Source organism: Ictidomys tridecemlineatus, chromosome 11 (assembly GCF_052094955.1).
Source record: "Ictidomys tridecemlineatus isolate mIctTri1 chromosome 11, mIctTri1.hap1, whole genome shotgun sequence".
Taxonomy (NCBI): Eukaryota; Metazoa; Chordata; class Mammalia; order Rodentia; family Sciuridae; genus Ictidomys; species Ictidomys tridecemlineatus.
The window spans coordinates 123,617,889-123,684,670 of NC_135487.1; the positions used below are offsets into that span (position 1 = coordinate 123,617,889).

General features: G+C 41.4%; 1 protein-coding gene and 1 long non-coding RNA gene across 9 annotated transcripts; one reads left to right on the forward strand and one right to left on the reverse strand.

Moving 5' to 3' along the window:
• Positions 1-12,958: 12,958 nt before the first annotated feature.
• LOC144368427 (uncharacterized) lies at positions 12,959-57,560 on the reverse strand. The gene is made up of 3 exons (XR_013428183.1): positions 57,134-57,560; positions 14,040-14,154; positions 12,959-13,723 (listed from the first exon to the last, which is right to left on the reverse strand). It is a non-coding gene; the product is annotated as an uncharacterized LOC144368427 (long non-coding RNA).
• LOC144368425 (Fc receptor-like protein 4) lies at positions 23,689-52,280 on the forward strand. 8 transcript variants are annotated; one of them, XM_078027279.1, is made up of 12 exons: positions 26,474-27,007; positions 28,633-28,653; positions 34,789-35,040; positions 36,077-36,331; positions 36,629-36,913; positions 38,109-38,396; positions 43,407-43,520; positions 44,945-44,972; positions 45,870-45,952; positions 46,197-46,253; positions 50,004-50,035; positions 50,124-52,280. In XM_078027279.1, exons 1-12 carry the CDS (start codon positions 26,977-26,979, stop codon positions 50,238-50,240), a joined length of 1,563 nt encoding a protein of 520 aa, XP_077883405.1. In that variant the 5' UTR covers positions 26,474-26,976; the 3' UTR covers positions 50,241-52,280. The 8 variants fall into 8 exon arrangements, 7 of the variants coding, with proteins under 7 accessions (XP_077883404.1, XP_077883406.1, XP_077883408.1 ...); XM_078027281.1 differs by having other exon boundaries at positions 34,792-35,040; XM_078027278.1 differs by lacking the exons at positions 26,474-27,007; positions 28,633-28,653 and adding an exon at positions 23,689-23,954.
• Positions 57,561-66,782: the final 9,222 nt, after the last annotated feature.

Below are 66,782 nucleotides of genomic sequence, written 5' to 3' on the forward strand. Positions count from 1 at the left end.
TGGAATGCAGTATAAGGTGACATTATGATTTAAATTCTCTTTTCCCGGATGTTGAGCATCTCCTCAAGTCCTTATTGACTTTCTGTAGATCTTTTGTGATTTTTCTGTTAAAACCTTTCATCACTTCTTTTTTGGTAGTCTTTTTTATTATTTGAGTTGGCTGAATTCTTTATATATTCTGGTCTGATTTACATATTTATCTATAGCTTGATCTTTATTTTCCTAATGGTGTCTTTTGATGAGCAGATGTGTTTAGTTTTGATGTCATCAAATTTATGAATCTTGTCTTTTATGAGTTATGCTTTATGTCTCCAACGTGAGAAAATTTGTTAAGCTTCAAATCAAAAGACTCTTTCTAGAAATTTTTTATTTTCACTTTTACATTTAGGTCTAAGATCCCTATATAGTGATTATTTTTGTGTGTATGTGTTGTGTGCAATGCAAGGAAAATTATTCATTTTTTTTCTTAGAAGTTTCCACCACTTGCATTGGTAGGTGCTCATAGCTTTTTTGTGTGTGTGTGAGGTTTGAGGGAATAGCAAATGCACATTTTTAAAATTTAGAATGCATTATAATTGTATCAGATCCATGCTTATCAAATATTTTCTCTCAGTTTGTGACTTTCAAAGTACTAAATTTGATTAAATTTACCATTTTTTCACTTATAGTTCATATTTTGTATATCCTGTTTAAGAAATACTTATCTGCCCAAATGCCATAAAGATTTTCTTCAGGGCTGGGATGGTGGCTCAGCGGTAGAGCACTCGCCTAGCATGGGCGGGACCTGGGTTTGATCCTCATCACCACATAAAAATAAAGGTATTGTGTTGTGTCCATCTACACCTAAAAAATAAATATTAAAAAAGATTTTCTTCCAGAAATTTAATATTTTTATCTCTTGTGTTTATATGTGACACATTTCAAGATATTTTTTGTATGCAGCTTGAGATCAAGGTTGATATTAATTTTTTTCCTATACAGATATCCATTGTTACAGGAGACTCCTTGAAGAGCATACCTTTTCCCTTTGAATTATCTTGCCACCTTTGGCAACAACCTATTGACAATATAGGTATGAGCCTACTTCTAGACTATTTTGCTTTATTTATTTTATCTTAGAGTAGATCATAAGGCTCTCTCCTTATGCCAAAATAGACACTTTCTTGATTACAGTTGCTACACATGAAGCTTGAAATCACTTGGTAAAAACCACCAACTTTGTTCTTTTGTTTTTCTCAAAATGATTTTGGGTAATCTGGGTCTTTTGCTTTTCCATATACATTTTTACATTGACTTCTCAATTTATTTAAAAAAATTTGATTAGCATCACACACAATTTATTTAAAAAAATTGAATTAGCATCAGTTTGGGGAGAATTTCCATATTAACAAGATTGAAGCTTTCAATCCATGAATTTCACATGACCTTTCCATTTCATTAGGTCTTATTTAATTCTCTTTCACATATCTTTCATTAAATTTATTCCTAATGATTTTATGTTGTTTGTTATTATAAGTGGAGATTTTAGTTCATTTTTAAATTGCTTATTGTTAGTGTAATTTGATAACTTCTCTCAATTTTTTGAAAGAATTTGCATAGGATTGATATCTTTCTTGAATATTTGATAAAATAAATATTTGATAAAATAAACCAATGAAGCTGTTTGGACTTAAATTTTTTCTTTGTGAAAAAAAATTGATATGATGGTGTGAGGGGGAAGAGAAAAAAAAAGAGAGAGAAATGTGTCACAGTAGATTGGGTAGAGAGAGGTGAGAGGAGGGGAGGGGAGGGGAGGGGGGATAAGAAGGGCAGCAGAATATAACAGACACTAGGATTGCTGTATGTATAAACGTGGCTGTATAACCAATGTGATCCTGCAATCTGTACACGTGGAAAAATAAGAATTCATACCTCATTTGAATCAAACGTATGATATGTCAAGATCATTGTATTGTCTTGAGCAACTAATGAAAAATGTTTTGATAATGAATGCAAGCTCTTAATAGATATACTACTACAAGTGGAGCATCCCTAATCTGAAATCTGAAATGCCCCCCAAATCTAAAACTTTTTGAGCTCCCACAAATGGAAAATTTCATATCTTGATCTCATGCCACAAGTAATAGTCACGAAGAAGGCACACCAAAAATATTGCACACAGCATTTCAACAACTGAACCCAGGGATACCACAGGGGAGGAAATGTCAGAGGAAGAATTTAGAAAGTTTATAGTTAAAATGTTTAACAAGTTAAAAGAGGGTGTAAGGAATGAACTTAGAGAGGAAATTCAGAAGTGAAAGATCATTTCAATGAAGAGAAAGAGATTCTGAGAAGGAATCAAGTAGAAATTCTGGGAATGAAAGAGCCAATAAATCAAATACAAAATTTAATGGAAAGCATCATCAATGGATTAGACTACCTTGAAGACAGATTCCCAGGCCTAGAAGACAAGATATATAATGTTGAAAACAAAGTCAACAATAAAGAAAAGATGTTAAGAGACCACGACCAGAATATTCAAGATATCTAAGATAATATTCAGAGACCAAATTTAAGCACCATTAAATGGGTCAGAACAAAGCTTTGAAAAACAAACTAAAGGAATGCACAATCTTTTCAATGATATAATATCAGAAAAATTTTCCAAATTTTAGGAATGAGATGAAAATGCAAATATAAAAGCATATAGAACTCCAAATAGGCAAGTTCAAAAGAAATCCTCTCCAAGACACATTATAAAGAAAATACCTAACATACAGAATAAGAATAAAATTTTAATAGCTGCACGTTTAGAGGCAAATCAATTCAGATTTCAACTGATATCTTAACCCAGACCTTCAAAGCCAGGAGGGCTTAGAATAATATATGCATGCCAACCAATATTAAATGGGTGCCAACCAATATTACTGTGCCCATCTAAATTATCCTTCAGAATTTAGAATGAAATAAAACATTCCATGATAAGCAGAAATTAAAAGAATTAAAAAAAACTAAGCCTACACTGTGAAACACACTCAATGGAATATTTCAGGCAGAAAGACTCCATTTACAATTTCTTATAGTTTTTTGGCAATGAGTCTCTAAGGGTTTTATTTTGTTTTTAGTTTTCTGCATTTGTATTTGGGGTTTTGTTTTGGGGTACTAAGGATTGAATTCAAGGGTACTCGACCACTGAGGCACATCCCCAGCCATGTTTTTGTATTTTATTTAGAGACAGGGTCTCACTGAGTTGCTTAGTGCCTCGCTTTGGCCAAGGCTGTCTTTGAACTTGCAATCCTCCCTCAGCCTCCCGAGCTTCTGGGATTACAGGCTGCACCAGCACACCAGGCTGGATGATACTATTCTATGTTTGAAGATTTTGTTGCTGCCATTATTATTATTATTATTATTATTAGGTACTGGGGATTAAATTCAGGGTGTTTAACCACGGAGCCACATTCCCAGCCCTCTATTGTATTTTACAGGGTCTCCCTGAGTGGTTTAGGGCCTAGCTAAAGTGCTAAGGCTGGCTTTGAACTTAGGATCCTACTGTCTCAGCCCCCGCCCCAAACAGCTGAGATTACAGGTGTTCAGCCACTGAGCCCAGCTGAAGATGTTGTTTTTGCTGTGTGTAGAAAACTGGTTTGAAATTTTTTTCTTTCAATGCTTTAAAATGTTGTTCCACTATCTTATTGTGCCAATGTTTTCCAAGAGAAGTTTGTGTTATTCAAATCATTGCTCTAAAAATAATACAGCATTTTTATCTACTTTTAAGATTTTGTATTTAGCTTTCAGCAGTCTGATTATTATTGTCTTGGCTTGGTGGTGTTTGAATGCATCTTCTTTGGAGTTCATTAACCTTTTCAAATTGGCAAATGGATGTTTTCCACAAAATTTGAGAATAGTTGAATTGTAATGTTTTAAATTTATTGGTTTTTTAAAAAAATTATACATGACAGCAGAAGCCACTTTGATATAATTATATAAGGATATAATATATCCTTTTCCTATTCCCCTTCCGTATTTTATGTCTCTCTTGCCTCCTGCTTCAATTCCAATATGTATATGTTATACTTTTTTATATTGTCCCACATATCCCTAAGTTTCTATCAATTTTTTCGACTTTCGTTCAGATCAAATAATTTTTTTTAGGGGTGGTGCTGGGCCTTGTGCCTGTGAGGCAAGCCCTCTACCAGCTGAGCTACATCCCCAGCCCTCAGATCAAATAATTTTTATCAATACATTTGCAATTTCACTGGTTCTTTCCTCTGACCTACCCATTCTGTTGTACACCCTATTTGATTATTTTTTAAAATAACAACTATATTTGTAAAATCTGTTTCTCTAAAATTTGTGTATCTCTACCAAGATTTTCTGCCTTTTCATTCATTCTGTGTGTGTTTTCTTTCACCCCATTGAGTGGCTGTTATTAAATTCTTGTCAAATCATTTTGACCTCAGAGGCATTTGACGTGGTTGTTACAAGTCATCTTTATCCTAGAAAATCGATCACATTTTCCGCGTTCCTTCTACCTTGTATAATTTTTTATTACATCTTGGATGTTACAAACGTTAGGTTGTGTGGCTTCTGGGTTCTGTTACCTTATCAGAAGAATGTTGGTGTTGTGTTGGCCAGCATTTAATCCAGTTAGACTCTGTCTTTCCTTCTGTTGGTGGTAGCTCAGAGCTTAATTCTGTTCTTTCCATTCTTTGCCGTATTAGGGCTCTGAGACTGTCCTGCACCTGCACGCGGAGTCAGCCTGGACTTCAGCACTGTTCATACAGAGAATTATGGGGCTTCCTCCGCTTCTCCCTTTTCCAGAGTCCTACCCTCACCTCCCAGTATCTGCAGTTGACAAGCCTCCTTTCCTTCGTTCCTCCAGCTAGAAAGACGGTGGGATTTCTAGCAAAGTGTTACTCACCTTCAGTGTGCTTCTTCATGCTACAACCTGCAGGCAGGTGAAACCCACTAGAAACTGTAAAACTCATCTGTGTGCCAGTCACTTCTCCAAAATTCAATTCCTCTCCACAGTCTGGCTGCTCTTTTTAGTTCTGCAGAATCCCCAGGTGTTTTCTGTTTATCCAATTAATAATTGTTATCAGCTGTTGGGCTTATCTGTAGTTATTTGACAAATATCATATCAGAAATGGGATTCCAGCTTGAATGTAAATGAATATATTTCTACTCTCTGGATAATAAAGTGGTGATTCAGGATAAATATTTACATACCCACTTGGACTTCATCTGTGTTAAATACTTGTTCATTTAATGTATCTGGACATGTTTCATGCTTTTAAAATCATTTTCTAAAACATAAACAATAGTTTTATAATACTATATCATATAGATGTACCCCAATTTACCATTCTCCTTCTTTTGTATATTTTATTTTCTATTTTTATAAAAAGTTTAAGATAAAAATCTTTGCATCTCTTCACTTCCTCACAATAAAATTTTATTGAGAAACAAATTACAAGGAATTTTAAAGATTCTTTTTTTTCTTCCTTTCCTTTTAAAAAAATTTATTTATTCTAATTTGCTATATACATGATAGCAGAATGCATTTCAATTCATAGTACACATAAAGAGCCCAATTTTTCATTTCTCTGGTTGTTTAAATACCTTTAATCCAGAAAACTTTTACACTATGTAGTCCCAAAAATATTTTTGAAAGTTCCAACACTGTGTGGTTTTTCTTAATTTTACAAAAATGTTGACAGAAATTAAATTTAATTGCTTAAATTTTAATTTATTTGGTGGTTAGTAAAGTTTAAGAAAATTATATGCATTTAAGGCAATGTACTTTATTAAATCAATAGTTCAGCATAAGAATTTTTCACATTTCAAATAAGTGAAATATTCTTTTCCTAAAGAGTTACACGGGTTCTTTATGAACTTAGGACATTAATCCTTTATCTGTTAGGCACTGTGTCTTATTTTCCATTTTGCTGATGGTATCTTAACATGCCAGTTATCCAGTAGATCACAAATTTGTGTTCATGTACTAAGACAGCTCTCCTAGCTCTCCTCTCTTAGTTAAGGGACACATGGACGTCAACCAAGACTTCTCTAAACATGAAACGAAGTCTCCATCTGTATCTGAGAGGAGGAGAGGATATCCCCATCGAGTATCATGGAAGACAAGTCACTTGTCAGTTGTGCTCTCAAAAGCAGAGTATTCTGATGGCCAGAACAGCCTGATATTAGGTGTTGGAGAGAATGGATTAAAGTAGGGATTGCTAATAGCAAAGGACCATTTCAGAACCACAGACTAAGGTTTAAGAAAACCATAAACCTTGGCTGCTTCAGCCTAGAGACAGCTTCATTTTTCCAAAAGTGAGTATAATGGACTATAGATTAAAACACCCAGGATTTTCTTAATGTACTGTACACTTAGAGGAGAAAACCTCTTAATCTACATGGTCAAAGCAGTGCCTTGCTGATTAATATAGAGACAGGCACATGGAGACATAACTGACAATGCTGGACCCCCTTTCAGGTCCCTGCGGGTCTCCACTTCCTGTCCCGACTGTCCTTTTTTTGTCGGTGAAATACTATTCGCACACTATTTTTTTTTTCTCTTGACAAATGTAACTTCTTCACTCTCCCGTCCTTGGACTGAAGGAAGTTGAATGGGCCTCCCTGTGCAAACTGCTCTTGACGTGAAAATGTCCCCTCTTCCCTGTCAGTGGGCAATGAACAGGATCCTTCTTCAGCAACTCTCATTCCCCAGTCTACCAGGAGGACAGGGCTGCTTTACATGTGGTAAGAAGAGTCAAAAGGGAACCGAGGGAAGTAGTCACCAAAAGACTCTTTAGTTTTTCGCTTTCCTCTTTCTCTCTCTCTCTCTCTCTCTCTCTCTCTCTCTCTTCTTTACAGTTCCAAGCAGAGGAAACAAGTCTGACTCCCTCTGCAACCTCCCCCAGGACCCGGCTCTCTCTGGTGGGCACAGGGGAGGCTTGTGAGCGTGCTCTGCATCTCTCCTTCGACAGGTGCAAGAGTGTGGTCCCCATCACCTCGGACCACGGAAGCTCTGTGGCTACACTCATCTCCCTCCTGGTCCCCTGTTTGTCATTCTGTGTGATAAGAGCTTGTCCTAATAAGGTAGTTGGTCTGATGAGGAATGCCCATGAGCGACAGACTTTCTAGGTGGCTGCTGATGGAACAATGTCTGAGCCATAAATCTCTTCAAGGTACAGCAGTTGACCAACTCCAGTGACATGGTCCCTGAAAACAAATCTACTCAAGAAATTCATGTTCCTTGTTTAGAAAAAAATTAATATCGTGCTCATCATCTGTGAAGCCCTGTTACTCAGCTTCAGATTCAAGTTGACCGGGTCCCTCAACTATTTCTTCGTGAACACTCCACTGCCCCTCAGTACCTGATGGAAAGAAAGCCCCCCCACGCTCCACCCCCAGTGCTAATTCTTTTCATGCAGGTTTAAATCTCCTGAAAGTGGGAATTGCTCTTTTATCCATTACATAACTATTTTCTGGTGGCAGGGGACATGGGCCAATATCTGTGACCTTGAGTAGAAATGAGAATTGATCATGAAGGAAAAGGGGGTGGCTGTTAGAATACCTGGGCAGAAAGGTGAGCAGCAGAAGGTGGAGTGTTGTTGGGAATCTTGGGACTACTCTGCCCTTGCATCCAGACTCCTCTGCCTGCCATCTGTGCCTTAGGACAACCTTCTCAACCTCCCTATGCCTCGGCTTCTTTATTTGTAAGATGAGAATAATGATAGCTACCTCATAAGACTGTTGTGAAGACTGAGTGCATTAACACAAATAAAGGGTGTGGAACTGCACATGGGATTTCCATACCCCTCGAACCACTGTTGCTGCTGTCTCATTCTGTGTGACCAAGTGTCTTGATTTCTTTTTTTCCTTTTTTACCTTTGCTTAAGGGGAGATTTTGTTTGGTTTTGGGTACCAGGGCACCAGGCGAGGGAACTCAGGAGCACTCAGCCACTGAGCCACACCCCCAGCCCTATTTTGTATTTATTTAGAGACAGGGTCTCACTGAGTTGCTTAGTGCCTTGCTGCTGCTAAGGCTGGCTTTGAACTTGCAATCCTCCTGCCTCAGCCTCCTGAGCTGCTGGGAGTACAGGCGTGGGCCACTGTACCCAGCTACATGACTCAATTTCTATTTTATTTTTAAGCACAGAACTTTCCACTTTCTGAGATTACCTTGTTGATTTACTTGTTTGTAGAATCCGTCTTCTCCACTGGCTTATGACCGACTCCCTTCAGCACCTTTGTTATGGTTTGGGTATGAGGTGCCCTGCAAAGCTCCTGTTAATGCAGAGATATTCAGAGGTAAGAGCATTAGATCATGGGAGCTGTGATCTAATGAGTCCGTCCAATGTGAATGGACTAACTGGGTGGTAACTGTCAGCAAGTAGAGGTGAGGAAGAGCTGGCTCACTAGGAGTTCCTGAAGGGTCCGTCTTCCCTCTGCTCCTCCTCACCGCTCTCCTCTCTGCTTCTCCACCATGCTCTTCTGCCATGATGTTCTGACCGCCCAGGCCCAGAACAAGGGACTCAGATGGCCATGGGCAGAACCTATGAGACCATGAACCAAGGTAAACGTTCTCTCCTCTAAGTTGTTCTTAACAGGTGTCTCGGGCACAGTGATGCAAAGCTGACCAACACCACTTCCTTTCAAGAACCATCTAACCTGGGGTTGTGATGCTCTTGCAATCTGCTTCCATTTCTTGCCAGTATATCATACAAAACCATCAGGAAGCAAGCCCCAGGGCTGAGATCGTGGCTCAGCGGTAGAGCACTCGCCCAGCACGCGCAAGGCCCTGGGTTCGACCCTTAGCACCACATAAAAATAAGTGAATTTTTTTAGTTGTGTCCAACTACAACTAAAAAATAAATATATATAAAAAGAAGCAAGCCCTAGTTTTTCTTCTTTAGTTAACGAGTTATGTGAATATTGTTTAGCCATAAAGAAGAATGAAATAGTGTCATTTTCAGGGAAAAGGATGGAACAGGAGATCATCATGTTAAGCAAAATAAGCCAGATGAAAAACGAGTATTGCATGTTTTCTCTCATATGTGAATTTAGAAGTTTAAAAAAAAAAGTGGGGGGACTGTTAGGTAAAGAGAAGGCCAGAGGGAAGGGAGGAGAAACAGGGAAATATGCAGGTATGAAATTGTCACAGTGAATCTCCTTATTTTGTACAATTAATGTACACTAATAATCATAAATTTTTAAAAAAGAAATTCTACATGAGGCTATAGGTGCGGACTGAGAGAGGAAGGCCATGCAGCCTATGTATACATACATACCTACATATCTATTTCCTTTTGAAGAACTGCCACTCTTCTTTGTTATGGTTTGGGTATGAGGTGCCCTGCAAAGCTCCTGTTAATGCAGAGATATTCAGATATTCTTGGGTTTCTTTGAATTAGTCCCTCTGTTATGGTGTGGATCTAGAAGGTTCTCCAAAAGGCTGATATGTTGAGGGCATAACCCCCAATGCAGCAAGGCTCAGAGGTAGGATTTGGGGATTAGAGCTCCAACCTTATTGATGGATTAATCCATTGGTTGAATGAACTACTGAGCAGGTAGGGTGTTGCTGTGGAGCATGGATCATTGGGGGACATGGCATGGCCTTGGGGACTGTCTGTCCCTGGCCCCTTCTCTCTCTCGCTCACTCGCTCTTGCTCTCTCGCTTTCTGTGACTCCTGACTGCCATGAGCTGAGCAGCTCTCCTTAAGAGATAAACTCAAATTTGGAGAAGGGAATGAAGATCTCAAGTTCAGAGGGCAAAGGCAGTAGTGGAAGGATGTGGAATGAGAATAAAGAAAAGAAAGCGAGGCTTTAGGTCAAGGAGGGATGTGATCATCTGCTCCTGAATAGATAGAACTCTTCAGTATCCTCCTGACCCTGTTTCTAAAGACCCACCTGTGTCCCAGAAAGTTCTAGAATGAGTTGACTGTGGACCCCACTACTGGGAAGGGTGTTGTACATCCAGCAGTATACCTAAGCAGAGGACCCACCCAGGGGCACTTATTCCCAAGGATGCTCCCCTGATACTGACTGGGATCAGTGTCATTTACAGGCTTCGGGAATGGAACACTCATTGACTGTTGAACTGACACAAGACGCACCCTGGGATACTCATGAGACCTATGGGATCACTGAGACCCACTAGGTAGACAAGGAGCTAAGTGCATATACTCTGAAAGTGGATTAGAATAATTTAGTGCATGCTGAGTTTGAGACCCGTGGGCATGTCTTTTCATCTTTTTATTACTTATATGTACCAGTCATCATTTTAAACATTTCAAATATTAACTCAATTAATAATGATGAAAAGGTTAAGATTTCTGCTCAAGGGGAAAGCCAATGGGCTTTAGAACATATGAGTATGTGTGTTTGCAAGGTAGGGGCAAAGTAGAAACTATAGAGAACGGACAATGGCAGATAAGAAATACTCTGCCAAAATGCATGGTGTTAAGGTTTTGGATGCTAATGAGACTGCAGAGGGCATGCTGTTCTCTAGAAGTCTTTCTTCAATCAGCAGGTGAGCATCGAAAGAGAGCAGAAATCAAGTAAACTTTGGACAACACTCTACAACCAGTGAAGTGAAACTCAATTAAATAGCCCAGCACACGAGACACAGGAAATACTCAATAGATAACTAATAAACGTGTGAGTGAACGATGTCCTTTAGACACAAAAGCTGAGACTTGAACTGTTAAGAGAATAGTAAATCTTAAAGTCCCAGGTTAGCCATAATATTGCCCTGTATTTAAGCAGATCTGAAAATATTTCCTATCCTTAGGATCCATAATAGAGGAAGTGGCAATTAGCAAATACCAAAACCTTGATTTCTCTTTTAAAAAATGTCTGGCAATGTCCATCGATCCCACAGAGGACAGCTTCTGTCCTGAGACTTGAATCGTATGGTAATTACCAAAAGAACTTTGCTTGGAGTCTCTTGGAGCAGAACACCATGCCACTGTATTTTTGGGGGGTGGGGGTGCTGGTTCTAGGTGAGCAGGTGCCAGGGAGCAGGACCTGGATTGGGTGGACCCTGTGCCTTCCCCAGAGCACGAGTCTCACTCAGATGCTCCTGAAAGCTTCCCTCCTCTGAATCTTGCCCTCAGGGCATCTTTAGGCTTGGGGAGGGGGGGACTGGGCAAGCTTTCTTTAGATGATGAGCTCCTAACCTCTTAAATAAAAAAATTAGCAGCACATGAGTAAAAATAATAATGATAATAGAAATACTAACATTTATCGAAGGCTCACTAGCAATGATGAGCGAATCATGTTCATCTCTATGCTAACTACCACCAAGTAAGATTCATACTAGAATTGAAGAATATATGGAGATCTACTGTTATTCTATAAAATCCCACATCAAAATGCTGGATAAAAGAAATCATACGATGTCAACAGGTGCCAAAGATATTGGAATAGTTATTAAAAAATCAGTATCTAGGGGCTGGGGTTGTGGCTCAGTGCAGAGTATTTGCCTTGCATGTATGAGGCCCTGGGTTTGATCCTCAGCACCACATAAAAATAAATAAATAAAGCTATTGTGTCCATCTAGAACTAAAAAAAAAAAAATTAAATAAAAAAATCAGTAACTATTCCTAAAGAAATCATCTCATAATTTGAAAGAATATTTACTTAACATGATAAAGAATATGCATTCTAGGGCTGCGGTTGTGGCTCAGCGGTAGAGCACTTTCCTAGTGTGTGCGAGGTGCTGGGTTCGATCCTCAACACTACATAAAATAAATACATAAAAATAAAGATATCGAGTCCAACTACAACATATATATATATATGTATACATACACACACACACACACACACACACACACAAACACACACACACAGGTATAAAAGAATATGCTTTCTAAATTGATATCCAGTGTTACACATAAAAGGATAGAATTTAAAAATGCTGTCTAAAATGGAGGGAGCTAGGACCAAAATGTTTACAATTATCATATTCAATAGCTTTTACATCCCAGCAGACACACTAGAGTGGGAATAAAAACAAAAGGCATGCCTAGTGGAGACTAAGATTTTAAAAATCGTTATTCATTCTTTATTCATCTCACCACACTTCTTTAACACTTGCATGTTTGCTCTTATCGCCATGAACCACCTGCTCTTGATCATGTCATCTATGTGGAAGAGTTAAAAACACATGAATTAGGCCAGATGTGGTGGCACATCCCTGTAATCCTGTGACTCAGGAGGCTGAGGCAGGAGGATCACAAGTTCAAAACCAACCTCAGCAACTTAGTGAGACCCTGGCTCAAAAGTTGAAAATTAAAAGGGCTAGGGGTGTAGCCAGCAGTAAAGTGTCCCTGTATTTGATCCCCACTACCACAAAATCTGAGAAACAACCAAAGAAAGCACAAATACACATTAATTAGAAATATTCAAGATAAATATAAAAAAACAATGAAATCCTTGAATATTATCCATCACCAGTTTTAGATTATAATAAAAAAGTTCCATCCAAAGTAGCAATAAAAGTGAAAAACAGTGGAAATGTTATAAAAATGTTGGTTCATTTCAAGTACATTTGTACATTCTGTAGAATTTTGAACTACCTGCAGAGTTTTCCTTAGAACTCAATAAAATATTCAAAAGTCTATCTGGAAAAGAACAAGGGTGAGAATGTCAAAGGATAGATTATTTTAAAAGAACAATGATGAAAATCTACTTCCATATAAATATACATCCATGGAAAATAGTCTAAACCCAGAAATAATAATATGAATAATATAAATCTAGAAATAAATCTAATTATATATTCCTTAATGCATGATAAAGAAACATCACCAAACATATATTTTCAGGCTGTTCTATAAATTTAAAAATAAACTTTGGATGATTATAAGATAAGTAAATTCTTTTTTAATTTTCTAAAATCTGATGGAAAATTAAGGCTATTTTAAAATAGATTATCTTCATAAACATTGATGTTGTAGAAAAATCAGAGATTCTATAATATAAAAACTAAAAGTTATGTATTAAAATAACAGAACTAAAGTAGAAACTAATTTTGTGTTGGAAAAAAATTTACAGCAAATAAATCAAAGAGTTGAGATAAAATATAAATAATTCATATAAACTGGTAAGAAAAACTTGAAAGTGTTGCTGAGTAAATGGATAAAGAGCATGATTATATAATACAAAAACACTCCTGCCAGCTGCTGCTGAGCTGACAATGAGCTTCACACGAACCATTTTTTATCCCCCAAACCTATCAAAGCATCTAGCACATACCTTACAGTCAATAAATATTTCTTATATGAATGAATGAATCCATTCAAGAAATAGGAATGGAGATGCAATCTACAGTCATTAAATTTACAGCATCAGCAACCACTCCAAAAGGCTAAGTGCTATTTACCCAGTGTAGGGAGATTGGCTGAGACTGGCAGATTGCAACATTGCTGCTGGCAGTGCACACGGTAAAGCTCATTTGGAAAGCCAGTGGGCATGTATTTTGACACAGTAATCTCCGTACCGAGAATCTAAAATAAGTGTGGAGAAAAAGATATACATAAGGATGTTCATTATAGTTATTATGATAATACCGAGGAAATAAAAGCAGAATCCTGTATCTTAACACTCATTAAAATGAGATTAGGACAAATAAAAATTTTTAAGAAAACTAGGTTATAGAGATAGAGATATGGTTGAGTGGCAGGGTACTCGCCTAGTGTGTGTGAGGACTTGGGTTCCATTCCCAGCACTGCAAAAAATAAACAAAATCTAGGTTAAAAATCATACATATACAAATAGCAAAACAGTTCATGAAACAAGATGAGCTACAAAATTGAGACTGTTTTACTTTTTCAATGTAACTAATATTTAATGTACAAAAAAAATGGTCTCAAACTTCATCATATTAGGTTTAACATTTGGACTCTATGCCGGTAATATCCAGGCTGCACAAATGGTCTTTTCTTAAACAGTCAAAGAGCAGTTGCGTATTCTCTTCAGTGCTCTTGAAACCCCGTTTCCCTCTGCCGTCATTCTATCACACTGGATTATAACTGGTTTCTTACTTTGAATTTCCTTTGTTAGAATGTAAGATTCTTGAGGGTAGGGACAGTGGCTCAGTCTTCTTGGTAACTATGATATTCACACCCGGGATGGCATGGTAAGTATTCATTGATCTATCTGTTAAAGAATGAAAAATACATGAAAATTGTCTCCACTGAGTGCTCTTGCAAAGTTGCTGTACCCCAGGTAAGATTTTGGTGAGACCGGACATCTGTCAAACCCTCCTTTGGACAGTAAAGCCAACCAGCAGTGAGGGAAGACCACCTGCCAAGAAAAGCGAAGGACTGGACTTCATTCTCCATTGTCTTCCTATCTCTGTGCTATTCCACTTCAGTGCTGGGGACCAAGAGAGGGAAATCTGAGGAGCCTAGCAGTCCTGCTGATGGACTGGGGAAGTATCCGTCAGCTGCCCCCTGCTTCTGGGTGAAGGATAAACCTAGAAAGGAGAAAGATGCAATGGTCTCTGGGGAAGCCATGAGCCGGTGAGTTTTGTGGGGAAAATGGGTTTAAGATATCATCCACTGTGGAGAGGATATCAAGCGAGATATCTGTGCAAGGTTTCATCAAGCAGGGGAAAATCAGGGAGAGAATTAAGTGTCCTCCGATACACACCTGCTGGTTCTCCAAGTCCCCCTTCCTAACTCTGAAGGAGACAGAGGGATTTTGAGATGCCAGGCAAGAGAGAAAGAGAAAATGAATGAACTATTATTTCAAGGAAGTTTCATAAGAAACTCAAGTTTCATCCTACCAATAGCATCCTCAAGCAACGTAGTGGCCTCCCAACCGTGACCTGTGTGTGTGCACTGCTTCTTGGGCAGGTTTCTGTATGGAGCAGAACTTCAGATCTACACAGATCCAAGTTCAAGGCAATGGCTACCCGCTAGGTGACCATATTAGATGCAAACAAAGCCTGTAGAGGGTTGGACGACAGAGTGCCCATCAAGGTGTCTGACTGTCCAGTTGGGCCACATCCATGGCACATTGCTTTGTTTCTAAATGACCTTCTTGCTGATGCTGACTGCACCAGGCTTCCTTCAAGGAATTCTGAGCCTCAGTGTCTAGGGATTGTCTCTTCTTTCTTCTCTCTTGAGCTGTTTCCACCTCCAGTCCTGATGCCAGCACTCAGATCTACCACGGGGAGCCCAACGTGACCATGAACATGAGATTTGGTTTTTCTCTCTAGGTCAGCTCTCCAGCTCCAATTCTACTTCTTCGGCAATGCCTGAGCCCTGGGATCAAGCTGAAATAACTCCCTGGTGCTCCTGGTCACCACCATACTGGGTGAAGACTCAGGGTCCCTCGGGTGTGAGGCTGAGCAACTTCCATGTCTGGAAACATATCAGAGAGCCTGAATTCCTGTGCAGAAGGAGTTTGATGTGAGAAGACATTGAGACTAGAAAGAGAAGAATAGAGCAGGGCTATCATTTGGGCTTCTTTGCCTGGAAGGTGAGAACAGAGATTTATTCCAAAGATTACTAAGTTTAATTAGGAATAAACATCTTTGTTTATTTTTAGGAATACACATTGCAATGGGAATACACACAATGTAGTTTACTATGAGCACATTCAAGAAAGTTGAAATGGGGGGAACTTTTAAAGGTAAAATGAGGACTGTTATATAAATTGTTTTGAGATAATAATCCTTGGCTATAAGGATCAATAACAAGGGTAATGTGCATGTAATGAAAAGGCCTTTGATAGTTCGATGTCCTTGCAGAAATAATTTCTGTGTGAGATTGAAGTGGCCTTTGTGCAGGGCTAGGGTTCTAGGAGAGTCTTCTGTGATCACTGTTACCTCATATGTGTATGAATAAGATCCTCTCCTTTATAACCTCCCAGCTTTAGTTGGTTAGTTAGCATTTGGCATAAGCAACTCCATTTTTATTTTGACAACTCTCACACCCTCATGAGTCCCATGTAAATAAATACACTAAACATAATAATGTGGTGTAAGTAGTTTCTAACTGGAATCAGAAAACTAGTTGTGAAGAGCAAACAGTTGAGGCCACACTCCACGTACACAGTGGCCTTTTATATGCATCTGCTTATGCTATAATCATGGAATGACATGTGCTGTACTACATCAACATAGCTTGATGACATGAAGGATTACTCAAAGCCATTAGGTTCCTGGTTAAAGGGTTTCCCTTCCTCATTCTGCACCCTCTGCTTCCCATTCCTGGAAAGAAAAAATTCTTTTGTCGTCATTGTTGTTTGCTTTTTTTGGACTAGGGATCAATCCCAAGGGCACTTTATGTCTCCAGTCCTTTTTATTTCTCATTGTGAGACAGGGTCTTGCTAAGCTGCCTACTCTAGCTCTGAACTTGAGTTCTTCCTCCTGCTTCAGCCTCCCGAGTCACTGGGATCACAGGTGTGGGCCACTGCACCAAGCAGGATAAGTTGATTCTTAATACAGCTTCTAGATTAACTTTCAACTTGACATCAACTTAAAAGAAAAAAAATGAGCATTTGACTTTCTTAGGCAATGTGGGCCTGAATATTTTTCTTTCTTTGCCTCCACACTCCCTCCAGCAGAGTTTGTCTCTGTGCTTTGAACTTAGCGATCCTGACATACTGTCACTGGTCAGCTCCAACCAATAAGTCATGAAAACAAGATGAGGGGCTGAGAAGAGCTAGTTACAGGTACAGTGGTTAGGAAAGACACCACAGAGACTTGAAGATACCATGAGGTCTGTGGGATATATTTAGGAATAGACTTTTCCCCTCTCTGTTTTCAGAAGACTCAAGATGTGGTAGAACAAAAAGAAAACAGGATTTGGACCAGCAAAATGCCAACTGTTGCTTGCTTGTTGTTTGATCTTGAAAGCTAATTGTCTCTCTGAACCTCAGTTGTCTTATCTGTAAATTGGGAATAATTGCTCCTCTCTCATCAGGTTGTTGAAAGATTGCATGGGACCCTCCAAAACATGCCTGTTGCAAAAACAGCACATAATAAATGGTACCTGTAATATCCAATCATTATTATGGAAAACACTGTTCCTTATAGAATTTCTAAAAATCAACTTAGCAGGAGATTGCTAATGACTTATTGCTGCCACCACATTTTCCCAAACTGAATCTCCAAACACAGAAACACAGGTGGGGTCCTCATATGCACTCATAGTCCTAATCAGGGGCGCAGACTCTGCAGATCTTCAAATCTTCAGGATATTTTAGTTGGGTTTCTAGGGTCTAGCAAGAGAAACCCATTTTGGCTGTCTTTTTAAAAGGGGGATAATTTACTGAAAGGACCTCAAGGACTCAGAAAATTGGAAGAAAAATAAGCTTTTAAAGTGAGTAGAACCCAGAAGGAGTTGACAGCCCAGGCCGCAGGAAACCTGCAAATGTCATGCTGCAGAAAGTTGGTCTCCACATCGTGCAGGGCCATGCACCACAGAGTCTCCACACCCTGATGTCACCAGCTCAAGCTGCAAAGTCCTGGGATAAAAATCTAACTGGCTGAGCCAAGGTTCCATGCCCAGGTTTTGACAGTATTTGGGTGGGGAGTGGAAGAATCTCACATGCTACACTATTTTCCACCCAGTCCACGAGCAAGGTGAGACTGCCTGAAAACAAATAGAAGTGCAAATTGGAGGGCTGTTTTGTTCCCAAGACATGGAGTAAGTAAATGACAAGAATCTGCTAAAGACAGTGACCTGGACATCTAATACTCTAAGTAAATCAGTAGTTTTAATTATATTCTTCTTCTGTCCCTGGGCATCTTAATGAAAGTGCTAAGCTATGGCTAGTTTCAGTTCCCAGTCTTTTTTTTTTTTTTAATCCACAATAACCTACTCATTCCATGATGTGGAGATGATGCTGCAAGAGAGGTTACTACAAAAAGCAGCCTGGGAGTCTGAGGCAGGAGGATCCCAAATTCAAGGCCAGCCTTAGGAATTTAGTGAGGCCCTCAACAACTTAGCAAGATTCTGTATCAAAATAAAACACAATCGATAACATAAAGAAAGAGCCTACAGAATGAGAGAACATCTTTACCTACAGAATGAGAGAACATCTTTACGCACCTCAGAGCACTAATCTCCAGGATATATAAAGAACTCAAAAAATGTAACAACAAAAACAACAACAACAACAAAAATAATAATGAGCTAAAGAACTGAACAGACGCTTCACAGAAGAAATACAATTGATCAACAAATATATGAAAAAATGTTCAACATCTCTAGCGATTAGAAAAATGCAAATCAAAAACTACTCTGAGATTTCATCTCACTTCAGTCATAATGGCAATTATCAAGAAGACAAGAGCAGTAAGTGTCAACGAGGGTGTGGGGGAAAGGTTCACTCATACATTGCTGGTGGGACTGCAAATTGGTGCAACCACACTGGAAAGCAGTCTGGAGATTCCTCAGAAAGCTTGGAATGGAAACACCCTTTGACCCAGCTATTCCATGCCTCGATTTATTCCCAAAGGACTTAAAATCAGCATACTATAGTGATACAGCCATATCAATGTTTATAGCAGCTCAATTCACAATAGCTAAACTATGGAACCAACCTAGATGCCCTTCAACAGATGAATGGATAAGGAAAACGTGGTACATATACACAATGGAATATTATTCAGCCTTAATGAAGAATGAAATCATGGCATTTGCAGGTAAATGGATGGAGCTGGAGAATATCATGTTAAGCAAAATAAGTCAACCCCGCCCCCAAACAAAAGGCTGACTGTTTTCTCTGATAAGCAGATGCTGATCCATAATGGGGGTGGCTAGGGAAGAATGTAGGAACTTTGGATTGGGCGGAGGGAAGTAAGGGAAGGGAAGGGGGTGAGGGGGTGGGAAGGATGATGACATGAGATGGACATTATTACCCTATATACATATATGATTACAAGATCCGTGTGACTCTGCCTCACGTACAGCCAGAGGAATGAGAAGTTGTGCTTCATTTGTGTAAAATGTATCGAAATGCATTCTGCTGTCATGTATAATCAGCAGGAGATTGCTAATGACTTTAACCATGTTGCTGCCACCACTATTCTAAAAAATAGAATAAAATAAGTAAATAAGTAGAATACAGAAAGGGCTGGGGATATAGCTCAGTGGTGAAGTGCCCAAGTCTTCAGTATCAAAAAAGGGGAGGGGGTCCAAAACGTTAGGGTCCGGTGGCAAAGAGCTTCTCTATTCAAGAGGGAGAATAGCTCCTCATGCTGGGCTGAGGGAGCTTTGGAGAGAGCGCTCTTTTGAAAATCTCCTTCAGAACACCTCTGCCTCTGGCCTTTCTGCCATCAGTCTTCTCCTTTTCTTCCCTGACGTATTCCACAAATCCTGAAGCTGGGCCAAAGGCGAGACATGGAAGGGTCTTGTCCTTCCCTACCTGTGCCCTTATTAAGAATTCTATTCTATCATTTATTCAAGCATTCATTCAACTTGTCTGCATTTGGGCCACTTTGCTTATTACTCTGTATTGACTCTGGGGAAAATATTAAGTTCCTACTATACACGTTTTCACAAATGACCACATTGCTGGCTCATATAATAATGCATAAATTATTTACAAGTTAAAAGTGAAGAGGTTTAACATAAAAATACATACTTTGAACTTCTCTTAAAAATTGGAAAAATCAGGTAATAGCTGATCTTCAGAACATGTGCTATTATCAGCTATGGATAGCAATACTCGGAAGCCAAATCACAGCTGCTACCTTTAAGTGAAGCACACGTTCTCCAATTGGCCATAATCTCTGCCACTCAATATTGTCTCCCAACACTGAAGACAAGTGACAATTACCGCTTATTCTCACAAATGTCCAAGTGTTTGACTTTCAATAGATTGAAGAAGACAATGAGCTTTTATCTGTACCTGTGAGAGAATAAAACAAAACAGAAGACCTTGTGGTTTCATGAAAAGAAGGTAAGAGATTGTTTCTTTGTGAAAGCAGAAAAAAAATTCATATATATATATATATATATATATATATATATATGAATCGATTATTGTTAAAGAATTATGACTAGAGAAAATGACTGTTGAAGAGCTTCATGAACTAAAAAAATAAAGAACTGAACTTTGAACTGGGTTTCTATAAAGTGTTTATATATTAAATATAGCTATGATAAAGTGGATTTATGTATTAAGTAAAAAAAAATTCCACAGAAGGTAAATCTGTAATCTATGTCTTTTTAAAATTTTTAGTGTTTATTTATGACACATAAGATTATGCTTTAATATATGTATGCATTCTGAAGTGGCTAAAGCAAGCTAGTTAACATGGGCATTACCTCATATATTTAACTTTTTTATGGTGAGAACCCTCAAAACCTACTCTCCTAATGAAAACAACACAGTAAATCCCTCCATTGTGTACATCCATAAGAATGGAGTCCTCAATAGAAAAAGATATATTCCATACTTGTATAAATACATCAGAATGGACTCTGTTGTTATATATGACTAAAAAGAACAGATAAATGAAAAACAAATTTTCAAGTATACAATGTATCATTACTAACAGTCACCACGATGTACAGTAAATCTCCAGAATTCATTTATCTTATTGTGAAATTGTGAAGCTTTTGAGCAACAGCTTCTACTGTCTCCACCCCAGACTGGTACCATCTTCCCACTCTCTCCTCATCCTATGAGCTTGAATGTTTAGAGTCCATATATGGGTAAGACCGTGCAGGATCTGTCTTTCTGTGCCTGGCTTGTTTCACTTAACATAATGTCCTCCAGGTTTATCCAAGTTATCACAAATGACAGGATTTCCTTATTTTTTTCAATAAAAGGCCAAATACTTCTCCATCGTGTGTTTATACTACATTTCCTTTACCTGTCTCTCCATGGACAGACAGACAGATTGATTCCACAGCTTGGCTGTTTTAAATGATGCTGAAATGAACATGAGAGGGCAGATCTCCCTTCAACAGGCTTACTTCACGTCCCTTGGCCACACACCCAGGAGGGAGACTGCTGGGTCACAGGGTCATTCTATTTTAAATTTTTCTTAAAAATCTGCACATGTGTTTCTACCATGACTTTACTAAAGAATGTCTATTAGCAGAATTATGATTACAGGAGGGAATCGACCATTGGCTGATACTCGAGAAATTGAAAATATGACTATAGAACTGAAAGGCTAAGTGTGTGAAAATTTTAAAGTAATTCATTTCATTTTTCTATTGCAATTTATTAGAATATAAATATAAACAATAATGCTTAGGTTAACTATGTTTATCTCAATATCATTAACACTCAAGATGGGACTGAATACTTTGCTCCTGGTGACCATAGCATATTAAGGTAAGTCTTTCCCGTTAATAACTGTGTGTAACCACACCAAAACTTAGTGGCTTTCAACAATAGCCATTTGTTTGTCTCATGATTCAGCCATTTGGAAATGTGGGTGGGGCTTAGCTGGACTCTCCTGGACTCACTCATGCATTTATGTTGTCAGCTCACAGGTTGGGGCCATCTTGTTTGTGATGGATTCCTTTTCATTGGCGGAGGTGACTGGGTCCTCTCTCCAAGATCAGGTTTATTCACACAGTAGTCAGTGTCTTCCGAATAGTGAAAGGGAGGCATGCGGGCCCTCCTGAGCACCACGTTCAGAACTTTCACCACATTGCTTCTGCCACTTCTATTGGCGAAAGCAAGACTGGAGGAAAACTGTTCCGTTCCCGCTCTTCTTACCCGAATTGTGTGGGTTTCTACACCAAGCAAGCTTCTAGTTCTCCACAGAAACAAACCGGGTGTCCTACACTTTAATCCACCTAGAGTTAATGCAGAGCCCCGAGGTTAAGTGTTCTGTCCAGTGAGAATGCTCCGCACATCAGATGCTACTCACCTATATTAGTTGTCCAGAGTACCCACACTTCTGTCCAACATGGCTACAAATCAGCTTTTCATCGCTGTGACCAACAGATCTTACAGGAACAACATAGAGGAGGGAAAATGTATGTTGGGTCACAGTTTCAGAAGTTCAGTTCCTGGTCAGCTGACTTTGTAGCTCTGGGCCTGAGGTGGGCAGACATTCTTGGCAGAGAGGTGTGGTGGAGGGAACTAGTTCAGGACATGGTACCAAGGAAGCCAAGAAAGAGCTCTGCTCGCCAACCAATGGCATACCTCCCTGTGACCCACCTCCTCCGGCCACCCCCCACTTCGCTACAGTCACCATCCAGTTAATCCTTATCAGTGCATCAATCCACTGATTAGGTTGCAACTCTCATAATCTAATCTTTCTGTATCTGAACACTCTTGCATTATCTCACACATGAGCCTTTGGGGAATCCTGCATATTCAAACCATGTCAGATTTCCACAAGCCCCTCAGAAGATTTGATAATTTGCTAAAATGGCTCATAGAACTCAGTCAGGAAAGCACTTAATTTACCTTCACCAGCTTATTATAAAGCATATGATAAAGAATACAGATGGAGAGCCAGATGAAGAGGCGCCTAGGGTGAGGTCCGGAAGAAGTCAGAGCACAGGAGCTTCTGTCCCCGTGGAGTGGAGATGGGCCACCCTCCCATCACCAAGGTAGAGGCTCTCTGAACCCTGAATCAAGGGGGTTTATGGAGGCCTCACCACATCACGTGGTCTACTATTAACTTCATTTCCACTCCCCTTCCTTTCCTGGACTAGTAGGTTGTGTATGCTTGAGAAGGTAGAATTGAAAATTTAGGCTTCGATTTATGACTCAAGGCTTCTAACTAGATCCTTTCCAGATACCATCCAAGAACCCATCAAGAGCCACCTTCCTAGAACAAAAGGTGGTCCTAGTGTCTAGGAAATTTCAAAAGATTTAAGACTTTGGTGTTGTGAGCTGTAGCTAAAGAACAAATATTAGAATAAAAGATGTTCCTAGCTCCCCTGTCATTCAGGAAATTATGAGTTTCATAAGCTGTGTACCAGAAACCAAAGTGTATTTATCATGTCACAAAAACACAAGGTCAAACCATGTTTAAGAACTATAAAAATGGATTCAACTTTTTGAGAGAAATTACACTGCAAGATGACACTGTAAGCATATGGATACAGGGTGGGAAATAACTTATAGCCATTTTTGCCACTTACCGCAAGTCTTAAAAAGACAAATATAGCTTGAACACATTAGTTAACAGAATCTAGATGTACTCCTACCATGATCTGTATTAACATTGAACATGTTAGGAAGTTTAAATTCAAGATGGCAGTGTTTTACCATGACGGAGGATTTAAATCCATCGTCACATCATCCAAAGCCATCACTCTGTGCTAACACTTTAGATATAGAATAAATATATCTCAAACTCAGTAATAAAAAGGGGGCATGAGCTAGATAAGTTCTCGATGTTAGAGCCACAGAGAGATCAACACTTTATGTGATGAATAAGACGTAGAATATGGTGATCAGCCACACAGGGAGTTTAGGAGGTACTATGTCACTATGGCTATCATTTGAGGTTAGTCCACTTTTTATGGCTGTGATACCTGCACAAAACAACTTAGAGGAGGAAAGATTTATTTTGGCTCCTGGTTAATGGGTGTCAGCCCATGATGCATTGCTTTGACTCTGAGGTGAGGCAGAGCATCATGGTGAAAGGGCACAGCGGAAATATGCTTTCAGCTCGCAGCAGCCAGAAAGCCAAGAGAGAGCGGGGAAGGGCCAGAAAGACGACAGACCCTTCTAGGGCTGGCCCCCAGTGAGTTTTTCTCTCAACTCGTTTCCACCTGCCAGGAGTCCATTCAACCATCAATCAATGAATCCACCGAGGAGCCCAAAGCCCTCATGATCCAGTCGCTACCCAAAAGCCCCCCCTCAGAGCACATGAGACATTCCAGATCCAAGCCACAAGAAGTGCCTTCCACAGGTCCAGGTTTGGAGGACTGGGGATAGAGCTCAGCACCCGCTCAGCATGGGAGAGGCTCTGGATTCGATCTGCAGTATCAATCAATCAACCAATCACAAAGGTTTATATATGGGTTGGTCTCCAGGGTGGAGATATTGGCAAGTGCTGTACTGGGAGGCAGGTCTCTCCAAGAGGGAGGTCCTTAGGTCACTAAGGAAGTACCCTTGGAAGACAGTTTTCATGGGACACATTGGTAGTTCTCATGAGAGGACTGAGATAAAAGCCCAAGTTTGGCTCTGCCCTTCCTCTCTCAGTTCCGGGCTTAAGGTGTAACCTTTCGTTCTGACACAGCTGTCCCTGTTGTTGTCCTCTGCCACCCTGACCACAAGCAAGCCAGTGAGGTGCTGTGCCTTTGAACCTCTAAAAACTGTGAGATAAACAAATCTTTCCTTTACAAGTTGGTTGCCTCGTGTATTTCTTTGTAGTACAGGTGGCTTACTTGCAGCACGGTGAATTAAAAGGAAGTAAATGGTTTATGTCATCCACTGAGCAATCCTCTTACCAAAGACCAAATAGTGGGACTTTTAGCGGACAGTGCCTCCCCTTTCGGCACGTTGACTACTTCTGAGATAAGCATTTGCAATGACCCCAAATTAGGATCCTCTTCATTGAAATCAGTTTCCAGAAATAAAAGGAAAGGATTGAACTACGTATCCCAAATCGTGGAATCGAAAAATGAGTTCAGAAAGGAAAGATCTGAAAATAAACCAGTAGGGTTGAATTTGCTTTTTTTTTAATCAATTAATATTGATAGTGAGCCTGAAGAGTCACAAATAGAAATAATTGAGGAGTAAGGCAACACTGAGGAACAATGTGGCAATGGAGGACTGCCAGGATTCTACAAAGAAGAAGTCCTCCCCAATATAAAAACGATTGTGCACAGTTCCTTCCCACGGTCAGAAGTGCCTACATTTGCAAATAATTGTTTGCCTTTAGAAAACAATAAAACTAAATATGGCAACCGTTTGAAGAACACAAAGCTGAATCCTACGTTGCAAATACAATATGAAATGTAAGTTCTCACTCACACTAATTCTTGGTGCAGAAGAGGCGATGTCAGGTTTCCAGTTCCTGACTAAAAACAATAATGACTACTGAAGGAAAAAACTTTATGTCTGCATGACAATCTGTACTTTTCAAGTTTGGATTGAAAATATAGTCTCTAATACATTCTTATACTGTTACAAGCATATCCAATAGTTCAGTAAAAAATAATTGAATTTCATTGCATTCTGGAAGTTGATTATTCTAACATGTCATTCCCTTCTCTCTACATTGCTGATCCGGCTCCCACAGGCTTTGAATTTGCAAAGCCTATTTGAAATAGACTAAGTCGGATTAAAACAAATGCCAGGGGCACCAATCTATGAAAAGCAATCAAACCAGAATAAATCGGTAAAATGTGAACTCACTCCACTCCCATAAAGTAAAGAGGACCCTCCAGTGTAGTTTTTTTAAAATAGGCCTTTCTAAAACGGGCTTTTTGTTAAATATCTTTTTTTTTTTTTTGTGGTGTGCAGTTCAAGCTAAAAATGGGTTGTCACAGACAGCATTCAGACGTCATTTAATGCACAGTTTAATGTTGTGTCCTGGTGAATTGGTGATTTTACTTTAGTCTCTAAAATTGTAAGTTCTTTTATATTCGGTTTTCCAACAAATTACCTGATTTGGTAAATCATAAAAGCTAATGAAGGTTATAGTTTTAAATGTTCTATTTTGGCGATCCTTTTTCAAAACTTATCTTTTAGCCAATGGAAGTGAAGTAGTAAGAAAGTCAGTTGCCCCATTAAATAAAAGTTCATGGAAAATCAGCACCACCTCTTTGCTTTCCTGTAAGTGTTATGTTCCTCCCTAACTTTTGAAAGGGGCCAGGGCGAGAGTAAAAATGGATGTGTACACGCATGTGTGTGACAGTATATATGGCTATACCTTCATAGTTCTATTAGAAAATACAGAGTGCTCCTCATTTGCTTCTAGGTCCATTATCCTTCCTTACAAGAAGGCCAAGGGTCATTTATTTGGAGACATGTGGGATGATGGTAATGGGGATGGTGACTGCCTTCCTCCTTCAGCCACGCTGACTCCCAGTTCTAGAATGACATGCCTTCAGGTTGAATGCCACTTCCACTAGGAAGGCTCTCCTGATTCCCCATCCCAAGTCAATTTCCCTCTCCTCAGAGCACTTCCACTCTGTGTCTCATTCCCTATTGACAGTCTGTCTCCCCCACTAGAATAAAAAGCTTGTTGAGTCCAGATTTCTACTCTGCTCCCGGCACCTGGCACTCTAGCTGGAATACACTTTTATAAACAACGTTATCGGTCAAGATATTCCTGTAGCAAAACTCAGATTCTAGGACCTTAAGTGGAAATTCACAGTCTCGTTATCTAAGAAGAGCAAGATGGGGCTTAATTTCCTTTTCAGTTCATCTCTTACTCAGATCACAGGTCGTGGCTTCCCCTGGGAGAGATGAGTCAGGATATTTTCATGCATGTTAGAGGTTAGAGTTGTCTTGTGACTAAGAAATTCACCATGTGTCTAGACAGCCAGCTGAAGGGGTGGGGCCAGCAGAGGCAGTAAGGGTCGGGGAGGGCATTTCTGACCAAATGGAATGTTCTCCATCTCGGGGTGTTTCAGGTACATCCTTGGATGATGCGAACCTCGGGAGGACTTCGGTCTTGCCTGGTTTCTGGTATCAGAGAGGATCCACCTGTGTTCTATCTCCTGGAAAGACAGAGCCAGAAAGTTTTGGAAATGTGACAGCTGCAGCTGGAGAAACTCCCCCTACCAGGATGCGAGTGACAGCAAACTCCTCACACCAAGACGTCAGAGCAAAGCTTCAATCCTCCTGTCAAATACTGACTTTCACTTTCTGGGTTCTCTTGCACTGGGCAACATGGTATTTTAAGAAAGATCGCTCCACTTCTGTTTTTCACTTCATTATGCACCTAGCTCTACTCGGAGAACCACTCCTGAACTCGCTTCTGGGAGCGCACAGTGTGGATACATGCTGCTTTGACCCTCTGGGCTGACCGGGCGTGTCTCCTGAGATCTGCTCCTTGTTCAGCTGCTGGGGCAGGACTCCATGCTGCTGTGGATGTCCCTGCTGGTCCTCGGTGAGTAATGAACAGGTGCCCGGCCTGAGCCTCATCCCAAGCAAAGGGTCCCCCCTCCTGGCTAGTGAAAACTGCAGAAAATGAACAAAAGGGAAGGTATTGATTTAATGCTATGAGGGAAATAAACAGAAATTGATTTCCAGAGATGTGATCTTCATCCACTCTGGCTTTTAGTTGCCTGTGGGAAATCCCTCCCCATTTTTGTTTTCAAATGAAAACAAAACAAACAAATAAACAAAATAACTAGATTTGATTACCCCCTTCCCATGCAGCTCATGAAAACCCAGAGAAAAATACAATCTGAGATTCTAAGGACCATATATATTCTAATTGTGAGCTGGGGCAATTGATGCTTTGCTGAGAATAGCTATTTCCTTCTCTGTATCCTGCAATCAAACCATGAGAAGAGAAAAAAATAAAATGGTTTCCCTTGGACTGCCCCGACCCCCGCCCCTGCTTCTGTGTTATTTGACAATATTTGTCCACGTGAGACACTGAATTCCTAGTAGTTCACACTTGGGAATTTAAAAATTCAGTCTTGTGTATTTGTTAAGTGTGTTTGTCTTGCTCCAACTTGGATCCCCCGACTCTAACTTGGGGAAGATTTATTATTGGTGTGATATGCACCTCATGGGATCAGCAAATAAAGAATGGGTGGATGGTGTCAGCATAGCCCAGAGCGGAGCACCTCAGAGACTAGAGAGGCCTGGAGATCACAGCCTCCACCCTCAAGAGCTGACACTGATTAGAGCATCAAAGTTCCAATGCAAGAACCTTTGACCTGCCAGTATCAGAGAAGTGTTACACACTGGGTCACGGCATGATGGGTGATGATGACAATTGCTTCTTGCTAACCCCTATGTCTTGGACACCCTTCTAGGAATACCCCCATATTATTAATCTATCCAATTTTTTAACGACCTGTAGCTTGGAACTATTATAACTCACATTTACAAATGAGGAAACGAAGGCACAGAAACTGTGGTCTCAATACTAAGATTCATGCAGCTAGAATTAGTGGTGGTGTCAGGATTCAAACCCATCATCTGACTTCGGAGACTATGCATTTAACCGTCACCCCATACTGTATGTTCAGTTCGGAGCTTCAATAAGCTACGATTGTCAGCATCCTGAGTCAAAAGAAGAGAGAGCTTGCTTCAGCCTCTAGACACCTGATAAGGCTTCATGGAGGAGGGAAGGTTCATTTGGACCCTAATGCATGGATGTGACTTGACTTAACTTGGTACTAAAGGAGAAGAATACTCCAGGAGTCAAGATCAGCAGTAGCCCCATACTTAAAAAAAAAAATTGACAGCAGCCATTAATTGAGGACTTACTAATTCAATTCATTACAATAACACCACGAAGTCACTTCTATGGTTCTCATTTTTCAAAAGAGGAAACTGAGATGTGGAAGTTTATGTGGTTTGCCCAGGGTTTACATGGCTAAAATGGAAACCAGGTTGTCTGAGTCCATAACGTGAGATTTTGGCCACCATGTTACGTGGAACTGCATGTGTTTCTCTTCCTCTTGTTTTGTAATAGAATGTGGCGTGCGGGTTCTCAGGGAGACATGGTTGGGAACACCCTGCCTTTATTGATACCTGGTTTTTACTCTCTTGCAGCTCCAGTCCACGGACAATTTGGTAAGTCCCCCGTTTCTTTTCTCTTTCACATCTGCAGATACTCTAATGACTAGCCTCTAACTCTTGTAAGAAAGACCACCTTGTCTCCTTCCTTTCTTCTCTGAGCACTGCAGGGACATAAAAATACCAGTTGTTGTGGTGATTCTGATGCTAAGCATTAGACTATTCGGAAGTACCTTTCTCCATCCAAACCTGCCACGTGTTGGATGAATGTGGAGGTTGGGGCACGTGTCACCGGAGTTCACAGGAGGAGGAGGCATCCCCTCACCTGATGTGGGATTCTGGCCAAGGCTGATGTTGGAATGCATAGGATTTTGAGAGGGAAAGATTTTTAAAAGCCATTATTACAAAGTGGGAGGCTGGAGCTCCAACTCTGTCCCTACCCATGTGTAACTAACTTTCTGTGGACACATTTTTCTAGTAATAGCTCAAATTATGATAACTCTGACCTCCCATCCATCTGCTATTCAGCAGAAAGCCAAGTCTGTCTGTCTTTCTGTCCTTTCTCTCTCTTTCTTTTATGCTGGGGATTGAATCCAGAGGTTTATGAATGCTAGACAAATGCTGTACCACTGAACTACAATCTAGTCCTTTCCAATATATATATATATATATATATATATATATATATATATATAGAGAGAGAGAGAGAGAGAGAGAGAGAGAGAGAGGGTCTAAGTTGCTGAGGCTGGCTTTGATCTGGAAATCCTCCTGCCTCAGCCTCCCAAGTCACTGGGGTTACAGGTGTGCACCACCGCACCCTGATAGAAAGTCTAGTTTTTATAGAGAACTATCTCACAAATGTTTGGCAACCACCGTGGGATTCCTTCAAGTGTTCCAAGCACATCCTGGGAATTGCTGGTGGTTGTCCTGCTTGAGCCAGCAGGAGCCACAGCCCCCCGGGTATACACTGTCTCTGTGGCTCTCCCTCACGACGTCATGGACACCAACCATTTCCCTGTCAGAGGGAGACAGGATTTTAACTCAGCAAGACCTTGCTAATGGATCCAGGATGAGGAAATAAACCAGAAGGTCTTACGTCAGCCCCTGAGTGTGGTTGATCTCAGGACCCAGTGCCAAACCTCACAAAGGCCCTGACGAGGGACGTCCTCCTGGTCACAGGCCACGGCACACCAGACGGGCAGTTTACCTGAACCAAAGAAGAATCCAGTTGAACCCATCAAAGGAGGGAAGGTCTTCCTTCCTTCCAGGAAAGGACCTGCTGCCCAAGTCCCTGTTCCCTTGTCCCAAGCTTCCTAGGCACATGACAGGTGTCCCCTAGAAATAGAACATTGCTCTTCCCTTCAGGAGAAACACAACACATTCCCATTGAGCACCCAGGGCACTCTGCCCAAATATTTAAGAGAAAACATTTTATCTTGTTTTATTGGTGCATAATAGTGGAATTCATTGTGGTGCATTTGTATGCATTTTACATGCATTTTACATAATCTGATCAATTTTATTCCCTGATATTTTCCCTTCAGAGATTTTTTTTTTTTTTTTGGTACCAGGGCATGAATCTTGGGATACTTAACCACTGAGCTACATTCCCAGTCCTTTTATTTTATTATTTTGAAATAGGGCCTCACTAAGTTGCTGAGGCTGGTTTTGAACTCTCTCTCTCTTCCTGCCTCAGCTTCCTGGGATTACAGGAGTGTGCCACTATGTCTGGCTGAGAATTTTTTTTTGTCAAAGTCTGCAAAACTCTCGAATGTTTCAAATTACCAAACAGAAACATTTAACCTCTTCATCTAAAACATGCATTCAAGTGACCTTACAGTTTATTTCCCCCCTAAACACAAGAAAGGCCTTTTTATAACATTTGGATATCATTAAAAGACATATTTGGGATGTTCTTCTAGGGAAAAAAAAGTTAATAATACTTAATATCTCAAGATTTAAAAAAGGAATTTCTTATAAGCCCTTAACTCTAGACACTTCCCCCTTATCTGAGCATGAAAAGGTAACAAGACGAAAATCCATGTAAAGCGATTCCACTGCAAATTGGATAGTAATTAGCGGCATCCAAAATTGAGATTTTTATTTTTGAAAAACGAAATAATCGCACTATAATTTGTTTTATTTTCTATTTCACAGAAGTTAGACTATCACAGGCCCTGTGTAGAGCGAAGCCTGGACCTAGTACTGGGTTTTCAAATGTGGCATCGAGGCCGCACAGGATCCAGGCAGCACAGGAGGGGACTGAGGCTGTAGAGGATCCCCACGTGCCTCCCTTCCTTCAGCGTAAAGGCAGACTTTCCCCGGAACCCACAGGCCCTGCTGTCCCTTAGTTTTATTCCTCTGACAGCTTTCCCCCAGACCTGGATGGAGTAGCGAGGAAAGCCAGCTGCTTCACTTTTCCAAGCCCATGGTGGGGGGGGGCCAGCAGTCTAGAGGGGGCACGGGACCCACCTCCAGGAACCAGACCACTGCTTTCCTTGTGATGCATTTCTCCTTTTTCATTGTTAACAGATCTGCTTTTCACCTCTGTGTTTGTTGCCAGCCATCAGAACAGCGGTTCCACATGACTTTTCCAACTTCATGAAATACTGCATCTTAGGCACAATCTGCAATAGCCATCCATTTTCACTTTAGACCCATTGAAAGATTAGCTTACCAAGCCACTCATCTTTAAGCAAGCCAGAGAAGAGCATTGCATCCGGAGGGATGTTTCTAATAATGGATAATTTTGTTGTTAGCTTCACCACCTCAAAACTACAGGACTCAGAAAATAAACATTCAGGTTCAAAAAAACCAGGAAGCCTCAGTAATAATTTCTTGTCAGGGAATTAGCATTAAAAAATAAAATCTCCTCCCAACCCAGAAATCTTCTACATAAATGGTAGTAGATAAAAAAAAAACACTTTATTATTGAATAAGTGTTAAGCCAGAATGGAATGCACCTCATAGGAAAATCACTAAAAGAGCAAAGACAGAAAGGAATTCCGTTCCTCTATTTAGTCAAGCAGATAATCCAAACATACGTGTTTTCAACATAAATAATAATTGGTTTTCCAATAAAGTAACCTCACACGTAGTTTATCTTAACTATGGTAATTGGGAGGACCACCTGTGTTAGCGGATTGGCTTTTATCATAGGAGAAACAAACTTCTCACATTTTTATAACAACAGGTAGTTTTGCATGTTGGCGTCGGGGAGCCCAGCAAAGTTAGACTCAGCCTCCTACAGAAACCGGGAGACAGAGGAGCGTCTTTCCATATGCCCATCTCCCCCAAACCAAAAAGATAGCATGGCAAGTTCATGACCCCGCTGTGCCAGGGCAGCGGGCAGGTTGTGAAAAGGCCAAAGAAGATGTCCAGAGATGGCTGTGAGACTTATGATCAGTGACAGTTCAGGAGGCTGAGGCAGCAGCATTGCAAGTTTGAGGCTGGCCTCCAGAAGTAGTGAGATCCCATCTCAAAGTAAAAAAACAAAAAGGGCTGTGGATTAATTCAGTGGTAAATCACCCTGGGTTTAATCACCAGTACCAGGGGTTGGGGCGGGGATAAGTGACTGCTCCAAGAAGAGTTCAGTGGTGACAGGCTGAACAGGCAGCCCCTCCCTCAAGCATGCGCCTCCTTCGTCCCTCCCTCTTGCAGTTTTGTCCAGTGGTGCCTGGCTCAGGAGGAGTGATCTGTATTCTTTCCACGGGGCTCTCAGTTCCACAACTGTCCCTACGCAGAGGGAGGTTTTACACATCAGGTTGCAGCAGCAGTGACATCAGCGGCTTTGGTTTGCTTGCATGAGCAGCATGTCAAGGAGCAACTTTCCCAGCATATACGGAAGAAAGGAGCTTCTGACAGATGGCACTAAACTTCCCTGGTTCCCAGCGTGCTAAAGAGAAAGCCAGGTCCTCTAAGATCCTAGGTATCTGCACTTTGCAGCCCAGGGGTGTTAGTGCTGCCTTGGCTTGGCTGAGCTTTTGGAAAAAGAAGGGGGCATCTGGGGATGATGTTTTACTATCCCCCACCTTTTTTTTTTTTTTTTAAGGATAACACATGGCACCCAGGACTTTCCTGGGTTTGGAGACTGGCCAGACTCTTGTTTAGCCATTATAACATTTATAAACACTTAAAAGGGACAGAAAAAGAAATTCTGAAAGAAAACATAAATCTCTTCCCTTATTTTCCACAGGAAGCTAATGCTAATGCTTTTTTTTTTTTAAAAAAAACTTGTTTTTGCCCTGGATTCTCCAGCTCTGTCCACTCATGTTTCAAAGATCTCAGGGTCCGGTTTCATGCAAGGTCAATATTTTCTCGCCCTGAGAGTGTCTTTGAGGTTTAGAGTGTTGGGAGCACCTGTTTCCCTGCAGTCTTACCCTTTGTAGCTGTCTAGACATACTTCACACCTCAGACAGCAGCCTGCTCCCCTCTCCCACACCTGCTTCTCATTGATATTATTACTTGAGTCCTAGGCCAGAGGCCTGACTCGGGAGACCCCCAAAATTAGGTCCAACCACTCACCCTAAAAACAAATAGAAAAGGAAATGATAGAAAGCATGAAAGGAATTTTAATCAGTGTAGCTCTGCTGGGAAGAGAAGTGGTCCATCCCTTTAGCCCCATCTTCAATAGACTGACAATGACTTTAAGGTTTTTAAAGAGGAGAATGAGAGGCTGGGGCTGTAGCTCAGTGGCAGAGCATGTACCTAGTACCTGTGAGGCACTGAGTTCGATCCTCAGCATCACATAAAGTAAAGGCACCTAGTTCCCCTCTCTTTATAAAAGAAGAAGAAGAAAAGAACAAAGGCACCGGTGGGGGTTTGCATAACTAGAAAGTTTGCAAAGATACCAAAGCAGGTGATCCTGATCAGGAGAGGTCTGTCTCCATATTATCTCATTATTTCAAGATTGGTCAGGTCTGACCATGTCAGGTTTTAAAAAAAAAAAAATTAATGTTGCCTGGCAGGTAGCTTCAACTCATCACAGGATGTTTACTGGATCAGATCCCATTCCTGGAATCAAAGGTGACTTGGAGCAAAGGGAATAGATGTGAAATGGAGGTGGGAATGCCAAGTCTTTAATCTTGCTCTTAGCCACCCATCAAACATTTGCAGGCAGAAGTGAAGAGTTAAGTCCTTGTTAGAATATGAGTAAAAATACGATTTGGACTTTTTAAATACCAGCATAATTAATCTCCAAATTTCTGTATTTCTTCCATCTTTAAGTCCAGTCCCAATATAGGCTCATGACGCATGTAAGGGAGGGAAAAACAATTATTTTTGCTTCGTCTCATCTTAGGCTCACTAGCTGGGGCTGATGAATCAAACTGGTAAAAGATTAAGAGGAGAAAAAGTAAGCTTTAATTACACATGTACACATGGAAGATCACAAAGTCAAATGTGGCTCAAGGAAGCAGGCAGATAATCGAGGTTTACATATCATCTTAGGCTAAACAACGTTGAGGGGTTTGAGGATTCTGGAGAAGGAGAAGCGAGTTATGGGTGGTGACAAGGAAAAGCATGGTAACAAGGGTTGTTTAGTATGATTTGTTGTGCAGATCTAAGCCAATATCTTCTCTACTGAGAAGGTCCGACAGAAGGAGATGCCTTTATCAAAGCAAATTTTCTTTAGGAAAAGAAAATATATGGCCTATTTTTAGATTTTTCCTTTTTTTCTGGTAGTTCCCAATGGTCTTTTGGTTCAAAATAATTCATATATGAAAGAAACATATTTGGGGATGACATGTGCTGGTACCCTTCACACACACACACACACACACACACACACACACACACACACACACACACTCATCTTAGAGAGGAACTGTAACATGCAGTTCCCTGGAGGAAGGAATACATGCTGGAGAAATGCAATGCTCAGTTATGTCCCTGAGGATCGGCTTCACCTGAGAAGGCAAGAGGATTTGTAAACCTCCCATCATTGATCAGTCATGAATGGATCCCGCTGGGGTTGCCCTCTGAAAGGTCAGTCTGCTCCTGGAAACCCCGGAGCAGCCACGGCACCTGGCAGTAAGGCGAGCCCAACTGGAGAACCTGCAATTTGGGGAAGCAGTAGCTCTCCCCAGGACCCAGGGGATTCTTCAAATCCAGGTCCTCCTGTCGTCCCCACAGGAACCTCCGTGGCAGCGATTGCAGGGACCACCACCTCAGACTCATTTCTCTTCTTCTCAGCAGCTGCACCCAGACCTGTGATTTCCCTCCAACCTCCATGGACCACAGTCTTTCAAGGAGAGACAGTGAATCTGACTTGCAATAGGTTTCATTTCCATGCACCAGAGAAAACAGAATGGTACGGGAAATATGGACCCACAACACGAAGAGAAACCCCAGGAGATACCCTGCAAGTCCGTGAATCGGGAACTTACAGATGCAAGGTCCAGGGCTCACTTCTAAGTGACCCTGTATCCTTGACCTTTTCTACAGGTGAGAGAGAAGGTGAATTGGTTAAGATTGTAGCTCTCTGCAGTTTTTAAGCACTGGGGTCCTTCCTTCCTCTTTCTCCCTCAGCCTCAGCTGCTTACAGTTTTACACTCTTCCTCGTTGTCTGCAAATGTTTTTCACTTGAAATTCGAGTTGAAATGCTTCATATTAATCAGCATACATTCTCACACATTTACATTGTCCAGGAAATTCGTTTGTTTAGTCAATACGAAGAGGAAGCTGTCTGAGATGCTACCCTGTGGAACTTCACAGCCTCACAGGGGAGAAATCACACACACGGACATGCTGAGCATGAAGGAGAAAGTCAGAGATTTCAAACCTCTGGCCTTTCATCCCTGCCTGTCCTGGTATCTGTCCCTTCTTCCTTTCTATTTTTTCATCTCCAATTTGCAAAATGCCCATATCCCTTCCCGTGCAATTCTACCTCATTTACACATAATGTTCTGGATCCCCTTCACAGACGTGGCTCTCTAGGAGGAGGTATTCAGGATCTAAGACGGAATTGATACAGCTAACCTCAAGTCACAGCCTGCACAGCAGGAAAATTTCCACAAAGGACCACATTCACAATCAATCGAACCTAACCTTGTGTCTCTGAAAATAGTTCTTCTCTCTAGCATCCCCCAATGCACTGCCATGATTCCTTGCATATTTCTCCAAAGGCTTCCTCTTTGATAGCACCTGCTAGGAGATTTAGTGAGCAGACTGGTGTTGATTTTTGCTCTATTGTATGATGACAGAAATTTTGATCACACCTTCTTTGGTTTTTCTTCTCCATATTAAAGTCCTTACATTTTGAATCTGTCCTTAAATGATTGAATACATGTGTTTAGAATTTGTTTAGGAGTTGTATCTGAAGAATGCCTCACTGAGTTGGGAGGAAATGAATAGACTTTGGTCAGGAGATTAACTTCTGATGGGGGCAGAAAGAAAACAATAAAGCCTTTGTAATTGAAGGGGCAGGGGGAAAGGAGGTAGTGTCCTGAATGATGGTATCTTATCTCTGTGTTGTTTCCAGGCTCCTTAATCCTACAGGCTCCTTATTCTGTGTTTGAAGGAGACATATTGGTTCTGAGATGCCAGCAAAGGGGAAAAGAGAAGCTGACCTCCGTGAAATACACTTGGAATGGAAAAGTCCTTCTGGTTTCTAACAAAAGCTTGGATCTTTTTATCCCAAGAGCAAGTTTAAATAACAGTGGCTTTTATCAATGCATTGGATTTAGGAACAAAAAATCGGCAGATACGTCAGCTACCAAATATATTGGAATTAAAGGTAAATCCTTCATTTCCTATAGATTCATTTAGTAATGTCAGGGTGGAGAAACTGGGCAGGAGGGATTTATAGGGGAATATTGGAACCCTGAATACTGGAGACTTATGAGTCCCTCCCAGAGGCAGAGAAAGTGGAGTGATTGGACTTGAATTGTCCTAGGAAAGAAAAACGTAATCGAGAGCTTGATACATTTAATCTTGTATGTCTGAAGTTTCCGGGGACAGAGAATCCAAGTCTGTTCCTCCCAGAGTGCTAAATACCCTCCTGCTCAGAACTTGATTTTCCTTTTCTCTCTAGAACTATTTCCACGTCCGAACCTGAAGGTCACAGCCCTTCAGCCTACAGAAGGGAACTCTGTAAACCTGAGCTGTGAAACGCATCTTCCTCCAGAGAGACTGGACACCCCTCTTCATTTCATCTTCTTCAGAGATGACAGGATCGTCCTGTCAAGTTGGAGCAACTTCTCAGGGCTCCAGATCCCCACCATCTGGAGAGAAGACTCGGGAAGGTATAGATGTGGGGCTGCAACTGTGACCAGCAGCATCCGGAAGCTCAGCTCCCCCCGGGAGATCCTGGTACAGAGTAAGTAGGCAGGGCCAGGGGGCTGGGTGGGACTGAAGCATCTTTCCCACATCTCTGGGCTCCTTCTGGCCCGTGGGTATAGGGACTATCCAAAAGAGATTCGTTTTGTCATTCTGATAGGGGCACCAGGCTTAAAGTAAGAATCGAGGAACTATATAATAAAAGAAATAGGGGATTTCATTTCTACCTTCATTTCCCTAACAACTTAGTCTTCCTTTCAAACTCTTTCATGTTGGAGTGATAGAGCTGATGCATGGAGTTAGATTCAAGATCTGGGGTTAAAAAACAAGAAAACGAGATTCCCTGTTATTGAGTTGGCAGATCCAGCATGCCAGAACCCAGGGCAAACTATTTAGAAGACAAATACCCACCTCTTCCTAATCAATAGCAAAAACAATATACTGTCTGTGAGGTGTGCTGCAGAGGTGAGGGAGACATGCATACAAAGGGAAATACACTAAATACCATCTTGTCTATGTTTACAGGTGATTGGAATTGGACTTGTATTTCTTTAGAAGAGTTAGTAAAGACAGAATGAAAAAAAAGGGCCAGGATTTGTTGTTGTTGTTGTTCTTTTGTTTGTTTCTAAGGCAGGGTCTTGCTAAGTTTCCCAGGCTGTCTAGAACTTGCAATTCTCCTGCCTCAGCCTCCTGAGTTTTGGGAATTACAGGCATGTGCCACGGTACCCAGAAACGAGAGGGCCAGTTTTGTTAAACATTGCCTTCTCAAAGAAATTTTCTCTTAAGGGACCAAAAACTTGTATATCCCTTACATTGGTGGCCTATATTTTTCCCAATATTAAATAAAAATTGTCAATCAGCCCAAAAAGAAAAATATCATCTTGTCTTAGGTACCAACGCAGGACTTCAGGAAACAGGTGTGGTCCAGCTGAGTCCCATAACAACCACTATTTCTATTACCTATCTCTTGAAACAATTCAGACCACCAGCTAGGTCAGACAGAGCTCAAATGCTTCTCCAGGAGTGGTCGATTTTTCTCTCCTGGGGCTTTGTGTGTTAGGCCGGAAAGGTTAGCACATTTAGTGATGTTCTAGATTCAAAATCCATAGTCCATTGATCACAGCACTAGTATCCGCTAACGGAGGACACCTTAAGTCATGTGAAAAGTGACTCTGTCTAAAACCAGTCCTGCCTTCCCCACACCTGGCCCTCAGCTTCTGCTCCTGTTCCCGCAGGGGTCCCTGTGTCTCAGGTCTCCTTGGAGACCCAGCCTCCAGGAGGCCAGGCAATTGAGGGGGAGATGCTGGTCCTTGTCTGCTCCGTGGCTGAAGGCACAGGGGTCACCACATTCTCCTGGCACAGAGAGGACACAACGGAGAGTCTGGGGAGGAAGACGCAGCGTTCCCAGAGAGCAGAGCTGGAGATCCCAGTCATCCTGGGGAGCCACGGTGGGGGATTCTACTGCACAGCGGACAACAGCTACGGCCCCGTGCAGAGCCAGGTGGTGAACGTCACCGTGAGGGGTGAGTCTTAACCACAACTGATCCTCTGTATTCTGAGCGTCTTTCCTCAAATCAGGAGTGGGCCTCACCAACATTAACTTTCTGACTCATCTTTATCCGACTTCTTTTTCCGTCCTCCCCATGACGGACAATCTCTTTCCATCAGAATGTTAACAAACCAATCAGGTCAGTGGAAAGTAATATGGTGAGGTAAAGCTGGCCAGAAGCCATCTTTGCCTCTTGGAGCTGATGTTGTGTGTCTCTTCTCTGATCCTCTGTGCGCTGATCTCAATGAGTAGCCTTACCTCACTGGCAGCGTTGTAGCTCTGTCACCTAAGTGTCACCTATACCTGTCTTTTCAGTAAATGATCCATTGCACATCCGATCCGTGTCCTCGAGGTGGACAGAACCAAAGGCATAAGGCAGCCCTCTGCTTGGTACCGCAGGCCTGAGGGATTCCCAGCTTCACAATTACATGCAGGAAACGCCTAAGTCCGGCGAGCAGATCCAGAGCCAGCCTTGTCCCCTAGGCAGATGAGCCTTGCTTTGGGATCCTCCAGGCCTAGTTCATGTCCTCTTGTGTGCCCAAGAAGCCACAATGGGCCAAGCCGTGTTCTCAGTCAACACTGGGCACTGAGGATGTGGTTTCTCCTGGGCTTCAGCTCCTCTCCCACCCGGGCTCAGTGCCTCCCTAGGCTTTCAATAAACCGTCCATCCATCCAGAAGCTACTGGAAAACTAGATTTCCTTGCTTTCCTTTCCAGTAAAACTCCTCAAAAGGAGTTCTCTCTACTGGCTCTCCTCACTTCTTCCATTTCTCTCAAATCCTTCTCTCAGGCTTGGCTCGCTCCACTGAGTTACTCTTGTAAAGGTGACCAATGACCTCCAATGACCTCCATAATGCCGAGGCCGGGCGACACTCGGCTTCCATTTTACTTGATCTTCCTCCAGCTCTTGTCTCAAATGATCCCACCTTCTTGAAATACTGTCCTTAACTTCTGGGGCACAGCTCTTGGCTTTTTATCGGACACTCCTTGTAGGTTGCTTTTCAGAGCCTCATCATATTTCCAACTTGTCCATTCTGGAGACTCCTCCTGGGGCTCTGTTCTCAGACACTCTGTGCCCAGACTCTCCATCATCTCACCCAGTCTCATGGCTTTAAATGCACTTGTGACTTCCAGGTACTGAGGACTCCCAAAGTCAGCCTATAGCTAGACCTTCAGTCTGACCTCAAGATCCATCTACCCAAGGACTTAAACCATGCACTTCACAGTTCCAATTGGCATCTCAAACTTAACTCAAAAGCCAAAAACTTACCCCTGAAACCAAACTTTTGATTTTCACCTGAAACAGGTTTCTGCTTAGAGCATCCTCCTGCGACACGTGAAGCTTCCTCTCCTAGTTTCTCAGGTCAAAAATCCAGACATCATGCTTGACTCTTCTTTTTATTTCACCCTCCATGTACTCTACCTACCAATTTTAAAAGCTTTACCTTCAAAATATGGACAAACTCTATTACTACTTCTGTGGTCACCACCAGGGCCAGGCCACTAGCCTGGATTCTTGCAATAACGTTCTAACTGCTCTTCCACTTCAGTCACTGCTCTCCAGTCTAATTCTGTCTACAGCATCAGGAGGAGAACTTAAATCAGATCACATTACTCTTCTGTTCAAAATCCTCCTCTGGCTTCCCATCTCTTTCTGAATGACAGCCAACATATCCCAAAGACTCCCCAGGCCCTCCATGATCTATCCTTCCTGTCATTTTGAGCTCATCTCCCATTACTCTCCCGTCTCCTTCACTCTGCCCACCCTGACCCTCTGTTACTTCCTCAGATTTTCCAGGAACACTCCCCGCTCAGGCCTTGCACAATGCTCTTCCTTGATATTCTCGGCTGGCTCCCTCATTTGTTCCAGGGCCCTGGTCTTCTCAAGGAGTCCTTCCCTCACCATCCTTTACAACAAGGAGCCCTTCACCGCAGCACTCCCTCCTCCAGTCCCTCTTGAGTCTCCCCCGACACGCTCATCACCAACTATCATGCGGTTCTTTGCTGTCCTCTCCCCTCCTCTGGCCTTAGCCTCAGGACAGCAGATCCATGTTCTGACCACTACAGTATCCCAGATGCCAGAAACAGTGCCGGGTAACTCAGCCATTCCATCAATGCTTGCTGAATGAGTGAATTTCTCACCCATCCTCTCTGTGGATTGTACTAAGAGTCCTAGAAAATAAAGACATGACCATCTGCATTCTACCGACAGGGAAGGTGGAGCTCAGAGAGGTCTTGTCGTGTGCACAGTCACAGGGTTTAGACATGGCAGCCCAGATTTGAACCTCTGCTGTCAGAGAGACGACAGCAACATCAACGTTCTCCCGAGGCCACGCTGTGGAGTTCCTACACTGTCAGCCATGCTCCATAAGCAGTCAGCTCTGACAGGCAGAGCCGTGAACCTGAGCAGTTTAGACACAGGCTGCGGGAAAGGGTGGCTGTGCTAATGGCCCAGCTGCTGCTCAGTTTTCTCTGCAGCTCCCTTGAGGCAAGTCCTGAGATGAAGCAGGGGTCCTCCCAGGTAGGGGACGGACGTCTTCCCAGAACAGAAGGAGCTGCATCTCCATCTTAGAACAGCTTCAGGCCCTGAAACACCAGGTGTAATTCCTGGCAGACAAGGACCAAGACGGAGTAGGTGGCATTTCAAGAATCAGCTTGGGAGAAGGGAAGAGGTCAGGAAAACTGAAAGCCACCAGATCACACTCGAAAGACTCCCAGGTACCCTGGAATCCAGAGTGGCTCTGAAGGCAGGAGGTGCCACTTCTCCAGGAAGCCACCTGTCCTGAAAAGTTTGCCCGGGGAGCTGAGGTTGTGATCCCTGTGGAGGGTAGATGTCAATCCATTGGCGACTGACACTCAAGTGTGAAATTACTCTTCTTGCTTGGGGGGTTAAGGTAATGGGATGGATTAGGCTTCTCTGCTCCAAGGAGTGAGCTGGTGGCTTCACACAGGTAATTTCATTTTCCTCTCTCACTTCCCTGCATGTGTGGGCTTGGCTACTTTTTCATATACTAGGGAAACATCATCTCCGAGAGTTAGACAGACGGCAAGGACGCAGCTAATGTTCGATGGAGTGAGATTTCCTTCTAAATTTGTGGACTTAATGCAAAAATCTCTGTGCTCAGAAATGGGCAAATTCAGAGCAAAAAAAGAGATTCTGCAGTAGGCTTAAGGTAGGCTGGGGCAGCTCAGGTCACCATAATAAAATTCCTTCGACTGAGGCTGGGGTTGTAGCTCAGTGAAGCTTTTCTACTAACTGTCTGTGTGGTAAGTAGCCTAACATGCATGAGGCCCTGGGTTCAGATCTTACTACTCAACATCTCGTCATACGAGACTTAAACCACAGAAAGTTATTTTCTCACTGGTTTAGAGGCTGGAAGTTTGAAATGAGGGCATCCACAGGGTTGGGTTTTTGTGAGGGTTCTATTGCTGATTTGCAGATGGCTGCCTTCTTGCTGCGTCCTCACAGTGGCAAAGAAAGAGGGAGGGAGGGAGGGAGGGAGACAAGAGCAAGTTTTCTAATGTCTCTTCTTAGAAAGGTATTAATTCATCATGAGGCTCCCCACCCACATGACTTCATTGAAGTTAACTACCTTCCAAAGGCCCATGTTCAGATATGACCACCTTGGGGTTAGAGCTTCAACCTATGAACTTTGAGGGGACATACTGCAAGGATTGAGGTTGGCTTCTGTGGTGCTACAGGGGAGCAGGCTTATCCTGTGGGGTTAAGAGCTCATACTGAGGTAGACATAGCTCTTGCATGGTAGGCACTGTTTGTTCAAAGCACTCAACAATATTAACTCGCTTAACCCGCCAACAACAGTAAATAGATGTTAGGGTCCCCATTTTTCAAAGGAGAAAACGGAAGTCCAGAAAGATTAAATTATATTCCCTGGCCACACAGTTGGTAAATGGAAAAGCTGGAATCCTAACCCAATAATCTGGTTTTAGAATCCTGTGCCTTTCTAAGACAAATTTCAACTACATCCTCAAGAGTAGCAATATCTTCTAGGAAACTGGGTTACAAGAAAGAAGGGATAATTTGCTTTCTACCCATTAAATCTTAAATCCTAGGCCTGGGTATGGTTGAAATTCTGATTTTGCTCAAGTAGATGCCCCGGCAGGCAAATGAGGAAAGATTCTTTCTTCCACTCTCCAGCCATCTTTAGCGGTCGGGATGAGGAGGCTGGGCTGGCTGCCCCCTGAACCCTGCTTGTAGGCGGAACCACTCATGGGTCCAATGGCAGGTTTGTTAGATTGGTCAGGATGGAAAAATAGAGACAGAAATTTCCCTCGCTGGCCGCCAGCCACTGATTTTGTTCTGAGAATCATAAATGAAATAATTGGAAATTACCATTAGCATTGCCATTGTTGTGACATCAGGGTGTCCTCTCTTTGAACCTGAGACACTTGTCCGTGTCTGAAGTTGACTTTTCTGGGGACCTAGATCTGTGTGAAAAGCCCCACCCACTCCTGTCCTTCCATCCTGCATTAGTTCTGTGGCCTTTATAAATTTGTTTACTGTCTGTCTCCCTCACTAGACCACAGCTCCAAGAAGGCGGGACCTTTTCTATCATTTTTTCACTGCTGTATCTTCGAGGTTTAGATCAGTGCCTGGCGTGTGCTGGGCACGTTCTTGGGTGAGTGGAAGAACTGAGTGGAAATCTCTCTCGCTGTGGATGACAGGGTAGGAGAGTGGGCCCTAAGGAAAAATCAGAAACGTCCAACAACTCACTTTGTTGCATATGAAAATATGAAAAAATTCCATATTTTCTGTGTTACTCCACCCTGGACCGCACAGGGTGAATCTTTCTGGCCTTACCCTGGCCCATAATTTCTCTCCCCCACCCCACTTTTAGACCCATAATTTCTCATCCCTCTTCCCCTCCCAGACAAGTCAAGAAAAGTTTCCAGGATGGGAATGCGTGGTGATTCCAAACCCTAAGCCTCTCCTGCCCCGGCCCACACAGCCTCTCTCCCCTTAGTGATTCCCAGCAACAGGAATGTCCTCATCGCTGGAGGAGCCGCTGGGGGACTGCTCAGCTTTCTTTTCCTGCTTGGGGCCCTGCTGTTTTTCCACTGGCACAGGACGAAATCAGGTTTGTGTCCTCCTCTTGCCTTTGCCAGGGTCCCTGCCCTGTTCTTGCGTCAGACACCCCAGCTTTGGTCAGCCTCAGTAACCACCAAGCCACTCTGCAGGTCTCCTCCTTACAGCGCAGTTCCCCAGACAGACCAGTGTGTGAGGGCTGCTTAGACCTAGTCTAGTTCACTAAGTCTCAAGTGGAAGGAAGGAAAAAGAGAGAATCTTTAATGAATAAAGTTTCAAAAACTACCTTAACGGCTCTGGGGGGCAGTTTCTTTGGTTCATACAGGTCAACCAACTAGATCATTCAGCCCCACCCAAATCTATAAATGGATCTTCAAACTAAACTGAAAGGCTCTGGAGAAATGATTGTGAAGGTTTCCTGGGCCTTATTGGCTTGAACCTGCCCTGGCCTTGCTCTCCATGGGTCAGCCTCCCCTACCTTGGGAGAAGGTCTCTCCCAGGCACTGTCGACCATGTGCTCCCAAAGCCTTCTTGCTCAAGACCAGGTCAAACTAGTTTCAGATGACAGAAAACATGGTGTAAACGACAGGTGCAAAGCCGGGCACAGTGGGGTACACCTGTAGTCCAAGTGACCCAGGAGGCTGAGGCAGGAGGATTACATATTCAAGGCCAGCCTCAGCAACTTAGCGAGGTCCTAGCACTTAGTGAAAACCTGTACCAAAATAAAAAATAAATAAAGACCTGGGGATGTGGCTCAGTGGTAAAGCCTCCTGGGTTCAATCCCCAGTACCAAAAAAAAAAAAAAAAGAACAGAGAGGTTTCAGTTCTAGAAAATTACCCACACCCTACAACTCTTTCTCTTAATTCATTTAATTCAAATGAGCCCTCCAGATCCTTGGGAGCACTTCCACATACCATGTATTGAGCTGGAGGGGGGGCACTTTGGATCTCTGAGTCTCCTTAATATGCTTGAGGCAGAGCCTGAGGTTCCTCTGGACACAGCCACAGATGTTCCTTGAAGTCTACCCTCAGCACTTCTCTGCGAGGGTGATGATTTGGTTACATTTAATATTTCTTGAGTTACAGTAACAGCCTTGAACCCTAATAAAGTCTCATATAATGTGACCCAGGAATGTGTAGCACTGGCCCCAGCAAGTTCCGTCCTTTTATGCTCTGTTCCCATCCTTTTTCAAAGTATATTAATGAGAACCAGGACTTGGCTGGTGTTTAAATGGTGCCCCCTACACACCTCCCCCCCTCCCCCGCACCCCCTCCCCAACACCCCCTTCACCTCACCTCCCCCACCTCTCCCCCTCCCCCACCTCTCCCCTCCCCCCACCTCTCCCCCTCCCCCCACACCTCCTCCCTCCCCCCACACCTCCCCCCACTACCTGCCCTGCAGTAGCTCATGTATGTGAAGTCTTTGAGAAAGAGCTCCCTCTGCTGACATGAATGTGCCTTTGCTTTCTTTTGCAGGAGGTGGTTTCTGGACAGCTGAAACCAGGTGAGACCTCAGCTTCTGCAAGTGCCTTTTTTGCTTCCCACGTACACAATATGCAAAACTGTGTGGTTGCAAAATTAGGTCAAGTTATTTTTCTTAGACCTTGTGGCTAAATGCTTCCATTTTCATGTTCCTTGAATCAGTCAAAAATGAGCTTCCTAAAGCCATTCTGTCAGCTAAAAGTTATTATTATAGATTTTATGTATATTTGGATTGGTTTCTTATTTGAAATTGGCACATTCATTTAAACGGTTGATACCAAAGGTTATAGATTTTCTTGGGCGGGTACAAAATAGTTCTGTACCAATAGCTCCAGAGTTGGAGCATACGTTTTTAAATATATGTCCAAGGGTTAGATTCTAGATTTTTTATAAATGTTCTAGATTTTCTGGAGGTATATGCTTTTATTGATCTTATTTTTCTCCCAGACATACAAATGTATTAATTAGACCGTGTTCTTAATTTCAGTTTGGGAAATATGGTCCTCTTCTGTCAGTATCTCAGTCTTAGGTTGCACCCAGGAACTGGAGTGAGGATCGTGTCTAATTCCTTCTTAAATTTCCCAACATAACAATGTGAAGACATTTGGCCACTGCTTCCTGAGGAGAAGACCGGTTCTTATCCATCTTGTCTATGAGACAGTGATTGTCACTGTGATGTCAAAGACTTTGGTCTTGTCCCAAAGTAGCCTTCCATACCAAAGCTCCCCAGTTTCTTTCAAAACAACAATCCAACTTAATATGGACCCACTGAAGCTTCAATTAAACTCTTCAGGGTTCCCAGTTCCCTACGGACTGCTGACTTCCCTCCAACCCACTTTCTCCGCCACCTCTGCCTAAACATCTCACCCTCAGGCATGTTGGAATGCTCCAAGGATTATCATGGACTTCTGTCCCATAGGAGTCCTCTCACCCCCGGCCTGGGACAGTCCTTTCATTACATCTGCTCTGCCCAGGTGGAACCACACGTCTCCTGTGACAATGGTGAGGTTTCCCCTATAAGAAGCTGCTCCTAAGACTCCACCAGGGAAAGATAAATAGCTTTGAGTCCCCTGGGAAATGCCACTCATCTCCCTACAGTACTCTGGAGTCAGATATTCCCAAAGAATAATCACTTCATTGTGTGTCTAAAGAGAGTGGAGGGAATGCTTGGGAAGAGGCCTCTGCAGAGCATAACAGGCAGAGACAGACTGGTAATATTGTCTTTTCTTTCCAATGCACCCCAAAGAAGGAGATTTGGTATATGCTGAGATCCAGACTACTGACCCGGGAGAAGAAGGAAAAGGTATGTTTTTGAACGATTACAGCTACAAACTATACTCATTCATTCAGCAAATATTTATGGAGTATCTCCCGTGTGCTAGGTGCTATTATAAGTGTGGAGAGTTGCTCAGCAAACAATTCCCCAAAGTATGGAGCTTAGATTCTAAAGACGGAAGACAGACATGAAAAAATACATACTATAGCTGAGGTTGTGGCTCAGTGGCAGAGCACTTGCCTAGCATCTGTGAGGTACTGGGTTCAATTCTCAGCACCACATAAAAATGAATAAATAAAACAAAGGTCCATGGACAACTGAAAAAAATATTTAAAAAAATACATACTATATCTTTGCTGATGATCAGAACAAAAATTCAGCATCCTTCTGATAAATATTGTGATCTTGATGGTTTGTGTACCAAGGTGGCCTATAGGTCTGAATGAATGAATATTTGCAACATACGTACTACTACGATAGGCATTGCATTGAGAACATTTAAATATAAAATATTGGATACAAATTTACAATGGAGTTATGTCCCAATAAGCCTGTCATAAATGGAGAATATTTTAAGTTGAAAGTGTATTTAATATTAGCCTACCAAACCTCAAGTTTAGCAATCATTCTATGGTGTACCATAAAGTACCCATTGTTTACCCTCCTGATTTCATGGCTGGATGGGAGCTGTGGCTTCCTGTTACTGACCAGCCTCACAAGATAGTGTCATGGGTGAAACTGTCTTGGCTCAGTGGAAGAGTGTTTGCCTAGCATGGATAAGGCTCTGGGTTCAATCCCCAGTGCTGACAAGAGAGTATCATACCACCCAGCACTAGCCCAGGAAAAGGTAAAAATTTTAAATCTGAAATATGGTTTCTCCTAAGGTTTGTGCAAAATTGTAAGGTCAAATGATTGTAAGTAGGAGTCTCTCTCTCTCTCTCTCTCTCTCTCTCTCTCTCTCTCTCTCTCTCTCTCTCTTCCCCTCCCTCCCTCCCCATAGATGATGACAGATAGAAGGCAATTTTTTATAGGATGCTGAAAATGTGAATTTTACCATTTAATATTCCTTAATTTACTATTGAACTTGGAATTTTGTTCTGTACAAAGTTAAGTTACTTGGTACCAACTGGATCCTTTCAAGGTTTTTTTTTTTTTTTTAAATTTGTTTTAATTAGTTACACATGACAGTACAATGATCTTGACATATCACACATTTGACTCAGACAGGGTATAATTTCTCATTTTTCTGAGTGTGCAGGTTGCAGAATCACATTGGTCATGTGGTCTCAAGGCTTGCTTTTAAGCTTCATTTTGGCAGGTCCTGAACAACCTTTAGAGGAAGGCTAATCTATCCCTAATACCAAGCAACATTTCTGAGGATTCTACACCAGTTGCCCCATCTATCACGAGATCTGCACGAGCATCTGAGGTTATTTTCCCTGTTCCTTTCTGATGGTTCTTACCTGGCCCAAGATAGTTTCCTCTCTCATATGTGGTATTAATATTCAGCCAAAGACTTGAGGCTACATACCTGTCTGGAGATCTCTGGAGCTTTTGATCTGCCTTGCTGCTTGTTGTCTCTCTAGTACTCTGTCCTAGAAATTCTAGCTACTAAGTTTAACAGGACTGTTGGTCTCTGTCACTTGAAGTCAGAGAGAGCAGACCAGTCTCTATTAGGGCTCTCCAACCTGTGCTGCAGGGTAGAAACTGCCCCCAAGTGGCAAGACTGTGCAACTGCAAGGCTCCGCTGTCTACTGGCTTTCTTTTCTGGCTCTGGGTCCTGGACTGCCTGTTGTCAAATGCCTGATAAACATTGCATTATCTGTTTGTTTGTGTTCTGGTGGTTGAAAATGGAAAGGTGAATCCAGTCCTATTAGTCCCTTTTGGCCAGAATGAGCAGTCCTTCTTCATTTTCTTGAATCTCATTCAGATCCCATTTCAAGACCCTCAAATGAGTGGAGACCTGCTGTTGGACATTACTGTGGTCAGCTGTAACCTGTAGTCCACTTTGGGTTTGTTTTTTGGTATTCGCTATTTATTTTCCAAATCAGGGAAATCACTTTTCAGTTTCTAAGATGAATCTCTGAAGGCTCCTTCACCACGCTGGGGGCTTATAAAGTATCATTTCTCCATTCCCTAAACACACACACACACACACACACACACACACACATGCACACACACACATACATACACACACATACACACATACACACACATATGCACATGCACATGCACACACACATGCACACACACACGCGCGCACACATACACACACATACACACACACACACATGCACACACACACATGCACACACACATACACACACACACACTCCCAATAAAGCTTCTGGGTAAACTCATTGCACAGAAACTAATCTCTCCTTCTAAAGAAATCTGTCCAACAATTTTTTTAAAAAAATCTCCATATTTCGTTAATTTGGTTGATTAACCCAGACTCTTAGAGTCAAAAAACCAAACTATTATTTTTTTAATAAATCTAAATATGGTATCTCATCTCATCTAGTATCTTTGTGCCTTGTGGGAATTTCATTCATAATCTAACACTGAACCTGTTTTGCAAATGAAGTGGTGGTTAAGTCCTTTCCCAAGGTCACAAAGCCTGTGAAACACAAAGATAAGACAAAGTCTTCTGTCTTGATTAAATATTTGCTGCTTGTATAACCAATTCCTGCTTGACCAATAATTATCACCCGATCATCTGCTTTGTCTCTTTGCTCCCTGAGCCAGCCATTGGCCAGGACCCTCTGAATAGTAGAATCAGAACCACTATCAGTTTGTTTGGGTTGGTTGAGTGCATCTATCTTATACAGTTTCCTCAATCATCTTTCCACTCTATCCTTAACATATTGGCCCAAACACCATTTTTATTAATGGATTGGTTATATTTCAGGTACTTGATGTATTAATGAGCTGTAGAAAACCTTTTTACTTGTTCCTTCAGATTTTCATAAAGGCCCTGAGATCATAAGCAAAGCTCTGTCCATTTGCAGGAGGAAAGTGTGCACCACTTTTATCACTTCACTAACAATGTCTGTAATTCCAAAAGTGTATGGGTAAGAACACGGTGAAACAGAAACTTCAGGTGCCCCAAGATATATCTCCTTTTCAGGTTCTAGTTCTCCATAAAATTATTATGGTGTTTTAACAATTTACCTTTTTCCCCGAGACTCTTAAATACCAATATTCGTGATCCAAGAAATCACATCTGCTAAACTTTCTTTCTCTGTGACTCCACCTCTAAAAAAATATATATAGCAAAAAATAAAGAACTAGAACATGCTAATGTGAGAGTTTTCCTCACCGGGCAACACATATGGAGAGTTTTATGAGAACTTGCCAAACCATCCAGGACAGTGTGGTGGATGTACTCTAAATTAAAAGTACCACAAATTAAACAAGGAGAAAAATATTCTCTCAACATCTGGTAGAAGAAGAAGTGAAGTTTCTTCATGTGATGAGAGAGAGTTTTACAGATCAATGAAGCTTGAGAAGAACTTGCAGAGGGCTTAGGTAAGAAATGGTAAATTAAAAAAAGAAATGGTAAAATACCTAATGCTATGCATAGCTAATAGAATATGAGCCAATAAGAAAAGAAAGAAAGAAAGAAAAAGAAAGGTAAAATAGAAAATCAAAAGATATGTTTGGGTGGGGAAGACATGACATTGATGGGGAGGGCCCAGTGACCCCCGGATTTAGGAAATACGTTGGCAGACTGGGTTCTAAGGGATCTTATGGTTCCCTTGTCCTCCACAGGTAACACCCCCTGGATGCCTCCAGAGGACAAGGTGAGCCTCATTTTCCTCTGTCACCACCACCTCCAGCCCTTTCCTTCTCACCCTTTCAAGTTCCTCCGCTGTCTTCTTTCCGTCCCAGCATGCCTTGATTGTCTACTCTGAGGTGAAGACACAGCTGCCAGTTAACTCAGATGGAAAAGTCGGTTCCAATGATGAAGATGCAGAAGAATATTATGAAAATGTTGTACTCATGTGACTTGACCCTATCCAAAGCCCCAGGCCCAGTGCAATCCTCCAGGCCCTCGGAGCAAGCAACAGATGCAGCTTTCTGACACTTACACCACATGCACTCACCCCCAAGATGCCTCATTATCCACCCTGAAGTGGTGATGGGAGGACCTCTGGCAGCCTTTGCTAAATCGACTGGTTTTTGTCCAGAGCTAGAAGAAGACTCTGTACACTTGCTCTGGGTCTGACCTAATGTGTTCTCCAGAATCTGATTTAGGGAATGAGAATAAAGAGAGAGAGAGAGAGAGAGAGAGAGAGAGAGAGAGAGAGAGAATGCTCTTGAAAAATAGAAACATACATTTTAGTGAATTAGGACTTGTACAAAGATAGAAAAGACTGAGCAACGTGGCTCTCCTTTTAATGCCTTTGTGATTCCTTCAGCGGGGAACCCTTGACATCCTTGGGTGTAGCTGTGAGCAGTTGCACTACAGGGACCTGAACAGCCCCTCCCCACCTGCCTGCAGTTTGCTCTGTCAGTTTCAGTTGAAGATGAAAAGATCCACTTCAAATGGTTTATGGAGAAAGGATTTTTTACAAAGATTTTAAAAATCTTCAGGAGAGCTAGAGAAGCAGGCTCTAGGCTAAACTTCCCAAAGCAAAAGAGATTTATGTTACTATCACTTGGAACACAACCTTATAACATTAGAGAGAAAAAGATATAATAGAAAATTAAAAAGCAACTTTGCAAACCTAAATTTGAATTTGAAATATCAATATGAATTCATGATAAACTCCACATTTTTTTAAAAAAAATGTGCACTTCTAGGTTCATCCACTGAAAAGACACAATCATCAGTTGAACAGCGATAAGCACCCCTTGCCAAGGTTATAGTCTCTAAACACCCTTTCCTCCTCAAGTGAAAATAGGGCTGCCTTTCTTGTAGGAGTTTTGTCTTTGAGTTATCAAATAGTTACTGAGAGAATAATTCTTCCAAAAATTAAGAAAACAATGAAAGAAAAAGGAACTCACTATTTCTCGTGGATGTTTCATGCTGCCCCTACTGGTTAACATGAAAGAGAAAAACCACAGCCAAACAACAAGTGGCTTCTGGTGGAAAAATACAGTACAGTACCACCTACGGAGTACCGATGCCCCAAATATCAAAACTGAATCCCAGGGCTGGGGATGTAGCTCAGTTGGTAGAGGGCTGGCCTCTCATGTCTCATGCACAAGGACCTGGGTTCAATCCCCAGCACCAAAAAAAAAAAAAAGAAACAAAAAACAAAAAACAAACAAACAAAAAAAAACCAAAAACTGAATCTCATCGAGTCTTTAGACCTAATTACTAGTTTTTAGGAAATACATGAAACGAAGGAACGGGTTAGAATAGCATCAGGGGATTGCAACCAACAAAGTGCAAACTGTGGGAAAATTCTACAGGACCAATGACCCGGTTTCCTCACTAATAATGGGAAGGAAGGGAGGGAGGGTGCGAGGGAGGAAGAAAAGAGAGAATGGGAGAAAAAGAAGAGCAATATAAAGAGAAAAGGGAGAAAGACATAAATTAAATGGGACTCAAGACCTATCAACTAGAAAGAATGAGCAGGCCCCGTTTGGAACCTGATTCAAACAAACCCAGGGAAGAAAGGGGAAAAAAAAAAAAACCCTTATGAAATACTAAGAGAAAATTGGATGCTAATGCTAAGAAATTCATGTGTTTTGGATAGAAGTGATAGTATGGTTATATTCTTATAAAAACAAAAGGCACTCATTTTTAGAGCTTATGTTGAAGTACTGAGTGCAAGGTGTTAGCATAAGTTCAATGCACATTAAAGAAGTAGAGTAAATGACAGATTTGACTTGAAGGAATCGATGGGGGAGGGTGGGGAGAAGAGGGCAGGGATAGAGGATCGGTCATGCGTGCCCCATCTCTGAAGCTGAGTGATGGGTGCCTTGTGTGGGGGAGGAAGTGGGGTTTATACTATTATTATTACTACTTAGACTCTTCCATTCTTTTTGTGTTTTTAATTTTCCACAATAAAATGTTAAAATCTCTATGCCCAGAAAGCCACCTCCTTTGTCACTCCGTGATTCAACCCCTGACTGAGGCAACCCTCACTTCTATTGCAAGAGTGGGGGTCTCCTCTCTTTGTTTCTTTCCTCCCCCAGGGTTTATTGACTCATCCCTCATCCCCACAGCCCTCCGGGTGGGGACTCCTTGCATGAGGCCACAGGGCTGCATGGTGACTCCAGCTGATCCTGGCATATCTAAACCAGGATAGATATTTTTCCCTCTACCAACTGATCACGGGAAATTTACCACCAAGCCATGGTTGTGGGGTTAGAGAGCAGCACAATATGAGCCAGTCATTGTTTCTTGAATTTACTGTTGCTTTCGGGTCATGTCAGAACCCTGCCCATTATGTCCACGTAAGGATGGAATGATCTTGAACATGTGTGACTTTTTGGTTTTTGGATAAGAAACTTCCAGTTTGAAATGAGCAGGTCAGCTCTCTAGTGAATCATGGTGAAGCATTCAGTGATCATGACAACCCAATTCTAGCCAATAGCTTTCTTTTTTTTGAACAAAATAAAGACAGTTATTTTAAGAGGGCCACAATTTTGCTTCAAAACTATAGGGTCTCCTCTCAAAGCTTGCTGCAGACTTTGCACAACATCCTGAATAGCCACTACACTCCTGGGTCTTTTCCATATGCTAGATTATAAAAGCCCAGAACAGAGGTGGCAGCACAGTAGCCTAGACAAGCTGAAGACCTCTTGTTTGCTCAAGGGCCCAATCAGAGACAGTAGTTTTATTCAATTGTTGAGACTGAGCAGGGCAAGGCAACCAAATGTTACCCAGAGACCTTTCAAATTAGGGTTTCTTTCTTGATAAAATGGCAACAACAACTTAATTTTCTTTGAAAGCACTTTTCCAACCAGTTGTAGAGAGCCAACTACATAGTAAAACCAAAGAGAAAAGGGGTTAAATAGACTTAGAAATAAAAAAGAATTTGCTAACTTATAGCAGCAAAAATCTGGATATTTTGCTAAGAATAAGATACCAAGGATGGAAGAATAGAACCCTGTTTGAGGTTAAATAAATCAATATACTTGGAAAAGATTCTGAATGCTAGTACTGGTTCAGGCATCTAGGAGAAACCTTAATTACTTGCTTTCTTGGTGGATCAAAACCTGTACTCAATGGTGGCCTGAGATGAATTCAGCTGAGATACTAATTCCTTGGCTTAATGTAGAGGAAAGATTCAAAGATGTATAGAGATGAGATTATTGAAGTGAACCCATCACCTAGGACCCATTCACGTACACCCTATGTTCGCTAAGAGTCCATTACTTTCCACACAACCCTGAAACATACTTTGGTGATGAAAAAAAAATCAAATACTAGCCTCTTTGAAAAGCAAAACAGAAACAGGTCAGAAATAAAATTAAAGATGCTGCTACTAAAGGGGACTAGGGGGCCCACGGCATAGCTACCATAATAGGAAACAAGGCCCAGATAGCAATCAGAATACTGGACTGACTAGGATGTCGGATGATGGGATCAACAGGGGCCAGCAGGTCTTATCTGTATAAATGGAAACCAACTCAAAGCCCGGCTCGAATCTTCAAAGTCATGACCACCCCACTTTTGTACCAATTAGTATGAGTCACGGCTCAGAGCAGACAATGGAACCCAGTCTAGCTGACTGAGGAGGAATAAGATTGAATGCAGGACATTGAGGAAAGGGCTGGAGGGTGGGGTCCTAGGCTGAATGAGCCTCAAGAAAAACTCCCAGGAGCAAACTGCCAAACTGGGCTGGCAAGAGAGCAGACACCGTCACCAGCTGACTCAAGATCCACAGAGCCTCTGCTGCCACTAGGAACGTCCCCAGATCAAGAAGCTGCTGCTGCTGCTGCCGCTCAGCACCTCAAGATTAGAGACGGACCAAGAAATGAGCTCAGAGGAATCAAAACACCCACATCTATCACCCAGCTTCCAGAAGACCCACTGGGTCCAAACATCATATTCAAAGCGGCTCTCAGTCTTGTAGATGGTCTCTTTAGTGGAAGAGAGGAGACATGCAGGAACCCTGGATGTACCCTTCCAGTCCCTGTTGAATAAGAAGCCACTCTAGAAAGAGGCTGGGTTGGTCTTTAGAAAGCCATTCTTCAGTTATAACTCACAATGATTCTTTTAGAATGGAGTGACTAACAAAAAATGCAGACCGAGGGAACCTATGAAGATAGAACATGGAGAGAAGGTCCTGGGGAATAAAACTGATTGAATGATGCATCTGTGGGGCTGGGAATGTGGCTCAAGCAGTAGCGAGCTTGCCTGGCATGCGTGGGGCCCGGGTTGGATCCTCAGCACCACATACAAACAAAGATGTTGTGTCCGCCGAAAACTAAAAAAATAAATATTAAAAAAAAATTCTAAAAAAAAAAGAATTATGCATCCGTGTACACATATGGCATAACGAATCCCACTGTTATGTATAACTATAAGACATCAATAAAAATTTTTAGAAGTACAAGATGGTCTTTTATTTTTACTATTATTTTTAGTTAACACACAATAATTGTACATTGAATGCATGGATAAAATGTGTAATATGATTCAATCAAGGTAATTGTCATATCTATCACCCCTCCCCCCAAAAATTCATTATTTCTTGTTGGACATTCATCATTAACATTGAACACATTAAAAATCCTCCCTGCTAATTGTTGTCAGCCACAGCTACCCTGCTGGGCTGTTGGACATTGCAAGTTATTCCACCTGACCCACAGGTCCCTATACTCACAGTTTCAGTTAGCTTTTTGTAGCTGTGACCAAGATATCTGACAAGAACAATTTAGAGGAGGGAAAGTTTTTTGGAGTTTGTGGTTTCAAAGGTCTCCGTCCACAGATGGCCACTCCATAGCTCTAGACCTGAGGTGAGGCTGAACATCATGGCGGAAGGATATGGCCCAGAAAAGCAGCTCAAGACATGGCAACCAAGGAGCAGAGAGTGCGTTCCACTCACAGGGACAAAATATAAACCCCAGAGGCACACACCCCTACCTGTCTACAAATACCATCCAGTTAATCCACATTCGTGGATTAATCCACTGATTACTTTAAGGCCCTTGCAACCCACTCATTTCACCTCTGAAAAATTCCTGCATTGTCTCACGCATGAGCTCTGGGAGGATCCCTCATATCTAAACCGTGGCATTCTGCTCCTGGCCCCCCTCAAACTTATGCCCATCTCACAATGCAAAGTACATTAGTCCATTTCCAAGAGTCTTCGGAGTCTTAACAGTTCCAGCATTGCCCCAAAGTCCAAGATCTCATCAGAGACTTAAGGAAAACTCTTAGCTACAAAAGTAAAAAGATTAAAAGCAATTTGTATATATCCAATATATAATGGCACAGAGTAAACGTTTTCATTTCAAAAAGGAGAAAGAGGGGCATAGAAAGAAGGGATGGGATCAGAATAAGACTGAAGTCCAGTTGGGCAAACAAGTCCTGTGGATTCATGGCCAGCATCTAGGGCACATGGCATTATGATGCTCCTTGTGTACCCACTAACAATCCTCTCCCTAACCCCCACCCTTCCCAGCCTCTGATAAACACTATTCTGCTCTCTGCTTCTAGGACATCACTATTTTAGCTTCCACATAGGAAAATATACAGCATTTTTCTTTCTGTGCCTTGACATATTTCATTTAAAATCATGTCCTCCAAGCTCACCCATGTTGCTACAAACCACAGGATTCTCTCCTTTGTATGGGTAAATAGTATCCCAGTATATATACAGGCCATATTTTCTTTATCCATTCACCTGTTTTGTATAAGTTATTGTTTTACAATCTTTATTGGTACATGATTGTGAGATTCATTGATATGCACACCTCCACATAACATAATTTGATTAATTTCACTCCCCAGTATCTCCCCTAGCTATCCCCTCCTGTCTCCTGCAATGACTTTCCTCTGCCTTCTGATCTCCCTTAGATTTTTATGAGATCCCCTTGTTCCCTTTTTCTGACTCCCACAGATGAGAGAAAACATATAACTCTTCACTTCTCAGAGTCTTGCTTATTTCATTTAACATGAACCTCTCAACGAGCAGGAGTTTTTCAAGTCAAGGTATTCCAAGTCCGTAACGTGTTGCATGTTCGCTTTAAGCTCTTAGACAAGTTACAGGTTAATTTTCTGGGTTCATTTCTTATTCTGCAAAATTAAGGTCATGTCTGCCTCGTGGAGTTCTTGGGGGAACATGCCCCATTCAGGCTTTCGCACTTACTGTTCCTATTCTATGAGGTCTTCTGTGACCTCCTGCTTAGTTAGCAACCTGCCCAACTCCCATCAATACCTCTCATCCATATTCGTATTTCTCCAAGGACATTTCAACTTCTGATATTCCATTTTTTTCTTCTTTATCTGATTTCTCCACCAACAATTGGTGCTCTAAAAGGAAAGGGACTTTGATCTGTTTTGTTCCCTGATGTATTCCCAGGGCATCTTCTCAGAAACCAACACGCAGCGAGCACTTAGGTAACATTTGTGAATTATGAGGATTATATAAAGCAATAAATGCAAGTGCCTGATAGGGAACTTCTCTCATATAAGCACTCAATACATGTGAATTGATAGTATTACTATTATCGCACTCACATTTTGTAACTCAACAAATATTTATTGAGCACTTAGTAGACATCAAACACAAAGATTGGTCAGAAAAAGTGTCTCTTCTTAAGAAGTTTCCAAAGTAATGTACTGAAATAGATAGATATATTTAAAAAAAACTTTCACATAACATAGAAGTAACATTAGTATGTACTTAGCCTGTATGTTAGGGAAAATAACATTAATAGTTCTAACTGATGACCTCAGACATCTCAGGAGCTCTCTAAAACAAAATACCAACCTTTGCATCCAGGCTGAAGGGAATGGTTCTGCTCCATACCATCATCCTGGAACCCAGGGTCCTTGTATCTACAGAACCACTCTGTTCAGGGTTCCAAATTCTCTACAAAAGGAAAGACTGTGTGGACTTTACAGGTCAGCCCTGAAAATGGTATGCATTCCTTCCTCCCACATTCCCTCTCCCAGGACTTAGCCACAATTCCCTGCCTAATGAAGATACAGATATGATCAGCACCCTAGTTAGTCGTTGCCACATTCAGCCAAGGGAAATACTCAAGGACATTTTCCTGGGGGAGGCAGCAGACACAGAAATCACTGACGTGTGGAGACAGGAAAATATGAGTTCAAAGCTAGGTCACAGTTAGTAGCTCTACAATCTTGGTTAGTGGCTATGTGACCTTGCTGAAGTTACTCAAATTCTGACCTACTTTCTAGCTCAGAAAAAAATGGAAAGAACGATAGAAATTTAATTGATGTGAACTCAGAGAAACACATGAAATTTTAAGAACAGTGCCTGGAACATAGTATTTAATAAATGTGTGAAATAGATAATGCATCAAGGCATAAAAGAGCAAAATGTGTTCAGGACAGTGCAGTTGAGTAGCAGAGTTGCATAATATACTGCTGCATTCAGGACCTTGGCTTGTAACTAACCAGGGCCACTGGAGTTTTAAAGTCAATCAACATTCAGATTAGCCCTTCAGACAGGCCCTCCTGGTGGCTGTGTAAAAGATAATTGTAAGCGGGGAAGACCTGCTGGTGACAGGGAGAGATCACTATCATCAGGTTAGCTGAAGGGGACCAGAGCCAGAGGTGTGTCAGAAAGGTCGGGTGCAAAACTTGTTTTGTGGGAAACTCAGGAAAAGCAGTTGGTTGATTGGAGGTGAAAGAGGGGGTTTAGAATGACTCCCTGGACTAGGTCTTGCGTGACCAGGGAAATGAGGGAACACAAAGAGACAAGCAGAATCCAAACCCACGGGCCACCCTGCCCTTGCGCTTGGTTCAGATTGTCCCAATCAGCTCCCACAACAATTTTGAGATGCCCTTCAGCTTTCTTTCACCCGGCACGTTACTTTGTGGCCTCATTTTTTTTTTTTTTTTTTGGTGCTTTGTACATAATATTATACATAATAGTGGGGTTTATTATGCTGTATTTGTACATGCACCTACTGTCGTTTGATCTATTTCATTCCCCCTTTCTATTTCCCTCTCCTCCTTTCTTCCTTGATTCACTTTCTTTACTGATCCCTTTCTATTAGTTTTTTTTTTTTTTGTACCAACCCAGGGGTACTTAACCACTGAGCCACATCCCCAGCTCTTTTTATTTTTATTATTATTTTTTTAAATTTAGAAGCAGGGTCTCACTAAATTGCTTAGGGCCTCCCTAAGTTGCTGAGGCTGGCTTTAAACTTGCAATCCTTCCGCCTCAGACTCCCGAGTCACTGGGATTAGTAGAATGCACTCACTCTGCACCCAAACTATTATTATAATTTTAATGGGTGCCTTATAATCACATACAAAAGCAAGATTCGTTTCAATGTACTCGTACCCAGATGTAACGTATCTTGGTAGATTTTTGTTCCTCAGTACTTCCCCGTTTCCACCCTCAACCTTCCTCTAGATCCCTTTGCTCGGTTATCTCACTTCTGTTTTTGTGAGATCCCCTTTTATTGAATTCCTTTTCTCTCTCTAGCTTTCACATGAGAAATTTTTAAAGACTTTCGGATGCTTCTGACAATTCCTTGCCTTTTACTCTTGAGCCAAGTTAGAAAGTTTCCCTGTATAATTTCTATGATCCTTTTAGTTCCTGGGTTTCAGGGTCCCCTTTTATCACGACCTTCCTCTGTACCCAGACACTCCATCCCAACTCTTGCTGGTCCTGTGTAATAAAATCTCTAAACTCAAGTATGAACTTGAGGTAAGATATAAAAACAGCCCCCACCCAAACGTGGGTTCAAGAGCCACAGAAAGAGGAACCCCAAGATAAATATATCTTTCATGTTTATGCAAATGTGTGTTGGGTCATCAGACTTCCCAGAGGCATGGAAAAATAATACCACAAACATTTACATAAGCTGGAGGGTTTAGTGGAAAGCCTCAAACCCACGGGCTTCTATTACTTTCTGGTTTAAAAATCAGGATTTTCATTAGAAAAGGAGATTGGCTCACCTGCACAGGGTCCTCCTTTCAAGAAGCCACAATTCCTCCCAGGAAGCTGCCCAGGGACTACAGAAAAGATAACAAAATTAGATGCAAAACTGGTTATGTAATTTTTGGGGCCTGGTGTGAAATTAAAATGCAAACTCCCTCGTTTAAAAGGCAAGAAAATAAATGTACCATTGAAGGCACTAAAATATAACAGGGCCTGGTGGTACATGCCTGTAATAACAGCTACTTGAACCCAAGTTTGAGGTCAACTTAGTGAAACCCTATCTCAAAATAAAAAGAAAATAGAAAGGGTGGAGGATGCAGCTTTGGGGTACGAGGCTCTAGCTCCAGTATTGTACACTCACAAAAGTAATAAAATATGAAGCTTTTTCCTTTTCTTTCTTAGACCCTCCCTTGACTTGTCATAATCCTTTTATTTCCTATCCAATGTCATCCTATGAAAAGAAAAAATAAAATTATAAGTCATCAGCATGAATGTTCCTTCAGTGCCAATTTTACCTGCCAATATAAGAGCTTTTAATTAATATGTAGATGGGTTAGTCAGCTTTGTGTTAGTGGTGTTAGATGTGTTAGTTGCTTTACCAAAACCTGACAAGAACAATTTAGAGGAAGAAAAGTTTATTTTGGCTCATGGTTTCAGAGACCCATGGTGGAAGGGCATGGTGGAGGGGCATTGCTCCATTCATGCCTGGCCAGGAAGCAGGGGGCGGGGAGCCACAGTGAAGATGTACCTTTCCAGGACATGCCCCAGTGACATACCTCCTCCAGCCCTGCCCCCAGTGAGCTGCCTACAGGTGACCACCCAGTTAGTCCACTCCAACTAGAAGGGACTGATTAGTTTACAGCTCTCATAATCCAGTCCTGTCACCTCTGAATATTCCTGCATCAACACCGGAGCTTTGGGAGGGCATCTCGTACACAGACCAAAGCAGTGGAATCACCAGAATTAGTTCTTATTTTATACTTTGTACAGACAAAATGCATTTTGTTCTTATCAGAAAGTAGAAATGCTACAGATTTTTAAAAAATACTTAACCGTTTATATTTCATTTCTTTAAGATGTTAAGAAACATTTTTCTTTTTAAATTATATTTCCTATTCCCCCCACCAGACTTTTTTTTAAATACTTTTTTTGTTGCAGTTGTAGACGAACAGAATGCCTTTATTTTATTTGTTAATTTTTAGGTGGTGCTGAGGATCAAACCCACTGCCTCACGCATGCTAGGCAAGCGCTCTGCCACTGAGCTACAGCTATGAGCACTTTCTGCCTTGAGTTTTCTGATGAGTAAGAACTGAAAGGCAAAGCTACTCCAGCTTGCCCTGTTTTCATCATAAGCAATTAACCAATGCAGAGAGGCAACATAAAAAGGGACAGGAAATTGATCTTTCATTGTTTTCTAGAATACCATGTCCTTCTTGCTCTGTGGTGAGCTAGTTCTAGTTCCAATGGAAAGTGCGACTTCCCCGGGCTGTCAATCATCCACATACCACAAAGAATAGTTCTGAGGCTCCTTGAACTCCCAAGCAAGCTGGGTCCACCTGAGATTCTGTGGCCACAGAGTATCCCTCATGTCATTTGCAAACTGGCAGCAGGGGAGGCAGACAGGCATACTGCAGGCACCTCCTCAGCACACGCCCAGCCTGGTCCCCGCAGATTTCATTTACAAAACACAAGTTTTCGAAGTTAAAACTATTAGTAATTTCAAGATGGCAGCAGCAGAGTATTAAACCAAGCTTGGGGTCCTCCTCAGCATGGGGTCCTATGGGACATGCCATATCCCATGAAACTAGCTATAGTTAGACATTTTCATCAAGTCATGAAAGGCTGGTCAGAAGCCTCTCCAACAGAGAACTGCTCTGGAATCCAACAGGCTCTACACAGCATTATCTACCCTCAAGCAAACAAGTTTCTCTACAAATTCTATAACTAACTGAACCTACATTGGAATATTTAAGAATGCTAGTTCTGGGTTTGGAAGGCTAACTGGACCCCCCAAAACCCAGACTAGAAACAGTTTTGACTAAACAGTTATGTGAATGAGAACAGCTAAAAGCAGTGTTGGCAGGCTAACAAACTTCATAACTGCCTCTCAGGCAGCTCTTTGGGGTATATTTTATGCACATATTATTTAACCCTCTAGGCAAGTATAATGCCAATTTTATAAATGAGAAAACTGGGGCTCAAAATCTTGCAAAATTTGCTCTGAGTCATTCGAATGATAAGCAACAGAGCTAAGACTATTTCATATCTGAATAATTCAAGTATCCAAGTTATTCCTATACAACAAGCTTCCTCACTGGTTTGTTCAAAGAATCAGAGTCTGATTTTAAAAGGCTGAGTTGCAAAAGTACTACAAAAAGAAGGGCTTAGAGATTCTAGGTGAGATCCACCTTGGCAGATCCAGCATGTATTCTAAGAGGAGGGGAAATCTGCCTGAGAAACCTAATGATAGGTGCCTGTGTCAATTTTTTTTTTTCTAAGTACAACTAGGTAGCCAAATTATCTTTTTGTTTGTTGGTTTCAGTGCTAGGGATCGAACCCAGGGCCTTGCACATGCTAGGCAAGTGCTCTACAACTGAGGTACATGCCCAGTCCAGGTAGTTAAATTAATAAGGAATACAAACAGAGTGATGGGTGATATCCAGGGATTGGCTTAGGTGGGAGAATGGGTACAGATCAGAGAACTAGCAAAGAATTTGAAGGCTGGAGACTTATGGGCCCTGGAGACCCATGCAATTAAGCAAGAATAGAGTACACAAAAAGCAGGTCCAGTATTCAGAGATAAAAGTCAAGGGTCAGATTACTATGACGTAATATCCCTCTGGATGTCGTTAGGGAAACAGTAGCCAGAATGCAAAGTGACCCAAAAGCATAGTTAGCTTGCCCGGAAAGAGCAGCTGCTGATGGTGGATATCAGACATTTTCTTTCTTCCTTTTCTCTGTTATCGTTATTTATGAACCTTCGATTGCGGTGGGCAGTACCCTAAAGACAATTCCACTAGTCTTTAATAAATCTTGTTTTACTGCTCAAGAAGATTCAAGCTACGACATACACATCAACAAAGCACCAAGGCTTGCTCCGACATGAACAGACTAAGAAACATTTCACCAAGTGAAAGAAGACAGACCCAAGAGAATCATATACTGTACCAATCCGTTTCTATGCTCATAATAGGCAAATCTACAGAGAAAGAAAGTAAATTATTAGTAACTAATTTCCTGGATCTGTGGGTGGGGGTTGAAAGTGATTGCAAATGGGTACTAGGTTCTTTTTGGGGTAGAGAAAAATGTTCTAAAATTAAATTATTGTAGGCTGGGGGATAACTCCGTGGTATAGCATTTTCATAGCATTGCATATGGCCTTGGGTTCAATCCCCAGCACCATAAAAACATAAAAATGAAAAATAAAATAAAAATGAATTGAAATTGGTTTGTGTTGATAAAAACAAGGGGCTGTATTTTAATTAATTAATTAATTAATTAATTAATTAATTTTTGCAATGCTGGACATCAAACCCAGGGCATCATGCACACATGCTAGGCTAGTGTTCCACTGATGACCTGCATTCCTATCCTCAAACAAGTGATTTTTCTCATTAAAAATTATACCTCAATAGAGTTGTTAAATATATATTCATTCACTCAGTTATCTTTTAACAAAGCATCCATCACCACCAGGTAAAGGCAACTTGGTATAAAGGTTAGAGAGGAAAACGTAAATAGATCTTTGAAAGGGCAACAGATTTTGTGTCACCTACATTCAGGTTCCGAACAGGCAAGGAAAACATTACCAGTTTTGATTTGCATACCTACCCAAGGCAGGTAGGTATGTGGCACCTGTTTTAAAATGAAGAAAATTACTGTAATAATTTGTCCAAGGTCACCCAACTGGTTGGTGGCAGAACCTGGTGATGGAGCTTGTGTTCCTTTGCCCCTGTCATGATAGAACATTGTTTGTAAGATTTTTCCTCCAGAAAATGATGCAAAATCGTTTAAGAAATAATGCCTTTTCTTTATTCTGATTTGGTTTTGCTGCCAGGATTTTCTCTTCTGTATCGACTCTCTCTCCCTCACTGTATTATATGACACTTGTCTCCTAGCCACTATGCCAGAGCACCTTCTGTGTCAACATTTAAAATTCTCCTCATCGCTCAAAGAGCTCCTAAGAGGTTCTGGCCCTTCTCCAAATTGATGAACAGAACCCTAAGAGATATCCCAGCCCGATCCAATGATTATAAAATTTCTATAGGTAATTTCCTACCTCTTGCTTTAAATATGCCCTCCAGACACCTTTGAGTATTATCTGTATATTTTGTAAATAGTTCAGTGTTCATTTTTAAACTTCAGAACACTGAGTTTCCATTTCCTGTCACCAAAATAGCCCTTAACAATTGCTCTTGAGAGGTAACTCTTCAGCCATGAAAACTGTCCCCGCTACAGCCGGCTTTAGGACTTGCATTGCATCTGAGTTCCTGTTCAAATGCCTGTGACTGGTGTATCTTTTTATTGAATTTGTTAAGGCTCGGGCAGATCTGGATTCTGGTCTTGGCTTTGCCATTATAGTCCACAAGTCTTTGTCTTACAAAGCCAGAAACTGAGAGCTGAGGTAAATAAAAATCATACGGATATAGATTTGAATAACATGATTAACAAACTTGAGCTGAAGAAAAAGACTTTAAGAAAAAATCATTATTAAGAATAAGAATATATTATACATTTATAAGCTATGGATAGCAATATCCGCCTGAAAGAACACTGCCTGGGTTATTTTGCTATTTAACTTTTTTAGTGTGGAGGCAAAGATTTCAAAAGGTAATCTTTACAAAATATCCAATGTGGTTACAGTAATCATCCAATCAACGTACCTATTATTGGACTAAGAATCTTTCAGTTCAGAATAAATGCATATCTACCACATTTTATTTTTCTGAAACCAACCACAAACGACCAAAAAGGAAAAATGAAACTTTATCTTCAATGAAACTTTTTAAAAGCCACATCCCCAGCCTACTTACTCTGAAGAACCAGAGGGAAATTCAAACGAAACCAAGAGAAGAATGAAGTTGACAGTGTGTTATTTATTTAGCTTCAGGATAGAAGAATTTAACACACATTCAGTGTGGTCACTTATTAACTAGGTTGACTTTATAACTCTAGTATTCTTCTGGCTCTAAAATTCTAAGATAATTGCAAAGATACTTAAGCAGTTCTGGAGCACATAAAAAAATAAAACTAGAAGGATTCTTCCTTAATAAAAGTCAGATTCATTTTGAATGAAGAATATTAAAATGATTTCCAGGAAGGCTAGGAAATGTATGATAGTTTAGAATTGTTCTGATAGTATGTTTGAGGAAAGGACAGTTTGTGTAATGTTAATAATAATAGACCCCCAAAATTGAGTGAATCAACACATAAAAGCTGACTTTAATCTCAGTTTCATGTCCAATGTGCCTCAGCAGCAGACCCAGGCAGCGAGAGGCTTCACCCTTTTATGAGTCCACTCTCTGAAACACACAAGCTGTGGTCCAGTAGCCAGGGAAGGGCTGATGAACATTTCCTACCTGTTCTTGTATATTTCAGCCTGGAATTAGTATGTACCACTTTCACCCACAGTTTATTGGACACACAAATCATGTGGTTCTCTATTATTAGGGAGCTGGGAAATGGTGAGAATACGGCTATTCCAGGAGCAGTAAATGCCTCTGCCATATAGTACCAGGCAATGAATAATCATCAGGAGAAATAAAACATCATAAAAATTGTTAATGCACTCAAATTAAAACATGCATGCATAAAAACCAGGAGCCATAAAAGGCATACAAAAAATTGAGAGCTGAGGTAAACTAAATCCATAAGGATATAGATTTGAAAAACATAATTAACAAACTTGAAGAAAAAGACTTTAAGAGAAAAATCATTATAGAGAATAAGTTCATTGGAGGGTAGGGGTACTAGGGATTGAACCCAGGGGAATTTAACCACTGAGCCTCATCCCCAGCCTTTTTCGTATTTTATTTAGAGACGGGGTCTTGCTGAGTTGCTTACAGCCTCACTAAATTGCTGAGGCTGGCTTTGAACTCACAATCCTTCTACCTTGGCCTTCCAAGCCATTGGCATTACAGGCATGTACCACTGCTTCTGGCTGGGTTATTTCTTAATGATAAAAAGGACCTTCTTAAGAAAGATAGAACAAACCCATCCCCGTTAGCTCTTGCTGCCTAAAAAAAACCACACAAAAGCCAGGTGACTCAAAGCAATGGTTCTATAATTGGTCATGCTCAGCCAGGCACCTGGCTTATCTGGGGGTCATGAATGTGGCTATGTTCATCAGGGAATATAACGGGGTGTAGGAGAATCCAAAATAGCTTAAGTCACATGGTCAGTGCCTTATCTGAGTTGGCTGCACCAGCTGGGGCTGGCTGGGACTCTCCGTCTTGGCAATTAGATTTCTTACATGATAATCTGGGGTTCCAAGAAAACACAAAGGCTCTGCCAAGCTTCTAAAGAATTTGGTTTGAAATTTGCCCAGCTTCATTTCTGCCACATCCCATTGGTCAAGCGAATCATAAGCCCAGCTAGATCTAAGGGCGATGGATACAGCCTTCCTTCTTGATGGGGGAAACAATATGACAGGAGTTGTTACTAGTCATCTTAGGAGACAGTGCATTCTCTGGCCACAAACATTTACATTCTCTTCTGTAAAAACAATGGACTTATCACCTCTAGAGATACCCAGACTCATTCAATCCAACATCGGTTTCAGATTTAAAGGAGAGCATCCAACCATCTAAATAAAGCCCAAATGTAGATGAAATTCCTTCAAGGTGACTCCTGGGCAAAAACACAGAGACTTTTAATAATGATGAGTCACACTGTCACACTCACACTGAGGTAACAATTCTAAATGAGAATGCATCTCATAAAATAACTTCAAAAATACAAAAAAAGAAAAAAAATTTGACAGAAAAAAATGAACAAACAGAAAAATCCAGAATTATGATGGAAAGCGATAACATAATTCCTTTGGTAATTGATAGAAAATCATAAAGAAATATTAAGAGTATAGAATATTTGAACAATTCAGAATAGAATATAGAACACTCTAAATGACAAAGGACATACTGCAGCAACACTTGCATAATGCAAATTCTTTTTTAAAGAAAATGTAGAATATTTGTAAAACTTTTCAGACACTAATCTATAAAGCAAATTTCAACAAATTTCAAAGACAGATTGAACTACAGAGAGATTGAACTAGAGATCAATGATAAAAGAAAAAGAAATCACTAAGTGTTAGGAAGTGAAACAATACATTTCAAAATAATCTATGGGTCAAAAAAGAAATCCTAATAAAATATTTAATCATTTTGAACAAAATCATCATAGAAATATGACATATCAAAACCTGCATATTGTAGCTAAACCCACATTTAGGTTAAAAAATATATAGCATAAATATATATATATATTAAGAAAGAAA

Bases quoted from the DNA above. Each gene is read 5' to 3' on its own strand.
- LOC144368425 (XM_078027278.1), top strand. From the start codon at position 23,900: ATGGGAGAGGCTCTGGATTCGATCTGCAGTATCAATCAATCAACCAAT. The intron at 38,397-43,406 runs GTGAGTCTTAAC...CTCTCCCCTTAG, and splicing joins GGTGAACGTCACCGTGAGGG to TGATTCCCAGCAACAGGAAT. The intron at 46,254-50,003 runs GTATGTTTTTGA...TGTCCTCCACAG, and splicing joins CCCGGGAGAAGAAGGAAAAG to GTAACACCCCCTGGATGCCT.